Source organism: Cajanus cajan, chromosome 6 (assembly GCF_000230855.2).
Source record: "Cajanus cajan strain Asha chromosome 6, NIPB_CcT2T_4, whole genome shotgun sequence".
NCBI lineage: Eukaryota > Viridiplantae > Streptophyta > Magnoliopsida > Fabales > Fabaceae > Cajanus > Cajanus cajan.
In genome coordinates this window covers 62127175-62188904 of record NC_138522.1, presented here as the reverse complement: position 1 = coordinate 62188904, position 61730 = coordinate 62127175, and the positions used below count along the sequence as shown (strand labels likewise).

Genomic DNA, 61730 nt, shown 5'->3' with positions numbered 1-61730 from the left:
TATACTTGAACAAATTTAAAAATTATATTCTCAAAAATTATATTCTAGAGAATACTGTGAGTTAATCATTCATACATTATTAATGTAAAGTTTTTTATACTAACAATCATATATTTTAAATTATTTTATTTTATTTTTATTTAATTAAATAAATAAATGAGATAACACTATTAAAAAATACGATTGGTTGTCAATGTAAAAAAAAATTATTCACATAATATATGAGTGATTAACTCGAAAACTATACTGTGTAGCCCCATTGCACTTACATAGATACTTTATTGAATTTTTTACTCAAATAATACTATTTTTAAAAAAAAAAAATTACCCAAATAGCAACTGTGTAAATTTATTTCCCCAACTAGCACCATTTACTGTTCACGTTCAGAACGGGTCATTGTAAAATCAGAACGGGCCGTTCCAGATTAAAAAATAACACATGGCTAATGGATCAGAATGGGCCGTTCCAAATACAAAATTAGCACACAAAAAGTGAAACCATAAGAGCCGTTCTGAATCCGGAACGGGGCCGTTCTGGCCTATAGATTCATACCATTTTTTTTTCAATTTTCACTTATCAAATACTAAAACTCAGAGACTACCATCAAGTGATTAAATTTATTGAATTTTAACATTATAAATATAACTAAATAAATTTATTAAAACTCATTACAACAATAAAAATCAATGGTGGTGGAAACTGAATTCATGACCAATATATGGATATATCTTCCTAGTGTGACCAGGGGTGTGACAATATGAACAATTTTTTACACGATTATGTTGTTCTCTAATGTCCATGTCTGTTATAATCCTGAACTTTGGGCGACTCTTGAAAGTTCTCTTGAGTTCTGGATTTGGCCACAAAGTTGGGAAAAAAATGCAACATCCGAGAGAAGTTTGACCTACTGAGAGATTTACAGTAAGGCTAAATGAAATGTGGTATGATTGCAACATGTTCCAGAAAGTTCATATCCCTTGCTCGCATGACCTGTTGGGAGATTTATAGTAAGGCTAAATGAAATGTGGTATGATTGCGAAAAATTTCAAAAAATTCATATTTCTTGCTCGCATCACCCGCTGAGAGATTTATAGTAAGGCTAAATGTAATGTGGTGTGATTGCGGCAAGTTCCAGAAAGTTCATATCCCTTGCTCGCATGGTCACACCCCTGGTCACACTAGGAAGACATATCTAAATATTGGTCATGAATTCAGTTTCTGCCACCGCTGATCTTTATTGTTGTATTGAATTTTAATAAATTTATTTAATTATATTTATAATGTTAATATATAATAAATTTAATTATTTGATGTTAGTTTCTGAATTTTGATATTTGATAAATGAAAATCGAACAAATTTTTTTTTATTTATAGGCCAAAACGGCTTGTTCTGGATTCAGAACGGTCTGTTCTGGTTCCACTTTTTATGTACTAATTTTGAATCCGGAACGACCCATTCTGATCCATTCATCATGTGTTATTTTTTAATTTAGAACGGCCCATTCTAGTTTGAAAACGGTCTATTCTAAACGTGAACAATAAATGATGCTAGTTAGAAAAATAAATTTACACAATTACTATTTAGGTAAAAAAAAATTTAAAATAATATTATTTGAGGAAAAAACTCTCCTTTATTACCTATTCCACGTACTCGTACGTTATTTAACATAAAATATTCACTTGTTCATTGAAATCGAGACTTTGTCGTAATGATTTTAAAAATATCAAATAAATATTTAAATTTAATTATTTATTATATCTATCTCGAGTATATAGAATTCAGATATCCGAGTTGTATATGTGTGGGTCTATAATTTAAAAAGTATTAATAAGCACTATTTATATAAATAAGATATGTTTAGTTTATCGCTTAAGAAATTAAACATATTTTACAAGTAATTTAGGATGGATAATTTTCTGAAAAAATATTTTATATTACAAAAATAAAACATGTTAAAAAGTCTTGTATTAATTTATGAAAAAAGTTATTAATTCAAAAAACAATTATGTATCTAAAACAGTAACAACATTTAAGTAAAAAAACCTAGTTTTTTTTTTTAAATCACATAGACAATTTAAAAAAAATTTGAAGACATTAAGAAATTCACCTCAAATTTAAATAACTAAAAACAAATTAAGTATCTAAAGAAAAGTAGCTAACTTTGTTGTTTGTATGTATTGTAGTGTATTCCTACAACAGATTAGGATTTATCATTGAAGCACTCGATAAAACTATCAAAAACAAATAACTTAGATAAAATGACTTTAAGATGTCAACGGATTTGAAGTGAGAACTTAGTGTAAATCGAAAGTGGTATTTATTAAACGTAATGAAACAAATCCTATCACTAAAATCTCCTTGAACCATGTTTTTTTCCTGAGAACAATGATATAAGAACACTATTTTTTTCATCTATCTTCTTATTCCATTATATTATATTATATATCATATTTATACTTTTCTTTCTTCTATATGTGTATGTCTTCTTGTCAAGATGTGTATATCAATGCATCATTTACTTTGGGTAGTTATTATTTATCCATATGCATCGAAAACCAGTATAATAGAAGCATGCTTTTGTTAAATATTGTAATAGATGATAGAATAGAAGGTAGGTGAGGGTTATTAACTAGCGTTGACGCCATAGCAGGTTCTTATTGAATTATATCATTCAATTGATGTGCTACTATTAACTTTTCAGCTGACACTAGTAAATACTACATTACATGGAGTGTCGCCATCTGCCCCAACTTCTTCTACTCCATTCAAAACTTCACCAAACCCTGTCATTTTTAGTTAATACTTTATACCTCTCACTCATCCTCGTAAATACTAACCAGCCACTAGGAATTAGAAAGCTGTCCAAAAGCTTCGATATTTAGTTTGTAATAAAATGTTTTGAATTTATCTATGTCGTTATTTTACTAAGAGAATTTCGCAAATCTAAATGTATTAACACCGATATATATATGATCTTACTTTAATTATTTACTCTCTTCTGCTTCACTTAAGAACTACTCAGACCACATGCACCTACTCAAAGATCGTACTCCTTCATGGGGACCATATATAGCTAGAAATTACATATGTGGAGGAGAAAAATATTCCCTCCTTCAAATCCGAATTATAATCCAGTATTTTGTACCTGCGGCATTGCAATGGCTCGATTATTAGTAGCGTAATGCAATGGGCACCTCTATCTATATATTTTCATTATAAGATAAATAGCATTTAGCAACATTTGAAAAATGTTACTTAATTGTGTATAAATGTTGTTAATTTATTTTAGCAACATATTATCAAATGTTATATACAGTTTATGTTGCTAAAGACTTTTAGTAACATTTTTGCATAATTAGGTAATATTTTTTAAATATTATCAAAATAGTATTTTTATAATATTTTAATAATTTTTTGTAACATTTTAATGATGTTGCCAAGATTTTGTTAATCTTATAAAATAATAATTAATTTTAATTTAAATATTACTATCAATTATTATATTTCTATGTTTCCTAAATTTCTAGGAATTCCTTAAGTTTTTAGAAAAAGACATTTTTAGTTAGTCACCACTAATTATATATACAATATCAAATTTTATTTATCTTAAATATAACTATATGAGTATATATACTATTTATGAGTTATTAATCTATTTGATGTAGGATTTTAATTATGAGTTACAATTAGATATAAGAGAAATATATTTTTTTTTACTCGATGTGAGACTTTGATTTTAGAAGCAATTATAGTAACATTTTTAAAAAAAAATGTTGCAAAACAACTTATGTAAATTTTTTTTACTCAATATGAGACTTTGATTTTGAAAACAATTGAAAAGAATATTATTACAATACAAAATGTTACTCTATCTATAATGATATTTTTCAAAAGTTACAAAATAACATATTTATATAATATATAGTAATATTTTAATAAATGTAAACAATAAAATGTTGTTAAATAATTAAAATCTAGTAGTGTTTAGGGAACTTTCTAATGTTTTATCTTAATGTTTGTTTACTTTTGGCCAAATTAATTAATTATGGTTCCATGACATGCACATAAGCTGCAGTACTACATTTTTCGTTCTCTTTTATAATTTCTTTTTTCTGATTTGTCTCTATGAATTAATACATCTATATCTATGTCTATTATAAAAATATGTGGCTAGCTATAAGGCTAATGTATATAGTACGTGGCCTCCTATTAACTTTCAGGTCTTTGTGCAGGATGCATGTATAGGAAACGCGCTAAAACAATAAGGATATATCTATAGTACATGCATGTGCATAATAATTAATTTTTACCTCTGATCATACTTTTTAAAGAATAAAACTTAAAACCAGTTTGTGAGATGTTTTTATGTTTATTTGCAGGAAATATCTTTTTATGTTATTCTTCTATTAAAATAAAAGTTTTATTTGTTAAACTTGTAATAAAGATTTATATTAATTAATGTTTAGACCGATCAAAATATTAAAGGTTTAGAAATGTATCAAAAAATATTAAAGGTTTATTATATACAAGAACTTTAATTCTAAATAGAGAACTGTATAAGAAGACAAAATATCTTATTCTAGAAGTATATGTATGTTTAGAAACTAAATCTATTCATTAACATTTTATAGAATACAAAAATTTGACTAAATATTTGGATGATATTATGTTATATGATATGTGATAAGTTTTAAATAACTTAAATATTCATAATTCATAGTTGATATTTATTTATATATTTTTTAAAATAAATTATTTATTAAAAAATTGATAAGGTGTACATATTTAAGTCAAGCAATATTTAGGTCTTTTTTAAATATACTTCTCAACAAACCCTTGTAACATAATAAAATGAGGTAAAAAGAACTAAACTTACAAAGTAAAATCAACTTATGCACTTTAATTTTATAAATGCGCCTTTGTTTAACTTCTTTAAAAATTTATTTTTAATAACTAAGTATAACAAAGTTTCTTTTAATATTTAATATAATTATATATTTAAAAAGTTTGAACTTAAGATTACTAATTAAATATAATAAAAAGTTGTTATTGGTAAGTACTTATATATTGAAAATCTTTACCAAAATAACATTATTTTATTATATATTTGTACCATACTGGCCTCCATCCTAATAGAGTGCAGTGAGTAGTTAGGCTTTAACGCCTTAGTGCTCATCGAGACTGGAAGGTTATCTATCACTCTGATCTCCATTTGATGGAGTACACCGAACACTAACTTTGAGATTCCGGTCAATTGAATCCCTTAATTAACAATAGGACTCTCATTGTCAAGATCAAGTCTCCTACTTGGCACTCCCGGTACGAAGTTGACCAAAGTATAAGTGTTACTAGAGTGACCTTCAGCCAGCAAATGAGTAAGCTCCCAATCACAAAGCGGTGAATAACTCTAAGATTCACGGATGGTGCTTGATAAAAAATCATAAATATTGTGATTTACATGATTATTAAGGATAATAAGTATATATACTAGCTCCTTCATTTACAAGATCATGACAAGAAATAAGAGATTAATCTTTGAGACATTTTTCTCAATACATATAAAAAAATGTTATGACATTAGATAGTTTAAATTATACTCGTTTAATGTTTTAGGACACTAGTGATTTTACGTCACTTCTTTCTCATCAGACTTAACAAAAATCGAAGTAATTAAAAAAGATGCGGTGATATTTTTGTAATTTTTGTGAACTTTTTTACGTCAGACACAATATACAACCGACGTAGATTTTAAATTTTATGTCGGACCCAGTTCGACGTAAAAAAGTAGCGAGAGCGAATAAGAAGAGTGCATGGGAGGCACACGCACTCACTCGGATCTCATCACTTTTCTAGATTTTTCTCTGTATAAACCCTCTCCCTCTCCTTTGTTGCTAAATCGTTTTTTATGTCTTCTACAGAGTGGGGTGAATTCTTCGTTACTCGTTCGCATACTGTTGCAGCTCAGGTATATATGAATCGCTAACATCTTTTTGCTTCGCATTGCTATTGTGGCTATTTGTTTTATTCGGTCTTTATGTTGTTCTATTTGTTTGGGATGTTGACCTTTTCTTCTAGGTTGTTCTATAAGCAGAACGACCCCTGCTTGCATTCGTTATGTTTTTTTTTTGTATACAACTTTTTTACATGGGATCTTGGCAATGTCCGACTTTTTTCAGACGTAAAAAACTTAAAATAACCGACATAGATTACCTCTTTTGTACTAGTGGGATTGAATATATAAAAAGGTAAAGTTTTGTAATGGTAGCTAGTCCTTTGCCCTCTATCCCAAAACAATATTTAATACAACTTATTTATAAAAAAAATGCTTAAATATCTTTAGATTGCTTATTTTTTAAGATCATTTTAAATAAAATAACTTTTTAAAGATATTTATATATCTTTCTTAAAAAAATCATTAATTACCAAATACCATCTTGAAACCAACAAGTATACACTACAGAGAGAGTGTGTGTGCGCCCAAAAAGGAAGTAGCTAGCATTAAATTGAACTCATATATTGATTACATTACTTCCAAGCTAAATATGAATATTCCATAAAAGAACCGCGTGTATATATGACTGCTATGCTTGACACTTGACACTCGACACAAAACCTAAACAAAGGCGTACACACTACAAGATGTACTACTATTTTTTTTACTTTGAAAATATAAGGAAGAAACTAGAATAATGCCTGGACGATTAACGACACCTACATAAATTAAGCCACACTTATTTCTTGGACGAATAAAAGAAAGACTAGGGTAATCCAAAGAAACGTGAAGAAGACATGCATGCATGCATGCACACACGTACGTTGATGGAACTCAAGGGAAAGGAAGAACACCAGTGCCGCCACCACCAAGGCCGGTTCCAACGCCGCCACCAACACCACCCCCAATACCAGAACCGCCACCAAGTCCACCTCCGGTACCACCGAATCCCCCGATTCCACCTATCCCGGAGGTTCCTCCAAGGCCACCACCAAGTCCACCACCAAAACCACCACCTACTCCGGCACCAACTCCTCCAAAAGGTAGTCCGTTGCCTCCAACTCCAGAATAGCCACCAACACCACCATAGCCGATGAAGTTTTTCTGGTCCTTGAGACCAGCATCGTTGGGCACATTTCTGGCACTGGTGGCCACAGCCAGAGCAAGAAGCATCACCATGACACACCACCTAGCCATATATATGGTCACGCACTAGGAATAGGAATGTACAATGAGTGATTAATATTGCACTCTCCTTTGGTTTGTGGCGAAGTATGTGGAGAGAGTGTTGTTTTATAGGGGAAAAAATAAAGTAACCGGTGAGGGGCAGTTGGGCATGGTAAATGAAACTTTAATGTCACTGATGCAGTGCTGCAGAGCCTTGCTGTCATCAGACACGTTGTCCCGAATACAATTTAATACTATTTTCGTACCCTAGCTACTAGCTAGCGTTGCATGGCACATACGTTATGCGTATATATCTATCTATCGTTAAGTGTACGTGGATAAATTTTTCTGATGGAACACGGTATCCTGCCTAAGTAAAAGAAACAGATGAGTCATAAATGGGATCCACCGCTGACAATGGGCCAAGGGAAGAAGGACTGTAGGGTTGGAATTCAAAGGTGAAGTTAATTTAGTCACTCTAACATGTTGTGTAATATATAAATAAAAAAAATATCAACCTAATATTTTAAATTCGGATTATGATGTGATATTAAATTTTTTTTTTTTGTGTGTTTATCTCTCCAATCCAAAGAACCCTTGCTTTGTCACGTGTTTTTTATTTGCATATCTTGTATGTCAGGAGCTGCAGACAACTGCAAATGATACATATCTTTGGATTATTATTATTACTATTCATGTTAGTATATTTTCTCTTGAATAAAATGATCGATTGACATATGACGTCACTGACGCATATAAACTTCGTCACTTCAAATAAGAAAAAGAGAGATAAAAACTTAAATAAATAAAAATAGAGGTCATGATCTAAAACAAAGAGAGAGATAAACAAGGGATGATATGCTTCATAAAAACCTTTTTTTTGTCTTTTCAATTTTTATTGTTTGTTATATTAGACATATATTATAATTTATACTATAATTTTCGGTAAAATTCTCATGAGACGGCGTTTTACATCTCTTTTGATTATGGAAAGTACTTTTAAGATGCACGCATTAAAAAAGAGAAAAAAAATTAATAATTATATAATATAATATCAGATATATAACGTTAATTAATTCACATGTATTCAAATAGTAAAAATGTACCATATAATATATATATATAAATGGAGTGTAATCTTAATTAAAAAAGAGTGAAACATTCACTACTTGCCTATATTGTTTTTTAGGGGTTATTAGGACTATAAATTTTCCTTACATCAAAATTTTCTTTTATATTGCATTTTTACACTTCTTTTATGGTAAAAACAAAGTAATTAAGAAAGCGAAACTTAAAATCAATCCCTTTCTCAATTACTTTTTAGATTTCATATACTTCATTTGATCCCTAAATTTTTTAAGAATTTTCAATTAGATTTCGAAATTAAAAAAAATGTAATTAAGTTCTTCATTTTTTTATTTATTGTAATTTAATTCCTGAGGTTAAAAATTTGTTTATAATCTATAGGATTTCATAAAATATTTTGATACACATAGATAATAATATTGAATAATAATATGATATGATTATCCAAGTATGTAGATATTAAAAATATTTTGTAAAATTTTACATATTATAAATGAATTTCTAACCACAGGAACTAAATTACTAAAAATATAAAATAAAAATAAAATGAATGATCTAATTTGTTTGCTTAAACTTAGGAACCTAGCTGAAAATTTTTAAAAAAAATTCAGATCAAATATATTAAACCCACTGTTTATCATACAAAGAACATAAGGAAGTATGTATATTATATTTTTACTAGTCCAAGTTACAAGCATCTGCGCTACAAGAAATGTTACATGTAGTGACATACAAAAAATGTCACTATAAATACAATATATGTAAGTATATGTTTATTTGACATATAGTTACACACAATTTTAGTGTTGATTTTGAATGAGATTTAACAACATATTTTGTGTGTCACTATAGTCTATACCCACACTTTTTAATAAGATATCAACATATATTGTAGTTATTATATGGGTAAAAGTAATTTTAGTGACATGTATAGTATCACTATAGGGTGTGTGTCACTATATAACAATTTTGTTGTAGATGCACCGAGAGTTCTTAACTCCCTTTTTTCTAACTAAACCGATTTTAAAATATATAAGAAATAAATATAGTAAAAAATAAAATATACTGAAAGGATAAAAATATAAGAAATATGTAATAATGAACCCATTTAAGCTGTGTCAAAGTTATAAAAAGAAAACAAATTATTCGATTGAAAAAATAGTTATTTAAATTATAAAATGTGATAAAATGAGTGATGCGTAAAGTATGATCCATTTAAAAATCTAAAGAGAGATACTACGGCAAACCTCTTCCCTATTGCTATTGTCCTTGCTCAAGTCAGATTTAGATCTAACTTTTCCAGGCATGTTTATTTTTTGAAAAATATTTCATTATAATTAATAATAAAAAGATTTTAAAAAATAGTGTATTTTTCGGATGCATATATAAACAAAATATATATATAATTGAAAGATAATATATATATATATATATATTAATTATCATATTCGGTATTAATTTGTTTAGATAATTCAAATAATACGTTTTTTCATATCAAACACAATTTTCGTGCTTTTGAATGCCTAATTGCACGACCAAATGCGAGTTTTTCCGAAAGAAAATTTTCTACCTTCTAGGTTTTGGTTCGTATATAAATAGTTATTTTGTTAGGATCAGATTGAATCAGGAATCAAACAATTTACAGTTTGAAAAAATCACAAAACTGGTATATAAAAGAATCGATCAAAAATTGGATGAAAGAATTCAAAACTGGTAAAAAAAAAAATCAATCAAGAACTGATTCAGAAAATTTGGTTGAACCGGACTTATTAAAAAAAAATTATTTTCTAAAGTTTTTTTAATATATTTTTAGGCTTAAATATGTTTAAACTACCTCGAATTAGCTCGATTTTCAGATTACTACTTTTTAATTTTTTTTTGTTAAAATTACTTGATAATTTTTTTTTTAAATTTAGTACCTTACGTTAGTTTTCTCTATTAAAGATGACGTGGCAAACGAACTGTCACGTCTTCACCCAACAGTGTCTGCCACGTCATCCAAGGGACTGCCACGTGGACATAGTGATGATGTGACAAACACTGTTGGGTGATGACGTGGCAGTCCGTCTGCCACGTCATCACTTGACTGAGAGCATCTGCAATGGGGATTGCTTATAAGCAACCCCATGTGCCACATCACTGCCACATCAGCTCTGGCCAACTTTATGAGTTGCTTAAATTTTAGCAAGGTTGCTTCTATAAGCAATTTTGCTAAAATTTAAGCAACCCATAAAATGGACCAGAGCTGATGTGGTAGTGATATGGCACATGGGGTTGCTTATAAGCAACCCCATTGTAGATGCTTTGAGGGAAACCAACGTCAGGTACTAAATTGAAAAGAAAAAAAATTAGTCAGGTATTTAAAATAAAAAATAATAAATTCATAGGTAGTAATTTGAAAATCAACCTAATTGGATGTAGTAATATGAAAAATTGACCTAATTGAAGGTAGTAATCTAAAAATCGACCTAATTGAAGGTAATAATCTGAAAATTGTCACTAAAGGACAACCTATTTTGAAACCACCATATTTCGATTGCATAAATTACACTAAATGAAAGGAGCGTATGCGAATATTCATACAATCCATCGACTTCAAACTTTGGTTTGTCATAAAAAATTGACCAAAAATTTCAACAAAGATAGTGGACAATGAAGAAGTGGAGAAAAGTGAAAATTAATAAGATGAAAAAGACATAAAACACATGTAACTAGAAACAAAAGCAACAAATGCACATAAATTAGTTTCTCATTGATCATGTATGAAAACTATTACACTTGATTATAAAAAAAGAAAATTATGGAATTATATTAAAACTCAGTATATATATAATATATGTGTGTGTAATATTTATATTTACTAATAATAAGTTTTTAAATAAAAATTTAATTTCAAATCTTATAAGTTTTACTTGTAAGATAGGAAAGTTAATGCCACAAATATTCACTTAACTTTTTTATATTTATATTTTTTTTTTCATTTTGTATTTTTCACTTATATGGAAGTACTAAAAATTTATTTGCTAAATCAAGTCTCCTCTGGACGGAATTCTAGCTACTTTCACTTCAAATCTTGTTTTTTTTTACGTTTTCATCATATGTAATAAATAAAAAGTTTGAAGTCGATAGATTGTATGAATATTCGTATACGCTCCTTTCACTCAGTGTAATTTATGCAATCGAAATATGGTGGCCTCAAAATAGATTTCCTTCAGTGACAATTTTCAAATTACTACCTTCAATTAGGTTTATTTTTAGATTACTACCTTCAATTAGGTTGGTTTTTCAGATTACTACCTCCAATTAGGTCAGTTTTCATATTACTACCTATTAATTTATTATTTTTTATTTTAAATACCTGACTAATTTTTTTTCTTCTTCAATTTAGTACCTGACGTTGGTCCCCCTTTGTCAAGTTATGACGTGGCAGACGACTGCCACATCATCACCATGTCCACATGGCAGTCCCTTGGATGATGTGGCAGGCACTATGGGGTGATGACGTGGCAATCTGTTTGTCACGTCATCATTTAACAAAGGAAACTAACGTTAGGTACTAAATTGAAAAAAAGAAATTGTGAGGTAATTTTAATAAAAAAATTAAATTATAATATATTATGTTATGTATTATTTTTAATAATTTTCTTCTAAAGATATAATTTAATAATTTATAATTTAAAATTTCTACATCATAATATTTTATATTTTATTTTACATTAATTTAAATTTTTCTACTCTAAATGCAAAAAATTTAATATATATATTATTATATTTTATTAAAATTTAAACTAAATTACTATATTTAGATTTTATATACACTTTAAAAAATAAAATATATAAATAGATGTTTTATTTTTATTTTTATTTTATAAAATTAAATATTATATTTATATAATTTTATTTTTATAATTTATGAAATATCAATTCATCTATAATTAAATCGTTAAATTTTAAATACATATTTTAATCGATTTGATGAGACATCTAATTTTAAAAAAATTATTAAATAGTCACTACTCACTACATCACTTGGGATGATCACAAAATATTTACATCTTGGTTATTCACACTTAAAATCCGTCACAGTAGAAGCTAAATAATTGAACAAGTAATTGCAAATAAAATAAGAGTGGACAGTGGTCACTTTTGGGCAAAAAAGCACCAACCCACTATTAATGGACCTACAAGTCTACAACTCGTTGGGCATTCAATCTTGTCGGGTTGTGACGGTTTGAGCTTAAAAATGGGCCTATTCAAGTTTTTGGACAGATTCAAAATTAAGTTTTGTGAATATTTTTGAAACAAAATACATAGATGGGCCTTGATTCTTTCGATGAAATTTTTAAGGAAATTTTTTTCTGCACCTATCATATTCTTAAAATACCTAAACTACCCTTAATTTTTATGTCTTCCGGAACACTCACCTTATAATAGACGATTCTCAAAAGGATGTTCCAAAACATGTATCAAACCTATTCTGAAATATAAAACTTAGAACAAATGATGTTTTCCGAATTGGGCATTCGAATTAGTACTATACATTACAAATTGCCCGATCCAAAATCAACGAAATATCCGAGAAAAAAAAATAGTAAAGCACAAAAACTTACCTGTAGCGAAGAGGATGAAACATGAAGAATAATGAAGATGCCTCGAGAAAGGAACTGATGTAGTAGACAACAATTGTTCCAGAAAGGGTTGGGTTGAGGATCATGAGGAATAGAAAATGGGGATTTAATGCAACTAGAAAGGGTTAAAACGAGGAAGATGAACGGAAGAGTATTTTAAAAGCTTATTTAAATGAAGGGCGTATTAAAAGGTTGGGATCAGGAGGATTTTTTTTTTTTTTTTAATTGTGTTAGTTCAAACATCAAAATAGTATCGGATTCTTACATTCAATAAATAAAGCAGATGATATATACATCTCCTATCTTTTATAAATACACTTTTAATTTATTTATTTTTAAATAAAATTTCTAAAATATTTTTCTAACTAAATTTTTATTTTAAGTTTATTTTAAGTTTATTTTAAAAATTATTTTTTATTCATCCTTTCTTTCATTATTTTTCTTCTTCTTCTCATTTTCATTTTTCATCACTCTAGTCATTTTTTGATGATTTTATTCTTTTTCATTTTTTATTCTTGATTTTTTTTCTTTTACAATCAACATAATCATATTTTATCTTTCTATCTTTTAAATTTTATTTTTTTACTTTTTATTGTATTCTTTCTTAAACCTTAATTTTTCACTCAATCTTCATTATTCTCTACATTTAATACAAGGTACAAATTAATATATTAAATTACGTTCTATATTTATAATTTTTTTAACTTATTTAACATTCCTTATGCACAACAAGAATATATAATTGGTTAAATTTTTGGCATTACCTACTTCGATCGTAGACGACGATAGTAGATGAAAGAGATAAAAAAAAGACTGGTAAGTTAAATTTGTCATACTTCCGAAAAATAAGATTTGAAATGTTAATTTTAGCATTCCGGAAAATACTTTCCAGAATAGTAAAATTATTGTTTTGGAAAACATTTTTTGAAACTGTGTTTCTTATATAATTTCGGAAAGAACTTTTCAAAAGAGTAACTTTAGTATTCTGGAAAGTACTTTTTGAAATTATGTAACAAAACATTTTCGAAAAATACTTTCCGGAATAAAAAATTTCTATTCTGGAAAGTATTTTCCGGAACAAAAACTTTATTATTCCGGAAAGTACTTTTCGGAACAAAAATTTTACTATTCCAAAAAGTACTTTTTGGAACAAAACCTTCTTATTATTCCCTTTTTCGATCATATCCACAAACTTGCTTATATATTATTTTCTAAAATACTATATTTTTCTCAACCAACTCATGCGAACATCAGCATCCCTTGTAGCCCTTATCTCAAGGAATGCATCGTTGTGTGAGACTCCTAACAAATCCTCTAAGTATACACATGCAATGTCATAGTCCATGACCTACTGACTAAAAAGTGCACCTCTAATTGTAAGTGCAATAAACATGACACATCATCAAGAGTGATGGTCATTTCTCCCATTGGCAAGTGGAATGAGCTTGTCTCTGGACAAGACCTTTATCCACCATCTGTAGTTGCAAAGTAGAAGTGATGCAACTTATCTACCAATTTTTGTATTTGGTGGTGCTTGATAACAAAACTTTGTACTTAATTATCTTCCGTGATTGACAATCTTAAGCTCACCAAGATCCTAATGTTTTTATGATCTTGTCATTATAAAAGTTTATTAAACATCAAATTTAAAAAATCCAACAACGTTAATTACCTCACCACTTCATAAGCGAGTTGCAACATGGTGTTAAAAATTCCTAAGGATTGACAACACCATCTAACATGATCTCTTGAGGCTTCTCGTGACCATCGACTATAGGTACTTGAACATTCACATGTTACCTATCTTTTGTTAGTCATTGACGCTGTTGTGCAACACTACCACCTCTTGTCCGTACCATAACTTCACATAATAATAGATGATCGATCAATTTCAAAATATAAAGACAATTGATCAATCAATTTCAAACACACAAATCCTAGAAAGAATCCTAAAAAGAAATGTAGAGATGAGAGAGAGATGTTAACAAAACAGAGAAACAATGAGCGATAATAAACTAGAAACAACAAGAACAAAAGAATATAGAAGAAGGTAGAGATAGTGAGGGGAATTACTTGAAAGAAAAAGATGTTGCAAAAATTGAAAAGGGTAGAAGGGGAAGTAGGGAAGTCGGAGAAGAAAGTGACAAAGAAGAAAGAGAGAACATGGAAAAGAAAGAAGAACAGAAGTGCACAGAAAGAAAGAAGAAAAGATGTGCAAATCTGAAAAATTATAAGTTACAAAAAATATTAAAGATAATTTAAGGATTTAATATATTTTTTTTAAAAAAAATGTATTTAAAAAAATGGAGGTATGTTTATCATCAACCATAAATAAAAAAAATTAACTGTGATAGCCCAAAATGGGCCTCGACTCTTTCAAATTATAAATTTTAACACAGACAGCAACATAGCAAAAACAAAAAGAAGAAAAAAAATCCCGTAAAACAACAAAGGCACGAGTCAATTAAAATAAAAAAATAATTCATAGTCAATGATTAATTATACAACAAAAATAGCTTCATAGGTACCACCACCATTTGAGCGGATTTAAAAAATTTATGTTGTAGGAGAAATACTCGTATACATAGATTACATTAAGAAAAACTTTAATGTATACTGCATTTTATAGTGTGGATGAAATTTATAATGACATAGATAGATTACATTAAGAAAAACTTTAATGTTAGTGGGTGAATTGTCCCCCAAAAACTATCATGTAGATTTGCCACTGTTTTGAATACTAAAATTTGTAACACAAATCATTACTTGGATAAGTAACTATACAGTTCAATTTTTCACAGAATCATGGTAAAGAATCATTGAGCCTGCGTTAAAGCTGGACTTAACAATTTGATTCTTAACATTTGTAATAAATATATATAGCCCACGATATAATGGGCCTGTCAAACTTCCAATTCGATCATCAATCATCAATAAGAGTTTCTTTTTTATTTGTTTTTATCTGTCTATTTCGAGAGATAATAAAAATTAGAAAATATAGTGTCTTTGTATTATACTAAAATTATTTTAGCTTTCTAGCATGACATGTTATTTCTTCCTCACAGATGATAAATGTATAAATTAATTAATAATGAGATAAAAATAAAAATATAAATAAAAGTGAATTATTAATAAATATATTAAACTTGTTAAAATCAAAAATAATTTTCTTTTAAAATATAATACGATAAAATATGAAAAAACAACGAACTAATACAATTGGGAGAAAGTAACTTACCTTTTTAAGCAAATTGAATTAAAATAGGATTCAAAAAGGACAAATTTGAATACAATTAAAGTTTTACTTAAGTAATATATATTAATAAGATTTATATTAAATACAATTACATAATACTAAAATAAAACTCAAATTATAATTAAAGAACATTAATAGCGCCTAAAGATAAAACTTGAGGTAAATTTCAGTCATTAAAAATATCACACCAAATAATAATAGTCGATCTAAAGCAAACTTTAAGACGTCATTCACTTACACCCATATGGAATGGTTTAGTGTTTGTAACTTTGTATATATAATATGAATAATGAATAGTATTATACAATCAACCTTTTTAAGTATAATACAAAAATAATAAATTAATAATATAATGAATAAAATAAACCGTATGATATAAAAATATCGAGAAAATAACGTAATAAAACAAGAGATATTATAAAAACAAATCTTATGTCAAAAAGAAGAAGAATAAAAGTAGAATAAAATATAAAAATAGAGATTAGAAACTAACATGCTACAGACCATTAAGTATTAACTACTATAAAATAATAAGAAAAAAATACTCACTTAAAATATAATTCGGCCACAATCCACTATGATAAACTTTTAGATCAGAAGTGCTCTAAAAATCATTTAAAAAATTATTTTTAATCTATGTATATTTGAGTTGAAAAATATCTATGTATAATAAGTTTATTTACTATCATAAAATACCACTAAAAATCATACCAGAAGTACTTTTTCTATTGATTTGCGCTATATATTCGTTAGACACTTAAAAAAAGTAATGTATTATGATTAAACAAAATTTTCAACTAATCTAGAGAACCATGTTCAGCATCATTAACAAATTTTAATTAGATAATTAGTATTAAATATATTTTCTAAACAATAGTGAAAAATTAATACCAAAGTCAATACATAACTTCTACTAATGATCACAGTTCTATAATTTTTTTCTACAGCCAACAGAATTTTAACTTTACATTTAATTAATAAGATGATATAATTTTAAATGTTTTTGAAAATAATTGTTATAGACGTCCAAATATAGTTTTTATAAAAAATTATTATACAAATAATAATTGTAATAATATGATAATCATACTTGATAAATAATATTAAGAACCAATAAATTATTTGAAGATTCCAATGTTAACCATACTTCTGATTCGTATGAAATCTTAAATGTCTGAAATGAGCAAATGTACCTGTATTCCTCCCCCACCCCAACATGCTAATATTATTAGGCGTGCACACATCTGCTGGAAGACAAACATCTAAAGACAGAATAATTCTACCGCGCAAGGTGTAAATAAATATTTGAGTATCCTCCACCTAACGAAATAAAGGAAACAACATAATGCTTACTGCCACCTGCCTTCATATCAGATGGGAAAAAAATTAGCCTCCCTCCCATCCATCCTGGCAGTTAAAATTCAACAAAAATGCATCAAACAAGTTTTTCAAAAAATAATTGACAAAAGGATGAAAGCAACTCCACTTAGTCGACTTCCTCGATCTTAGGGCCAGCACCACTTCCACCAGAAGGAGCAGCATAATCTTCGTCCGGTGCACCAGCCCCACCCATGTCTGGACCAGCACCACCCTGGTACATCTTAGCAATGATGGGATTGCAGATGCTTTCCAATTCCTTCATTTTGTCCTCAAACTCATCCGCCTCTGCAAGCTGGTTGCTGTCTAGCCACTGGATAGCTTGCTCAATTGCGTCCTCAATCTTTTTCTTGTCAGCTGGATCGAGTTTTCCACCAATCTTGTCATCTTTTATAGTGTTCCTCATATTGTAAGCATAGTTCTCCAAGGCGTTCTTGGCTTCAACCTTCTTCTTATGCTCCTCATCCTCGGATTTGTACTTCTCAGCCTCTTGAACCATCTTCTCAATATCTTCCTTTGACAGTCTACCCTTGTCATTAGTGATAGTGATCTTATTCTTCTGGCCAGTGGTTTTATCTTCGGCAGAGACATTCAAGATACCATTGGCATCAATGTCAAAGCACACTGTAATCTGTGGAACACCCCTGGGAGCAGGAGGAATGCCAGAAAGTTCAAATTTGCCCAACAAATTGTTATCTCTGGTCCTCGCTCTCTCACCTTCAAAGACCTGGATCAACACACCGGGCTGGTTGTCGGAGTATGTTGAGAAAACCTGTTCCTTCTTTGTTGGAATTGTAGTGTTCCTAGCGATCAGGACAGTCATCACACCTCCAGCAGTCTCCAAACCAAGAGACAGAGGGGTGACATCTAGGAGGAGAAGATCTTGAACCTTCTCATTGCCCTCACCACTTAGAATTGCAGCCTGAACAGCAGCACCATATGCAACAGCCTCATCAGGATTAATGCTCTTGCATAGCTCCTTTCCATTAAAGAAGTCCTGCAGTAATTGTTGAACCTTGGGAATTCTGGTAGAACCACCAACAAGGACAACATCATCAACACTTCTTTTGTCCATCTTGGCATCCCTTAAACATTTCTCCACTGGTTCCATACATTTCCTAAAGAGATCCATGTTGAGCTCCTCAAATCTGGCTCGAGTGATGGTGGAGTAGAAATCAATTCCCTCGTATAAAGAATCAATTTCAATGGTTGTCTGGGCAGTGGATGACAGAGTTCTCTTTGCTCTCTCACAAGCAGTCCTCAACCTTCTTAGTGCTCTGGGGTTTCCACTAATGTCCTTCTTGTTCTTTCTCTTAAACTCTTGAACAAAGTGGTTCACCATCCTATTATCAAAATCCTCTCCTCCAAGATGGGTGTCTCCAGCTGTGGCTTTCACCTCAAAGATACCCTCCTCAATGGTGAGTAAAGAAACATCAAATGTCCCACCACCAAGATCAAAGATCAACACATTCTTCTCACCAACACTTGTAGCCTTCTTGTCAAGACCATATGCAATGGCAGCAGCAGTAGGCTCATTGATAATTCGCATGACATTAAGACCAGCAATAACACCAGCATCCTTAGTGGCTTGACGCTGTGAATCATTGAAGTAAGCAGGCACAGTAACAACAGCATTCTTCACCGCAGAGCCAAGGTAAGCCTCGGCAATCTCACGCATCTTCATGAGCACCATAGAAGAGATTTCTTCAGCTGCAAATTGCTTCTCCTCACCCTTGTAGTTCACTACAATAGTTGGCTTATCAGCAACACCAGGAATGACCTTAAAAGGCCACAATTTAATATCACTCTGAACAGAGGCATCAGTGAATCTACGACCAATCAACCTCTTGGCATCTGTAACAGAAACAAAAAATCTTACAAATTAGCCATCCCATATCTCACACTAACAAATACACAAATTAAGATCTACTCCGAAACATTCTAGCAATTTGAAGTATAAATCAAACATTCATAATATATATATATATAGCAATTAAGATAAATGTGTCATTATAATTAATCAAAACTTCTAGGTTAGACTATTGACTAAATCTTAATGATTCTCTCTACTTTATGCTCTAGTCCCCGTATATAATATTGCAAGGTTTTAGTCCATACAATATTTTTTTTAGCAATTTGAAGTATAAATCAAACATTCATAATATATATATATAGCAATTAAGATAAATGTGTCATTATAATTAATCAAAATTTATAGGTTAGACTATTGACTAAATCTTAATGATTCTCTCTACTTTAAGCTCTAGTCACCGTATAATAATATTGCAAGGTTTTAGTCCATACAATATTTTTTGTAGCAATTTTATACCGCCTGAAATTCTTTGTATAAACATAAGAGACACTTTTGACTTTTTATTGCATGAGCATGGACTAACACATACGATATTCACTGAGGCTAAAGCTTAAAATATATACAACAACAGGAACCAGTTGAATAATTAAAAAAAAAAAAAAACTAAAACACGGTAGATCTGAAAACTCAGCATCTTTTACACATATTACAAAATACAAATACATTAATAAATAAAACAGATGTACATGGATATTTATTTATAATAGCATGAAATGATACAATAAAATAACGCGGTTAAGAGATCTTACCGAAGACGGTGTTGATCGGGTTCATAGCGACTTGATTCTTTGCCGCATCACCGATGAGACGCTCGGAATCAGTGAAACCGACGTAAGACGGCGTCGTTCTGTTACCTTGGTCGTTGGCGATGATTTCGACGCGGTCATGTTGCCAGACACCGACGCAAGAGTACGTGGTTCCGAGATCAATACCGATAGCGGGACCCTCTCCTTTTCCGGCCATTGTATCTCACTGGTTTCGCTTAAGGCAAAGACAAGAGAGAGATTTTAGAGAGGAGGAAGACGATGAAAATTGAAAACCACAGCGACAACACTGTGATTCGATGGAGATCTGAGCGCAATAGTACCTTATATAGTTAGGGTTTGGATTCCTTCCAGAATGTTCTCTTAGTCGTAGTCGCCGCCAGTTGGGTATGCATGATTTTCACGTTCCCAGATCTGTTTTTCCAAACTGGGCCCTTGGCGGGCCTAGATAAATAACTTTGGGCCATTCAATTTGCGTTCCTCTATTTTTTTTTCAACGCACCTTTTCTCTTTGAAAATTTTTAGCACTCTGGACTCTTTAACAATACCACAATAGGATATGAGAAAAGTATAAAAGATAAGATAAAAAGATGCTAAGCATTAATCTTATTTATTGTATTTTTTATCACTTTAATATCTTATTTGATGTTTACTACACTAGATAATATTATAATGTTTTTTTAGTTACTTTTAAAATTGTAAAACTTACATAAAATTTTTAAAATTATAGTTATTATTTAAATACTTGTTCATAATTATTTAATTTATAATTTTTTAACTAACAATATACTTTAAATTTACTTTTCAAAATTATATATATATATATATTATTATATTATATATATATAGATATATTAATATTATTATTACGTATAATAAGTATATGACTTTTATATATATAAGAGAAAATGTAAAAGTCTGCAAGAAGAGCGTCAAAAGATATCATTTCATCATCAAACATAAACTCAAATGTATTAAAAGAACTACAATCAAATTTTCAAGATTGGAATGTACCTCACAACACTTCATTTATATAAACTTTTTGGAGTATTATAAACTTATTTAATCTAATCTTAATTGATAAACCATTAGATTCGCCTAGTGACTGAGGGTTAGAGAATTATGTACAAATTTCTTATATTTGAACTATACTAATGTAATTGTAATTTTTATAAATAAAAAATTAATTCTAATTGCTAAAGATAAAAAGTGATTTTTTTTTCTCAAATGAATACACTAAAAACCGGACGATAAAAATTGAATAAATCAAATTTATTTAATAGATCGGATTGAATTTAGAAAATTGATCATTCGAATAAAAAATTTATAGGAAACTTCATGCGTCAAAGTGATTTCGTGAACCAACCCGACCAATCACATTTTTAAGCTTAGCTGGCTCAGATAAATTTAGAATTTTAGTTATAGGAAGAATTTGGCCTAACTTATGAGTTAACCCACATAATATACTTATTTTTTTTATTTTTTAGGTTCTCAAATATTAATTTACGCAATTATAATTTATATCATTGACTAAATTTTATACATATTAGTTATTTGTTAATGTTTTATGTAACACTTTTGATATTATAAATTGATTAAGTTGGTTGTGATTGATGTCTATTTTTTTTATTACATTTTTTGTCTTATTATTAATATAGTTGTAATTTTAAAATATAAGATTATAATTTTTTGATAAAGTTTTTTATATATATTTTTAATTTAAGTGAGTCAACCTGTTTAATTCATCAATCTTTTGTGGGTCAGGCCAAATTATTTTTTTTTCGAAGATCGCCAAAAAGTGAGTTGGATTGGATTAATCTTTTACCCAACCTATAATGAGTCGAGTAGCATTATCTGTTTTGACATATCTAAATACAAGATCTTGAATGAGATTATGTATTATTAAAAAAATATATATAACTGTATTATTTTTTATTAAAAAATTGAAAAACTTGTATTGATTTCACTTCTCTTTAGTTTTTTTTGGTAGAAGTGGAAAGTTAAAAAGAGAAAAAACAAAATGAAATGCCAAAGGAAAGATAGGCCCCGACAAGACTACTACGTGATTCCCATGTTGTCCAACGTGAGATGTTCAACATTAGGCGGTGACGACCACGTGAAATCTTCTACGTTACAGGTTTTCTTCGCAAGTATGTCTGCTACCTTATTTGCTTCTCTGTTGATGTAGTTAATTTTAGTATTCTAGGCCCTTCTTCGGAGATGGTTGATCTCTTCAATAACCTCCAAATGAGAATGTCTCAGGTTATTTCTTTCGACTATACACTTCATGGCTTCATGGTAGTCAGTTTCGCAAATTATGTTTCTCCAACCATTATTCCAGCAGGCTTCCAGGCTAAGTTTAATGGTGTATAATTCAACTAGACTATGGTCCCCTCTTCCCATGTTATTCGAGAAGCCAAAAAGCCATTTTCCATTGCGATCCCGAATAGATCCACCAATCGTCATAACACTAGATGAAGGGTTGAAGCTGCCATCCACATTAACCTTAACAAACCGGTTAGCTAGGGGTTGCCATTGATTATTTTCATCACTGTCCCATTGTGATTTCTTCATAAAACTTAGGTCTGCCATGATTGTATAAGCATGGCGGATAACTTTATTAATATCCCACTTTTCTTCATCAAATATGTGATTGTTCCTCCATTTCCAAGCCCACCACATAGTAGTGATGATTTTAACAGTATTTTTATGTTTTAGGATATTTGTAACCCAGGTGAGAATATTGTCTATCATCCATAAATTCTTTTCAAGTAGCTCCAATTTATTCCACAGTTCCTTTGATTTGGGGCAATCCCGGAGGGCGTGAATAACATCCTTGGTGGTTGCAGAGCAGCAGGGACAAGATTCTGAGATAGGCAGATGGCTAGCCTTCCTCTTATTATTTATGTTATCATTTTCATTAATTATATTATTTTTTAAAAATTTATGTTATCTTTTAAAATCTCGTAAAATATGCTTAGATTCGTTGAGAGGTCTAGCTCCTGTTCTGATGCTTGAACTCTCCTTGCCAGTCATAGAATAGGAGACCCCCTCTCATCTTCCTCAGCACATTCATAGGATACGTAGATTACATTATCCCTGAAAAGGGATATCCAATTCCCTATGTTCAGTCTATCTATTTGAAGTCCGGTGAAAACTTTAGGAAGACTGACTGAATCAAATGGGAATGATGATGGGGCAAGGGTCAACAGATGCATATGAATATGAACAAGCTAACATCAATCTGCCTGACAGGATCCAATCATTCTCAGACCATGGTGAAGGGTGAAAGAGGGATTTCGAAGACTATGTGTTAAGCATAATGACATCTTTCATAAATAAAGAGCTGAATTGATGCAAGAATGTTGTTGATGCTACAAATCTTATTCTTCCAAGATAAAATGTTCCCAAAAACTTCCCGGTTCCATTGCTGAATGTCTTTAGCAAAGTTCTGATTCAGGACTGGCAGGGGCAAACTTGAATCCCAGTGATCTTTGACTCGTTCTATTTCTCATGAGTTATCCAACCTGCTTGGAACCTAAAACAAAAAGGTCTCATGTGAGGATTGCCTATAGCGGAAGGGAAAAGTTTGATTAACAATGGAGAATGGTCAGATTTGGTTTGAGGTAAATGCAACACATTAGCTTCCTTAAATATTAAAGTCTCCATTGAGCATTACAAAAAGCGAAAGCTCGATCCAATCTCTTTTTGACACCACCTCTTTCCCAAGTAAACTTTGTTTCGGAAAACCCCATATCGACTAGGCCACTGTCATGAATCCATTGAAAAAACTTACGGCAATACACTCCTTTCTGTGCCCTTTCAGAAGGTAAAAAGCAGGTTTCGCAAGCTAGTTTACTTGAAGAGCCTTTTCTAGTGCTTCTATCTCTAGGCATTAGGAGTTCCCTGTTGATGAGCCTGTTCTAGCCCTTACAGATCTAGTTCTCGGCAGTTGAAGTTTAAGTTGGATAAGGGGATTGAAGTTTGATTCCTTCTTTCTTGCTTTCATATTCATAATAAGAAAGGGAACTGGAAGAAATGACTAAGTCAGGGATATCTTGGCTAGCATTCCTATCGTAAAGGGGGATAGTCTTAATACGTTGTTTCGCTTTCCTAATAGAAAGTGTATAACGTATATAAGGGGTTTCCCAGTTCCTAATTACCTGTTAGTGTCCTTTTATGTGTGTATGCGATGGAAAAAGCTTATTACTTATTCTCCTTAGTTGATAGTCCCAATGAGCCAATGCTAGTTCTCTTTTTGGGGGCCATGTCCATGTGAGGCCAGTGAAAGCAAGAGTCCGAAGGAGAAATGCCAGTTCTGGCAGCAAGGAAGAGAGTGCGAAATAGATATTAGTCTTATTCGTTGGATGGGACAGACTGACTTCCTTAAACAGGAGCCTAACTAGAAGATGGATATCTTACGTTAAAAGGATAGCAATGGGGTGTAGTGGTGGTTTTGGAGGTCGCATACCTTGGTTACAGTGACATCGACACTGACGAGTCCTATCATTTCCGCAATTCCAACAAGACTAGCAGTAAGGGACGTAGAGGGTGCACTTGGAGAATTCGTTCCTAAGTCAAGATCACGAGTAGGTCCTGCAGATATATAGCCGAGTGAATCTCGAAGCTTGCTTCCCAAAAGGTGCTTTATAGCTACTGACCCCGTTGAGTACCCTTCCGACCAAGCACCCCATCCATACAATAGGCTTTGTAAAGTTCGACAGTTCTCCCTTTTTTCTTGTTTAGATGGGACTCCTTCTATCTAGTTCGTTTACTCGGACTGATATAACGATCAACTTCTACATGGAAGAAAGGGCGATGACAGGAAAACAAGAGTTAGCAGGGGTCTCCGCTATCACAAGAGTAGGTTTAATGCATCGTATAATAAGATGGCAATGATATGAAGATCGACATTTACTATTTCTAGTTCTAGAGCAACTGTTGAATCTCGTGCAGGGGATGGGAAATCTTCTCTTTGCATGAGTAGGCTGTTTGCAAGAACAGGTTTCACATGAATATCTAGAAGGGCTTTCTACTTCGGGTGTCGAACTTTGGGCTACTAAAGAATGGAAGGTCGCTAGCAGCTTCCATAGCTGTCTGGGATAGGCCACAAAGGGAAGCAAAAGGGGATTCATGGAGTCAATAGATTGTTCGGAAGTAACTGATCCCGCATTAGCATTAGTAAGGGAAGGACCTGGCTATCTTTTGGTCAGGTTTTCTGGGCCTCTACTAAAATAGGTTCTGAACGCCTCACTTCTCTTACTTTCGATGCTTATCTTCACTTCTCCCAGCGCTGCTCAAGAATCATTCTGGTATCTACTACTCCGGTACCTACTATTCTTTATGAACCTAGGGCTTCGCTTGCTCGCCCGTAGTTCTTTGGCGGGGGTAGGCAGCATAACATCTTTTGGTTTTCCACTTCCAAGAAAGACTTGAGTGAATTAACCATTTGCTTACTCTTGTAGACCGCTCTCCTCTTTGTTATTCAAAGTCTTTCTGACTTGGGTAGCCGGATTTTGATAATTCGAATGGGCAAAGCTCTTCCTTCCTTTGGTGATGAAGTTGGGCCGTCTTTATTATGTCAATTCTGGGTCAACCATATTCCCATCCTCGGCTTTCAGCCTCAGAGAGTTTCCAACCGGAAGGATCACTACAACTTTACTCAGGTCGGTTGCTTCTCAATCGGGTTATCCATTTCCTTGCTCATGTAGGCTTTTTGGTGTATCAACCCAGGATTTTACCACTGCAGGGTCGAATCCTATTATTATTATTGGCTGCTGGCCGCACTAAATACATCATTGTCCTGAGGCATTATATACCTACTTATATAGGTGGAAGGGCCAAAGCAAGGCCCCGTTATGTCTTTGAGTGCCGGAGATTGGGAAGAATGAGAAACGAAAGTCTCGAAACTACAATTATTGGAACCAAAGCGCCCACCTAGAAACTATACCAATTGCCTCCTACACTACGAAATGCCACAACGCATAAAACTCTTTCTTTCGATCTTGGCTGTCTTCTTTGACTTTCCCTGAAATTCCTAAAGGAACTGAATAAAGTAGACTATTCGCTTAAGCACATGTTTATGAAACCATTTCGTAATGGGAGGAATTTTGGAAACATAAAAAAGAGGTAAGTAGGTTGCTTGCTGGTTCTTACATCGGGCTTTGGACATCTACAATCTTCCGACAAGATTCTGTGATTCACCGCGGACAGACATATAGGATCATTCTCAATTACCACTTGTGGTTTTAGCTACCTGAGTAAGGTAAGATGCCTTCCCAACGGGTAGAGGAGCATGCAGCTGAAAAACTTGAATATTCGTCTTACCTACATACCCATCGTCACCACGCACCCTTCTCGCACTAGGTTGCGCAGACAAAGTGGTTGTTGTGCGATCTAGGGCAGACACATCAAGTCAAATTTTACGCAGTTACCATTTCACTTCATTGTCATGATTGAGATAACTGAATCCCTGAGTCCCGCTGCGTTGCATTCACTAGAACAGTTCTACCCAATGATACGACCTTGGGACATTCGCTTCCTAATGAAAAGAGCTTCGCTCACTTCGATTCAAGTTAACTTATCCCATATAGTATTCTCAAGATTCTTAGGCCAGGGTTCCAAACCTTATATGATCGAATTGCTCATAAGACATCATATGGAATTTCCCGTAAAATGGAATCAACCACACCTTCTATGTCAACTTACACCTTCTTCATTGAAAAGGATTTTGGCTCTACTCTTTCGAATTCTAATTCAAATCTCCGGCTAAAAAAAGTAGCTATTATACCTCACCCAGGAAGATCTACAATGTCCTTTCCTATGAATGAATAGATTGGAGAATATTTATACGTTGATGCGGGCCTACCACCAAATCTCTACAGTGAAGTCCTTTGCCGAATATCCCTAAAAACCTAGTGGATATCCCAACTTTCAACTTTCATGGCTAACGACTATCTATCCTATAAAAATCATCTCTCTCTCTTTCCTCAACTACGTCGAACCTTGTTTATTCCCGTCCTGCTCTTCGGATGAAAAGAAAGGAGCGCATAGCAGCGGGAGCGCATAGCAGCGGGAGCTGCTAAAAAGCTATCCAATTATAACTAACAAAACTACCTCTTTTAAACCCGAAGGCAAAGCGAAGTGAAGAGAGGGCTTAAGGGGTGTTAAGCCCGAACGCAGAGAAGCGATCAAGATGTAGCGTAATAGCTTTTTTGAACTGCTCAAGCCGGGATATTCGGCCGCCGAATGCAATACAACTTACACCAAAAACTTTTGCGAAGTAAAATAGGCTGAAACAGCCTATATAGCTTAGCCTTAAAGGCTCTGCTCTACTGTGCTGCTCTGTTGTGGGCCTCTACCAAAAAAACTTCGCTCTCAAGGCCACCATTCCAGACCAAAGGAAAGGAATGGTATAGGCCTTGACCTCTCCAATATATTGCCTTTTTTTGTCTTTCCAAACCAGTAACGAAGCCTAAAAGTACCAATTCGGTCTCAATTCTCTTGAATTCTTTATCGTATAGAGCCACCTTCTTCGCCAGCGTTGCTATTACACGGGGTAACCGTGGGGGATACCGGTGGATCCCCCAAGCGAGCCGGTAGTATGAGGTCGCGACCCCTCACTTTCTAGCTCAATGTCTGCCGTCTTGTCGCCGAGTTGGTTTCGAAAGGAAGGGTTTCGCTTTTTTATTCCGGGGTAAGCCTTAGGATAAAATCCAGATGAGTAAATTTCCAATGTATGAAATAGCCCATGGCATTTTAATTAAAAAAATCCATGGGTTTAATTCGGCTTTTCTTCCCCCCGTTTAACGGTATTTACCCTTGGGGACTTTACTTCCTGAAGGAACACCCTAGCTGTTGAGCACTGAAGCTCTTAGTAAAGCACAACCTATAAACCTGTCTGCCTTCCTTCTTCCAAATCCAGTTGTTTTTCTTGTAACTCTCATGCCCCCCTCCGAATCACCCCCGAAGGTTTGCAACCGTATTTCTAGCATAGTCCAAATCCGGTACTTCGATCATTACGGTAAAAGGGCTGCACCCGCCTCTGATTTCCCTTTTGTAATCGAGTTTTATGCCTTTTTAGGCTTCTCATTTTCTCATAGAGCTTTGCAAAAAATTCTAAGATTCTCTTCTCTACTCTTTGATAATTACTACTCGGTTCTTCAGGGATGCTTAGAAAATGTACTTAGTAATAGCCTTTATTCCATGGTGGGCCTTTCCTGGGAAGCCAGTTCCTTAGGCTGGCTTTTCCCCCCGGTACCCTTGCCTTTGCACCTTACCACGTGCTAAGGCTCCGATCCGCGGATTAGGCACTAAGCCTTCTGGAAAAGCTGATCCAATATGGAGGCTAATAGTAAGCCCATTGGTTCTCGGAGTTACCGTACTTGCAGCTGGATGCTTGGTGATCTCGAACATCACCTACGAAAAACCAGGAAACCCTCAATTTTTGTTGATTTGTTCTTGTTTTTAAGGCCGTAAATTCCCGACCGAAGGGAAGGAATTGAATCAGGCCTTATCAATTTTTAGTATAAAAAGCGCTTTATCTTTTATGAATGCACTAGCACTTCTTAAATTTATGTTTTTAAATCCTTTTTCCGGGTAGAAAAAAGTCATAATTTTCGTAAAATAAGACAAAATGGATTGTAACCCTATATCTTATAAGACCTAATCCTTATTTCCATATTTTTAAATAGGGTACTACTACTCCAAAATGGAGATTGAGTTTTTCTGCTTAAACAAAGGCCGTAGGGATGTGGTTAGCAAGATAATCCACACCCTCCGGAACGAGGGCCAGACTCAGCTCTGGTCCACCATCGGTCAAGAGAATGGAGTCGAATTGGTAAATTTAGGACTCATTATTATGTTTGGAAAGACCGAAGGACGTTTCAAACCCTTTGAATGCGGGCGCGGAAAGGGAAGTAGCGAGTGAAAAGAAAGGAGTGGACAGCAGCGGGAGCTGTTAAAAAGCTATCCAATTTTAACTAACAAAACTACCTCTTTTAAACCCGAAGGCAAAGCGAAGCGAAGAGAGGGCTTAAGGGGTGTTAAGCCCGAACGCAGAGAAGCGGTCAAGATGTAGCGTAGCGGCTTTTTTGAACTGCTCAGGCCGGAATATTCAGCCGCCAAATGCAATGCAACTTACACCGAAAATTTTTGCGAAACAAAATAGGCCAAAACAGCCTATATAGCTGAGCCTTAAAGGCTCTGCTCTGCTGCTTGCTACCAGGCCGCAATTCCCTTTGGGAATTGTGTGTGCCTCTATAAAAAAAAAAAAACTGCACTCTCAAGGCCACCATTCCATACCAAAGAAACAAATTTATGCAAAAACTGAGTTCTATTTTCCTCTTATTTATTATATTTTATCTATTTATTAGTTGTTTATTACTATTTTAATAATAGTTATTTTTTGTATAAGCCAGAAATATCTTTCATCATATCCGTGGCAGACAATCTTATTCAAGAAATCAAGGCAACCAGGACTATTTTGTTATTATTTTTATTTACTGCCTGCCGCCCAAAAAATTAACTATGAATAATTATTGTTTTTGGTAATACGAGGCAATAGGCCAGTATCACAAGAGGAATGCTACACTGTCCGAAAGTTTTGTCCGAACGATCAACCGAATATTAAAATACTAATATTTTTTAATAAATTTATTATAAAATAACTATTTAATTTAATATTTTATAATTTAAATTATTATTTTAATCTTTCGGAGTATATTTCGGAATGCAGTTTCGGACATTTGATCATTTTCCGTATCACAAAAGGCAAAAAGAAAAAGGCAGCTAATAAACGTAGCATCATTCACGTCAAGTTAACGCTCACTAAAAAGTAAAAAAAGAGACATAACAAAATAGAGAAAAACTAAAACTACTTACGCCTCTGGGTACGATCGAAATGCTTTGTAACCAAGTAGCTTCTAGTTTAAGGTTCATAAAGGAGAGGCATCAATCGACCAACCAATTATTCTCGTACTCTGCTTTTCTTTTTCTTTTTCTTTTTCTTTTTCTTTTTTTCCTATGAATTTAGTACATGCAAAGTGGTCCCTATATACCCCTACAGTTACTTCCAATTCCAATGCTATAAATTGGAACTTAACTGACAGACTCAATGGAATATCAAAGGACATCGCATTCGCAAATCCTTTTATTCACATTGTCATCAACATGGAAGAATTAGGTAACTTGATAAGTTTTACACATCTTTCTTTTTATTTATTCTTTGTGTAATTTTGTACCCTTTTATTTTTATCAAAGTCTTAGTAGATAAAATCTGTTTTCTGAAATGAATGGCTTTTGTTTGGAATTTGATCTGATTCTTATTTCACTGTGCTGGTTGTTGGTTTGACAATTCTATTTTTCTTGTGCAGGGAATGATCACCCGAGTTATGTCCCATCTGAATTGGTCAATTGTTCATCAAATGATTGCAAAGTAAGGTACCATTGCTATTTGATGGAATTGAAGCAAGATTTCACGTATACGGTGTCGGTTCGTGACATTGTACTCGCAATTAGGAGTGAACTTGACTCGGAAATCGTAGACTCATTATCAGGCACATCATTTAATGTGCAAAGGGGAAAATTGTCATTGAACCTCACACATTTAGAACCCATTCAACTTAGCCCAGAAGAGGTGTGTTCATGTCCTCTTTCTTTTAATCATTATTAGTATCAAAGAACATACATTACATGATTAAGATTAAAAGCAACTCCTTCTATCTTAAAATGTTAATTATTCAAATATAATATAATATTATGATTTATATTTATTTTACAGGTTCAAAGTTGCAGAAGATTTCAGACTACCCTCTTTAGGATCCTCCTGAATCCCGACATTAACAAGTTAACAAGTGTTTCAGATGATTTTAGCCTGGGAGATAATCCTGAAATTGATTATCTTCTGCTCCCAGCCACTGTTAAAGAGCAGAGACTTACAAATTCAATTATAGATTGGAAGACTGTTTATTCTGTTCCTTTTTCATCTGAAGGTACCTGTGAATGTAAGGATCATGTTTGTGATGTGAGGATCCAAAATGGTTCAGTTTGCTCTAGCAAACTTGAAAATTGTGTGGTCTATACTCCTCATACTGGTTCCATTTATATCGTAACTGGTATAATGGAATTGAATGGAAACTCAATTCTAAACCTAGGACGCAAGGGAACTACTACTTACAAGGAATACTACAAAAACAAGTAAATTTTTGTACCTTTTTTATCTACTTGTGTCCTAGGTGTCAACCATTGAGCACCATGAGTAATTTTAATTATTGTTTCGAAATCGCAGCCACGGGATTCAATTGTGCTTTGAACATCAATCTCTACTTCATGGAAGGGGTGTTTCTAAAGTAGGGAATTACCTTCTGAAGGCCAGGCAAAAGAAAGAGAAAGGTTCAAGATATAACAATTCATTGCTCAAATATTCTTCCTAGTATTGCATTTGTAGTTCTTAAAACTTGCTCATCTACATTATTGAAGATATTTTAATGCCATTTGACCGAGCTCATTACCAACATAATGGAACCTGATTAATTTTTTTACCCCTTTCAGGATCAAGCATGAACTCTGTTGAATTGCCGCCAGAACTTTGTTCTGTAATCATGTCACCAATATCAATCAATACCATATATTCATTTTCTTTTATTCCATCAATCATGCATTGGCTTGAGTCATTGCTCGTTGCTTTCAACTTAAAAAAGATGCTCTTGGATAATTTCACGCCAAAAGATCTCCCAGTCATCAAGGTAACAAGCAACTTCTTCCTGTGAAATGCTTATGAATCTCTTCTTTCATTTTATTTAGCATGATGATTAAATTAAGAAAAAAGATCAATGTGATCTTAATTTTCTAAATTGATAGATGAAATGAAACCATGTTTATTCTAAAAAATTATAGTTATTAGTAGAAGGAGTGATGATGTATCATGTATATTAAAAATTGTATTACATTATAGTATGTATATCGACTATTCGAATAGTATGCATATAGTCATAAGTCGTTGAAATTTCAGCGCAACTACTGTTATATATATATATATATGGTCATTTTGAAAAAATATTTTTTAACGTTTATCAATTTAAAAATTCAAAACTATATTTTTAATTATATCTTTATCATTATTTAATTCTTAAATATTTTAAACAGCTATTATAAAGGAAAGGAAAAAAATGTAATGCATATCATATTAGAAAGTTAAAAGAAACATTAAAATTGACTTAGTGAAGAAATTGCAATAGCATACATAAGGTTTTAAGCTCGAATTTTGGTATCATTTTTATAATTTTGATAGATAAAAAAATTAGTTAAAAGTAATCTTATAAAAAAATAAAAATATTAATTCTATAATTTCTCAATACATGTGTCGTTCTCCTAAGTCAACAAATAAAAAAATACCAAATTTTTGGATAGTATTTTGACACTTGTTGCCTAACATAACTATTTTATTTAAATAAGAAAATATTATTTCAAACTTTTACGTAGACTACTGTTTCATGTTTATTCTTCGTTTGACATAATTCTTAATGAAGGCTTCCTCGTTTAATCTTTTTTTTTTTCTTTTTCTTAATCTCTTATTTAATTCTCTATAATAAAATTAGATTTTAGTTTTTATATATTGTTAGTGGAATTTTTCTTTATAACTATATATTATTAAGTATTCAGAAATGGTGATAAGAATAATGAGTTTTTTTTATGGTATGAATTTATAGATGATTTAATGATAATTGTAGGTATTACAAGCAATAACGGCAAAGGAATGTCTAGAGGCGTACGATTATGATTACTTAGAGACACTGGGCGATTCTTTTCTAAAATACGCTGTTGGTCAACAGCTTTTCAAGACCAATCAAAACGATCAAGAGGGCGCCCTCTCCAAACAGAGGGAGAAGATCGTTTCTAATGATGCCTTGTATAAGAATGGCTGTACTCGCAAACTTCCGGTATTATTATCTCTTCCAATTTTTTGTTACATTTTATAAGATTCATGTCGATTACTTATGTAGAATGCAATTTGTTTGACAAAGCTAAAATAAAAAAATTCATGCTACAGGGTTTCATACGAAAAGAAGCATTTGATCCAAAGCAGTGGGATATACCTGGTGACAAGTCAAAATGTCTCTTGCTAAAACAAGAATTGGTTTCCAATAGAATAGGAGTATACGTTCGCAGAACGAGAGAAATAGACTTCAAAGTTATTGCTGATGTTGTTGAGGCACTAATTGGTGCCTTTATAAGCACGGAAGATGAAGAAGGTGCTTTATCGTTTATGAATTGGATTGGGATCAAGGTTGACACTAATATTATACCATATGAGACTCACCTCAGCATTGCCCCAGAGAAGCTTGTGGATGTCAAACTTTTAGAATCCCGGCTAAACTACTACTCGTTTAAAGACCCTTCTCTTTTGGTTGAGGCTCTCACCCATAGTTCTTGTAAACGACCAGAAGTTCAGAGATGTTATGAGGTAATCTCAACATTAATTTCTTACTAACTACTTTTTAATATCGAAGTCCATGTTAATGAGACTAATTAAATATAAGTTTAGAATAATCTTTACAAGTTTTTCCGTCAAAATTAAAGATTTTTTTAAATAGAAAATTTTTCAAAATCATTTTTAATGTGTTCAAACAGACTCTTGATATAATTTCATTGTTTCTGTAAGGATTGATGGATCGTACACATTCCATCAATTCAATCACCTCATCATTATTCATCATTTTTATCTTTCTTTTCCTATCATAAGGTACCATTTATACTTTTCTCTTTTTTACCTCTTTCTCTAGCTAGGTGTCAATTATGTAATTAACTGTTCATCAATCACTTTTGTACTTTCAAATTTCACTACATGGTTAAAAATATATTCTTGAGAACCTTATGCTCCGATGTTAGAATTAATAAAACAAGGATGAAATCAAGTGGAAACTAGTGAAACCTATTCCTTTGTATTCTATTCTTCACCTTCATTTTTCTTTTTCTCTAGTTTAGGAGGACTGAGATGGAATAAGAGTTTTGATCTATTCCATCATAATACGTCCACACAGTGGATTGAAAGCTTTATTCCATTATATTACATTCATCTCCATTTTTTTTCCCTATCAATCTAAAGTAACATACCCGGGGACACTACAATTAGTTATTGGTCTAGTCTTTGTGGAACTTTATGTGTCTATGATAAACTCTTAACTGCATGCAGCGACTTGAGTTTCTTGGCGATGCAGTGTTGGACAATGTCATCACAATGCATTTCTACAAGGAATATTCTAAAGGAAAGTTATCAGCAGAATTTTTCACTAACATGAGGTCTATTTCTGCGAACAATGAGTGCTACGCACTGTCGGCAATTAAAGCTCAGCTGCACGAACACATACTCTGTGACCCAGTAGTAGCAAATAAAATTGCAGACACGGTAAAAGGTGTTGAGAAGTTATCTTTGGAATCAACTTTTGGATGGGAGCTAGAAACATATTTCTGTGAGGTCAGTTGTTTAATATTTCAGTGCATGACTTGTTCCAATCCAAAAAAGGCTTATTCACTTCACATTACTACACATACCTTGATGAACAAAACTTTAGATACAATATCATATTATAGGTATTATTTGAAATGTATTTCGATCAAAATTAGAACTTTATTTTGATATGTTTTATATTATAAAGGTGAAACTCTAATTCTGAAACTGCATCTTAGTTTTGTCCTATGTTTTTTTTAGTGATCATGTTTTGATGTTTCTATTTATGATAGGCACTTGCAGATGTTATAGAATCCATAGCAGGAGCGATTTTCGTTGATTCAGGGTACAAGAAAGAGGTTGTTTTCGAAAGCATAAGACCCCTTTTGGAACCCCTTGTTACACCTGAAACAGCAAGGCGGCATCCTATTAATGAGTTGCAAGAACTATGCCAAAAAGAAGGCTACAAAAGGAAAGAATACGCTCCCGTTCGTGACAAGAATGAAACTTCAGTTACAATCCAGGTGGTAGCTAATGGGATCACTCACAAGCATACAGGTAAAGCTTCTAATAAGGACACTGCTCGTAAAGTGGCCTCCAAGGAAGTTTTAAAACTAATCAAGGTAAACAATATTGATTCAAAGTTATTAATGAATAGGAGATTTTCATTTCCTTTATTATCCGCAATCTTTTTATTTTGTTGGTTTGTAGATGAAATAATTTATCATATAGTATCCAACTGATTTGTAATTGCAGATTTGCAAGGCTCCTGGCTAATATTTGGTGTTTTACGCTCAAGTGCTTCTAAAAGTCATTATGGTTTATCAAGGTCTGTGTTCGTAACATGGTGAACAAATAGTCCAATATGACGATCCCTGTTGATTGTAAATATTTACGAATTCAACCATCTTAGGATAAGAAACGGATTGTCAAAAGTTCAGTACTGAACCAACCTTGATAAAGTATCTCTTCCGGTGTTTCTTACTTAAAACATCTACAATACGGGTTTCACTTTTAATGAATTTTACTGTTACATCACTCATAAATAATTAATATTATATTTTTTATAATTTTTGTTTCAATGAAATTTCTTCTCACCACTCACAATTTTAGAATTCTATAGTATTTTGTTTTTGGTTCCAGCATGGAGAGGTGAGGTTTCTCTAACTAATCACAACACTTTATGTGAAAGATTCGTAGACCTAAATTTTATTTTTTTCAACGAAAGATAGAACTAAAAGAATTTCAACTTTTTGTATTACATAAACCAACTTCACTTGACATTTCTTATTAGATATAATGCTTAGTGTACTAGCTGACACCCCTTCGGTCAGGCAATAGGCCGATAGGGGTACCCGATCCGATAGGACGTCAATTGGCACTCCTCCGTTCAGACAATAGGTCGAAAGAGGTGCCCGAGCCGATAAGAAACACATCACGCCTTCGGCTAGAGGTTGGGCCGAACACCTCCTCGGCGTTGGCATATACCGAACACCCCCTTGGCCTTGGGATAGGCCCAATACTTCCACCACCACCAAGGACAGGACAAGTATCCCTTTGGTATCAAAACACACCCTCCTCGGCATTGGCATATGCCGAACACCCCTTCGACATTGGCATATGCCGAACCCCTCCTCGGCATTGGCATACGCCGAACACCCCTTCGGCCTTAGAGTAGACCGAACACTCTTTCGGTCTTGCACCTGGCCGAACACCCCCTTCGGCCCTAGGATAGGCCGAACACCCTTTCGGCCCCGCGCCTGGCCGAAGAACGGACAGAATGAGATTTCGACAATAATTACTTGTTACACAATAATTACCGTCCTTAATCAGCAACGATTAAGGATAATCACGTATTACCCATCTCCCAAGAAGGAAGACCCACCAGGCCCACATATATCACTATAAATACATAGGTGATGTGACATAAATGAGGTACGTTACTATTCAACATAAAGGCATTTATTGCTCTATACCGAACACTTACTTGATCGTTGGAGTGCCTTTGCAGGTACCCTCCCCACCCTTTAAAGACGGTGTTCGTTGGAGTGCCTTTGCAGGTACCCTCCCCACCCTTTGGCACCTACTACTTTTCTTGTGTGTTTTTCTTTTTCTTGTTCTTATTATTTTCTAATTCTTATTAAGTTAGAAAACGTTAATTTAACAAAGTCGTTATACCAACAAAGAGTCAGAGACCGATGAGGAGTAACCATCTTTGATAAGTGTCTCTTTATTGGCTAGCACCTACTACACTCTGTATTTTTTTTTTATTTTTTTTATTTTGTTTTTTTCATTATTGTAAAGTAAGAAACGGTTATTTAAAAATCAATCGTATTACCTTTCTCGCTTCATGACAACCAAAGTTTTGAGATGGAAAACTAATTGTTTTATTCTTTGACCCTGAAGTAAACAAACCTTTTATTGGGAGAGTTTAATCCATTTTATTGGGTACTATTTCAATATTAGCTAGGGTAAATTGATGTAACAAATTTAATAATAATGTTTTTTTTCTCGTTAAATATGTCTTATTATGTATTTTGTCATCGTAATACTAATTGAAAATCACATTTCATTTTTATAACAATTACAAAAATTTGACTCATCTGATTTTTTTTTATCTAAAATCTTGGCATCAACATTTTGCTTAAAAAAATGAAGTTTAATATCACTCTTGATAAATTAAAAAATCACAATCTTTAAAATGTTTTAATTATTATAAATGAAGATTTTGTCAAGTGAATAGATGTCATGAGACAACAAATTTCACTATTTTTTTAATTTTTTAATTCATAAAAATATTATTTTATATTTTATTATAATATTTAATACATAAACTAAATTTTTTTTTCCGCTACGCAAACCCTTCAACCCATTAGACCAAAGTTTAATTCTGCTTGATCACAAATTTACAAATATAATAATAAATTTAGTTAAACTTTTTATTTTTTTTATTTATTTTTTAGATTCATTTTGGTCACTTATTTTTTAAAATATTTATTTTGGTCTTTTATCTTCAAAATTTAGGTGAATTTATTTTTTTCTTAATATTTTTTTGACTTGTTAAAAATTTAAAATTTGTTTCATTATATTGACTTTTACGAAAATTATTGAATGCAATTAAAGTTCAAAGTAAAAATATTATATACATGGTGAAAATAAAAAAATTTAAAAAATATTTCATATTATTTTTTAACTGTTCATGAGATGTATTTTTAACACAATTTTCAATATATTTATACCCTTTTTAGATTTGAAGATCAATTACATTTTTTAAAAGGAAAATGAATAATTAACAAAATGATATTTAAAACATTTATTTTATCATTAGTATCTATCGTTAAATTTATGTATATAGAAGTTATATATAATATATTTAAAAACAAACATTTTTGAAAGACAATTTTTAAAATGAGATATTTATAAATATAAGATTATTTGGATATATACCAATTTTATAATCATTTATTTGTGCATAATTATTTTTATTCATGTCTATTAGCATATGTATTTATAAAATAAAAATAATATATTTTTAAAAAAATCTTAATAATAAAAAAATGTAGGTTGTAATCAAATATCCATGGAGAAGATATCCATTTATCGAACCTTAGATCGATACTACAATAACTTAATTAATCACACCGTCACAATGAAATACTCGTTTTTATTATCAAGCTATTATTAAGAAACAAAAATTCATCTATATCGATTCTCCAAACCCTCTCTCTCTCCTTACAAAGCGAATATGTAGCTTTTTCTTCTTTAACTTTTAAATTTATAAAAAATATTGTTGAATTATATCAATCAATAATTAAAAAAAAAAAAGATTGTAACCATAAAAAATGTATTTTAATTTTAGTGATTAAGTGCACTTTATTTATACGAGTGTCTAAAATATATTTGTTGATGTGTTATTATCTTACCCATCTAAATTCACAAATATTGAATAAATATTTTATTTTTTTTGTTTTTCTGAATTTGTAATGATATGTTATGCCATTGTTGGTTGTGACGCATATAATAGAAAAAAGGAGTCATAATGAGTATGTGTAAATATTAATATGTAATTAGTTATTGTATAGATAAATAAATGTGTTGCATGAAAGTAAAATGTGAAAATATCAATGACGTTAATAAAGTGGTCTGTTAATAGTAATATGGTAGAAGATACGATGGCATGGCGTAGGTGACGAATGCAAGGTCGTCCTCTCCCCATGGCTTATTGCGCAACCGATGTGTCTATATAGCTTCCACGCACGCACTCCTCAAATTGCACTAAACTAATTACACCTTTTTCCCTTAGTCTCCAATCTCCATCACTATGCCAACAACATCCTCCTCAATCGCCGCCACCAGAGCGGAGGAGTGGCGAACTCGAATAGGCTCCGCCCTACGAACCACCGTGGCATGCACCGTAGTAGGCCTCACCTCCCTCTACGGCCCGGCGCCTCTCCGCCGCTACCTGGAGTTCCCATCCTTCACCTACGCCACAACGCTCCTCATAGTGTCCGACGCAACGCTCGCCCAAACCCTAAGGGGATGCTGGCGCGTGCTGTGTTCCAACGTCCAGGTCATGATCCTGTCCCTGCTGAGCCTGCACCTGATAGGGCCGAGCAACTTCACGAACGCGGTGGCGGCGCTGGCCATGGCGGCCTCGGTGTTCGTGGTTGCGCTCCCGGAGCGGAGCCACTTGGTGACTAAGCAGCTTGCGTTTGGACAGCTGGTGAATGTGTTCGTTAGCACCGCCGTGGATGGCGGAAAAACAGGCGTGGCCGTGCACGCGATTCACGTGGTGTGCTCCACCGCCTTTGGAGCTCTCGCTTCTCTTGTCGCCATGCTCTTTCCCTATCCTCGACTTGCCTACTATCAGGTACTGTAACTAACTATCTTCCACTTCAATACAAATTCATAATTTTTTTTAATTAAAAAATATTTTTTATTTTCAAAAACAAAATTAAAAACTTATAATTTCTATTTGATATTGTACGTCATTTTCTTTTTTTCATAAATTAAAAACTTCAGCTATATATACAGAAATTTTTTAAGATAGTCGTACCATATGACAAATTTTCTTTTTAATCATTTCTCTTTTTTATTTTATCATAAATCTTTCAGCACTGCATTATAGTGAGAAAATCAACTGCACGAACACAATATGAAAACGAGATGTTGAAATCTCATCGGTTGAATTTAAATTAGAAATTTAAAGGCAAATTCTTTGGCAGTGAGAGGTTGTAAATTTTTTCCTAAACACTCGGAATTCGTAGTCATCAATTTCAGAAATCTTTTATGACATTTTCGATTTTTTTCAACGTGTCATGTCTTGCTCATTAAAAAAATGTTAAAAGAACACCAATTTGTAATTTTTCTCCTGGCCGTTATTCCAGTTTTTGAATAGAGAATTGCTATAGCTTCCGAAGGACATTCCGAATCGTTCTCCGAATAATTAAAATATTAATATTTTTTAATAAATTTATTTTAAAATAATTATTTAATTTAATATTTTATTATTTAAATCAATTTTTTAATAATTCAGAACACGGTTCAGTTGGAACTTCAGCATTTTTCTTTTGGATATCTTTACAATTTCTGTCTTCAAGTGTGTGTCCATGTACGAATTAGAAAGACATTTCATTCGTTCTTGTCCATTATCATGGAGTTTAGCATCACGAGAAACACATGAAACGGGTCAAAATCTCAGATCCTGTTGCCAATAACAACCAAAGAAATTTGGAAAAGTAAAAATATTCTTTTTCTTTAATAAAAGATGATTTCGCGTAAAAAAAATAAAAACAGAGGAAAAAATAAATTTTAATAAAAGTTAAAAGTCAATTTAATTTCTGGAAAATTTTGAGCACAAGCACGTCAGTTTTTTTAAATATAAGGAATTTATCTTAAAATTACAATTAATGCAGGTCATGTTGGCTATTTTCAAAGACTAATGTGCTTCAGCTAGGGGAACTAGTATAACATATATTAATGAATTTTAAGGGCTAATTTTATGATAGATTTTTTAAGATTTACTCTTTTAATCTTCTCTATATAAATTAAATTAATTTTTTAATTAAAATATTTTACACAATAAAAATGTTTCTAAGAATTTTTCCATTAACAGTAATATTTTTTAACTTCTTATATCTTTCAAACCTATATTTTCTTTATTTCTAAATTAAATTTCCATAATTTTTAAAAGGTATTATCAATAATTAATATAAAAAAACACTGTACCTCTCCTTAAGAAAAACTTTTTATAGTAATATAAATTCTTTAGCATAAATCTAAAGTATAATTTATATGATCACAACTATTTAATTATTATAGATTTTAATTATAATATAATCTATATATTAAAATATTTTTTATTATAAATTTAATTATCTACTATTAACATTTATATTGTATATAACACATACTAAACTATTAATAATTATATAAGTATGCATAATAATAAATATTGAAGAAGTTTTGGATTGGTCAATGCTCACACTCTTTTTTAATTGTGAGATGAGTGTGACGTTGAAAGAGATTGAAAAAAGAAGAGAAAGTAATAGATGATATAATATAAAAAAAATAATAAATAAAAAAGAGAGGCTGAATATAAATAAATTGTAATAGAAAAATGAAAATTGAATCAGTCATTCAACTGATCCAAACATTAATTCAAAGTTTAATAGTTTATTTGTGATTGAATAGTGAATATTAATAGAATAATAATAATTATTAATAATAATAAAATAATATTTAATAAATATAATTTTATAATTTATAATATTAAAAATTAAAATAAAATATCATTTATAAATTTTCAACATCTAATATTTAAATTTTAAATATAATATAATATAATATTTAAATCTAAAATTTAATAAAAATATAATAATATCTATTAATAATAATAACAAATTTATATTTAGAATAAAGAATATCAAATTAATATAATATAAATTGTAAAAAATAAAGATATTAAAAATCAGAAGTTAAAAATTAAGATAAATGATTAAATTATTTTTATAAAACAAGTATTAAAAATAAATTATTCAAACTTATAATTTTTTAAAATATGTATTTTATTAAAGATATTTTAATTTAAATCGTTAAAAAAATATTAAACCCATTCAAAATCAATTTTATCAATTTTGATAAATTCTACTAATTTTTTTACCAATTTGTTATTAAAAGATTTTGAAAAAAGGATTGTTATATCTTCTAAAACGGTCTTCGAATCATTCTTTAAAACGTTAAAATATTGATATCTTTTAATAAATATATTATAAAATACTTGTTTAATTTAATATTTTATTATTTAAATTAATTTTTTTTAATAATTTATAATGATTTTCGTAACGTTATTTCGTACGATTTATCATTTTTCTTTTGAAAACCTGCTTAAACAATTGATGACTAGTTCTACGTCAAACCAATCTGATCAATCATTTTAGTACGATTTTCAAAACCATGATTTTTAAAATCATGAAAAAATGTGAGAAATTCAAATTTTGGTTCTTAAAGAAATTTGATTATGTGATATTTTAGAATAAAGGGAATTTTTGGCGAGTATATGGCCCAGGCCCCATCACCTGTTTGGTTCAGTCACAATATATAATATAAAGTATAAACCATAAAACCTGAAGAGATAAGAATAAAGTCAATGCTTGTTTTAGATATCCACCTTTTTGTCCTTTTTTTGTTTTAAATTATATTATTGGTGTCAATTAGAAGTTACTTTAAATATGATATTTAAAATAAATCAACATTTTAGTTTAATAATGCATAGTAAATAAATATCTTTAAATATATAAACTATAATTGATCATTATAATTATTGATAATTTTAAAAGTTGAAATTAAATTTAAATATAAAAATAAAACACTAAACTAAAAGGAATAGCTTATTTAAATGATTAAGTTTATCACTATAAATAAAAGAAAAATAGTTTAAAATAATGAAAACATAATTTTCTTTTGGCTAATTGAACTAAAAATGTCTAACTGAGAAAGTGAATAAAATAAAAATATTACTCTCAAATTATTTATTATAATTTAGAATATAAGAAAAGTCAAGAATGATGTTATACACAACAGATCGGATAAAAGTGTGATTAATTAGTATATTTAAATTAATTTTTTCTTGTGACATTTCCCAAATATTGTGTACTGTATTTTAAAACTTCTTAAAATTACAATTAAATTAATAATTCTTTCACAAATAATCATCCGTTCACATTTTTTTTAACTTAACATCAAAATTATCTTGCAACAAAATTGTGAACTAATTCATGAAAGGAAGTTATCAGAAGAGTGTAAAAACACCGAAGCACTTTGTGTCCCCGTTAACTTAGCGACAGAATAAGAACACAAAACGATAAGAACTGAACTCTTTGTCAGAAGACAACGGTATCAAACAAAAATGATTCGGAGGGTAAAGCTTATTAGGAAATTAAAAATGGAAACCACTAACGACTAGGGCCCTTCGTTCTGTATATATTTCAACAAATGCTAGGAGCTCAACATTTTATTTTTGGAAGATGCCAGATGCAAATGTGCAAATTGCTATTTTATCAAACAGAAGAAGAAAAAAATTGTTTTAGTCATTGTTTTCACTGCTATAAGAGAGCAAAAAAAAAAACACTTTCAATTGACCTTGCTTTCAGACAAAGAAGTTATACCGATTATACGCTGAGAATACTTGTGAGAGGTTCAATTGCATCATAGAGGCCATCTCTGCCTCAGACAACTCAACTGCTACAGGTTTCTTCACTCAAGCAAAGTCCCTTTCCACAACAGGAGCCAAGCTTCTCCAAAGTATTAGAACCAAACTGGTAAGGTAACCTAAGGCTAAATCATGCAATTCAACGCTATACTTGCCAATGAGCTAAATGTTTGGTCTTGGTTTTTTCATCAAACAGGATGGCATGCATTGGGAACGGCCACAAACAAAAATTTTCAACCCCCATTGGATTGACCCAGAAGAAAAACTGCAAGACTTGGAGCTACCAATAAGAGCTATGGGCATTGCTTTATCAACTTTTACTTCTTTTCCTGTTGGGGTCATTGATGAGGAGCTCAGAGGTGTCTTGCTGAATTGCAGAGGACAATTCAGCAAAAAATTAGGTCAGCAAGCCAAGTGCTTTGCACCTTTTGATACAACCATAAATTCAGAGATAAAAAAAGACATTTTGACCAAAAACCTGTCGGTAGCCTATAAAGATCTACCAACCTCGTTCTTTTTATACTGTGTCCATCTTCTCCTAGATGACTCACCCATTGCAAAGAAAAATGACCATTTGCTGGGGAAAACTCAGAAAAGTGGTGATCCGAATTGGAGCACCAGAGAGGTTGTGATGAACTTGATTCCCAGCAACCACAACTTGGCTTTTGCATTCAAGTCCTCTCTTTCGCTAGGCCTCGCTGTGTTTTTCGGTTTGACATATAACAAGGAAAATGGATACTGGGCGGGACTCTTAATCTCCCTATGTTTCGTGACTGGACGCCATCCAACATTCTCACTAGCAAATGCACGAGGGCAAGGAACAGCAATGGGATCGATCTACGGGATCCTTTGTTGTTTCATTTTCCAAAAAAATTTGCGTTTCAGTTTCTTAGCTCTTTTACCATGGGTCTTTTTTTCTTCTTTTCTCAAGTATAGTAGAATGTATGGTCAAGCTGGTGGGATTTCAGCAGCTACAGGGGCCTTATTGGTCATTGGTATGAAGCACAATGAACCTCCAATTCAATTTGCACTTGCTAGAATGGTCGAGGCCACAATTGGACTCCTTTGCTTCGTTATTGTAGAGATTGTTTTTAATCCTTGCAGAGCTGCAACTCTTGCAAAATTTGAACTTTCTCAATGCTTGAAATCACTTCAAGATTGCATTGAGCAGATTGACATTAGTACTCCAACCAAGAAAGAGATGTCATTTTCAAGCTGTCCAGCATTGAGAGAATGCCAGAAAAAGCTGAAATCTCTAGCGGATCAATTAGAAGAGTTCACAGCAGAGGCTGAATTGGAACCAAATTTCTTGTTCGTTCCATTCCATAATGAATGCTACAAAAAGATGCTGGAATCACTATCAAAGATGGCAGATCTCTTAATTTTTGTGGCATACTCAATGGAAAATGTCATGCTACTGTCACAGAAAAATGGAGCATTTTGGAAGGATCTCCATGATCAAGTAAATGAGAATGTGAGGACTTTTAATAACAAAATTAGCCCCACATTGAAATGCCTTGAAGAGATAACAAGGATAAAATCTCCTAGGAAGCTTGAAAATGACAACCTTCCTTGTGATGTTGAGACACAAGAATATCCAAATACAAATGCATTTGGGGACTGGAGTGGAGAAGAAGAGGTCAATAGCATTACAAGCTCTTTTATCAAACATCTGGAGGAGATGGCTACCAAAACTCACACCAACATAGATGAGGAGATGCTTAAAGGTCAAATGGTTTTCCATTACAGTTGCTTAGGTTTCTGTACTAGTAACTTGATGAGAGAAACAATGAAGATTCAGAGTGAAGTAAAAGAACTACTTAAGTGGGAGAATTCAAGTCAAACAAACTTCGACAAATTTTTTTGTTAACATCAAGCTCGGTGTTCACAGTAAATCTAGCACCCTTTGAATTAACCAATAACAAGTATATGGCATCTCTATAAATATTCAACTAAAGAAAGAAGATTCAACTCCAACTGGTGATTGAAGCACTAAAAAAGAAATCCAATACTTGATGTCAAACAACTCTTAAGGTATGTTTGATACTTTAGTTTGGAAAAGAAGTGAAAGAAAAGAAAAGGAATAGTTTAACTACAACAGCACTCTACTAATTGTTTTGCTTGCACTGTTCAACTACCGATTCCAACCTCCTACTTTTGTCGAGCAAAATGCTTCATTGATGGCGCCTCCCAAAGAGAGAAGATAAAATGTAAATAATTAAAAAAAGAAAAAAAAAAGGCTGAAACAAAATACGATATGTGTGCATGTAATAAACCGCCTCTGCATGCGCCATGTATGTTGCATCGATCTTTAAATTCAAGTAAAGGCTCCCCCACTTTCACACAGTGCAAGACATTTAGGTCTGGTGCAACTTCTTTCATGGATCACGTACTGCTCTTGTAGAAAAAGTTTGTTGCACAGTTGTAGAAAAGCAGCAAGAAGCAAGTCTTAGTAAAACTGTCTTATCTACGTTTCGACCATATTCAGTTATCTATCTATCAAAATCCTAGAACACTATTAACTAGTCCATTTTAACCATCTCCCAAAATCCTCCAACATGGTCCAGTCCTCATTTAACTAAAAGATGTGATCACATGCAACAATCACATTGCTACCTTCACAGCAAGTAAAAATGATTGAACATTCTCATGTAGAACACTGGCAACCTATGAAATACAACCCCACCAACCCGCACTTACTCTCGGCAAACCTAATATATTTTCATGTTAGAACCTGCCTTCTAACAACAGAAAGGAAGAGGAAAAAATAAGGGGGGAAAAAAAAGGCATACAACTTATGCTTACTAGATCGCCTATCCAATAAAAGATGTTGAATGAGAAGTGGATGCTTTATATCTCTTAGCAAACCCATCTCCCAGCTGTACCAAATTCAGTATTTTGACTAGTTTCACAATGAAAGTTCCTTAACTGCAAAACATAACTTAAGGAAACACACATAGGTATAGCTAAATTTTAAGTATTAAGCTCTCCTCTGATGCTTATAAAAGTTTTAGTAGTAAGCTAAAATTCACATTCCCAAATCTGAGTCCTTGATTGTATCAAATTGATTTCCATTTGCAAAGCATCCCGGTCTACAACATAAAAATTACATCTTGAACTCAAATTCCTAGTTTCCTTCGAACTTTGGGTCAGCCATGACAAAATGGTATGCTATCACCAGTACAAAGATGAAGACGCCAAGAAAATTGGCAAAGAAACCCAGATCTTGATCATCAATCATCTGCAACATCACAACCAACAAATTGAACACATTTCAGTACCCTGGTTTGGGATATCACAAAACGGATTCACAACATAAATCAAATCCAAAATGTTAATCCTACTATCCCACGAAATTTTGATTCAACAGTGACATTGACATAGCAGTATACAATTAAAAACAAACATGAAGATGCAACAAAAATGGGTATTCAATTTAATGTCCATTTCACCTCGAGAAGATTGAAGGAAATTTATATATGAATTTTGGTCCCAACCCTCATTCTAGATCGACTAATTAAAATCATACTGATATTATAGATTTATATATAAACAGAAACAATAAGCCCCGATCTGAAAACTGATACGGAAGCATGTCAAGGAAAACGCGCAATCGGCATTGGCACGGTCAATTTGTGATGGTGGAAAAAACGAAAGCGGAAAATGGAGAAAGAATTCGTTCATGAGAATAAGGAAGGCATTGAGAGGGGTTGAGATTACCTTTGGACGCGGTGGCAGTGGCCTTCACTTTTCCTTCGGCCGAGTGTTGAAGTCGTGATTCCTAGGTCTCAATGCAGTGTTTCCCCCACACTTACTTAACACAAATAAGAACAACCGATGTCAATAGTGTTCAATTCGGTGACCATTTTACCCATCACAATTTTTCAAATTTACTCATATAATGATAATAGAAATTGAAATGCACGGGAATGGATGGTGGATAAATAAACTGAATTTCTAACTTGCAATCAATTTTAAACCTAAGTCGGTGAAAACGAACAAATCGATGAATTGTTGAATCGGGAATTGATGAGATTGGAGAGCGAGAAACATGCAAAGAAAAAATTCGATAGAGAGCATATATGAAAAGTGAAAAGGGAATCGAAGTGAATGAAATGTAAGAGAAAGTAGGAAGAGAGGGGTTACCTCGGAGCCGATTGGTGTTGTCTCTCTAAACCTAATAACCCTTTCAAAGTGAATAGCGTTCTTCCCTACAATTTAATGAATTTATTATTTATACCAGACCCCTCTCTCATTTATCCCTACATATTTTTTTATTCCTTTTATTAAAAACTTGCATTGGGCTGGGCTTTAGATTCATTGCAATCTTTTTTATTTTACTTACACTTCTTTATTTATTAGATACAAATTTCCTTTATAATATACTAGCAAGAAAAAGATATTTTGTGCTTGTATTATATTAAAAAAGAAAAAGAAATAAATGAAAAATTACTTATAAAAAATATAATTATTAAAAAATAAAATAAAGAAAAAAATAGTTCATGTAAAAATAAAAACAAAAAATAGTTATTGAAAGTGGTATTCCATTTATATATTAGTATTAGTATAGATTCATTAGTTTCAAGTTCTTAAATTTGATTAAAAAATATTTTTTTTCTAATTTTTTAAAATAAGAGTACAATGGTCTAAAAAAGTGGAGAGTATCCCCTTTATATATTAATATAGATTAATATATATATATATATATATATAATAGATGAATGAGACATTTCATGCCTCTTAATTATTTTTTAAAATAATAAATAATAAAATGATTGGTTATTAAAAGAATGTGAGAAGAAAAAAAAATAAAAAATAGAATGAATAATTACTGATGTTTCACGGTTAAGTGAAAAAGTAATTTAAGAAAAAAAATCTTTTAAAAATGGAAACTACATTATACAATTATATATATAAGTTTTTTTTAATTTATTTTTCTAAAATAATCTTCAACCGCGTTATTTTTTTCATTTTATTTTTCAAAAATTATTTTTGGAAATAAACATTAATTATTTAAAGAAAATTTTGAAATTATATAATTATTTATGAAAGTCATTTTTAGAATAATTTTTTCTTTTGAAAAATTAAATATATGGTCTTTTCATATATGTATATTTATTCTTTTTGTACTTGTTCGAAATATAAGTTTATTCTTTTTAAAAAAATTGAAAACCAATTTAGAAATAAAATGAATATAATAGGTAAAAAGAAATACGAAATTAAGGAGGGGGGAAATAAATCTTAAAAACATTTAAGAAAAACATCTAAAACTTTATAGTTGAAAATCGGTTGTTAAAAAAACTCATACTTAGCATATCAATCATACAAAGCATATCAATGTTCATCATCATTTCAATTATACAAATGTAGCATATTAATGTTTATTAACATCACTCGATATACAACATATTCATCATCATTTAAGCACGAGACAACTCCAACAACAAGTATTCACCACCAAATAAATCCATCAAATAAATAACCAACTCAATTAGAAAAAAAATTTATTAAGTCTCCACATTGAGCGTGGAATCTCACGCTTAGCCTAAGGCTTCCAAAGAGTTATATAAGAAAATTTTCAAATTCCTATGTTAAGCATAGAATCTCATGCCCAACATCAGCTTCCCAAAGGCCCACCCAATTCTCACATTAAGCGTAAGATTCATACTCAACCTTAGTCATGTTAAGTGTGAAATCTCACACTAAGCCTCGACATTTTAGAGATACTCCCCATTTCTCATGTTGGGTGTGAAAATTCACGCTTAATCTCATAACTCAATAGCCATCATCCCCAGTAGCTATGAATACCACCCAACCTCTAAATTCTCTATAATTATGCAAAAATCCATGCATGCAATCCCAAAATCTCTCAATTTTAACAACACAACTCAAAAATCAAATGATAATACACGTGCTTCAACAACACCTCGAGAAAATAATCAATTTCTCAAATTTTCATCAAGAATGCCAAAACCCCAAATCTCCTTGCCACCAAATTCGTTTTGAACAACATAGTCATACAGCTTAAAGGAATTCAAGCAATATGCACAAATAGATGCATCAAGAGTTGAGTTTTAACTTTCTTTACCTCGGATTGCTCCAAAACAAGATAAGGAAGAGGGAACGACAAAGAATAAAGCTCTTTGAGAGCCCCTCGTATGACAACCTTGACTATGGATTCTTAGTCACCAAATTTGAATATTCAATCCAACACCACTTCTTGATTAAGGGAGTGATTTAGAATGCTTTCACGAGTCAGAAGAATAACGAAATATCTTTGACTCCAAAAGCCTATCTCTCTGACTTTAACTTTCAAGAACCCCTCAACCCCTCAACCCCTCAAACTTTAAAATAACAATTATAACAAACAATAATTAAATAATTGTATATATAACACATAATTAATTAAAATACCTAAAACATACATTGTTACATTATTAATTATCTTAATTAATACTTTTTTATTTTTATATTCATGTCAATACTAAAAAATAGATATTAAGAAAATATTAATAATTAAAAAATTACAAAGATTAAAGAAAAGCCATATATTGTAGAAATTGAATACATATTTAAGTCTTATATTTATATTTATTTATTCAAATAGTTAATAATAAATATTCTAAGTAAATGTATTTTTTTATAAGTTATGAGATAATTTTACAAATATATAGAAGCAAAAAAATACAAGCATGAGTAATATTAAAAAATTACAAATAAAAATATATAAGCACGTATAAATTTGATCTCTGTCGGATTGGATTGATTTTTAAAATCAAATTATATTTCTGCTTTAATATACTAAAATAATTGTTTTTATTTATTTATTTTTGTTTGGTTTGGTTTTTGGTTTGTTAAATCATTTTTCAAAATATAGGATTAGTTTTTTTTTTCTTCATTCGTTTGAATTCATTTATAAACACTCTTATTCGATATGTTGTTACTAAATCTTAAGTTACTGGAAGTTGATTTAATGCTTCTAAGATTGATTCTCATTATTATTAAAACGATATTTTATTAGCAGAAGTTATTTACAAAAATTGTAAATTAATTTATATTTATTTGTTTTAAGATATTGGATATATTATGTTTATTGAAAGAAAAAAAAACTTAAGTTACTAAGACAGTCTTTGATAAAACTAGTTTAAGTTAGTTGAAAACTTATAAACTAGTTAAAAGTTTATGTTATAAGTTAGAAGTTGATATAATGCTAGCTAATAAGTTAGCTGATTAAATTAAAAATGTTTAGCACGATAGTTTATAAATTAATTGATTAATGTAAAATGACATATATTTATTTCTTTTATGATGAGAGTGAGAGAATAACATGTAATTAAGATACTTTCTAATTTAACAGGCTAAAAAAAGATTTTAAACAAATTAATGAGGATAAACAAATGAGAAAAAAGAAGAAAAAGAATTATAAGCTACTATCGCAATCTACAATGACTACATTTTTATCATTGAAAAGTGTCTAAAATGAATGGTGTTCTCATTGAATTTTTCAATGTAATGTCAATTATTATTTTTCTTATTTGTCCCTTCATAATTTATTCAAGTATCTCAATCAAATATAATGTATTACGTAGTAATTGAGAGATTAAATTATTTTAGTAAAATTGTATTAAAAAGTAATATATTTATTGTTATTTTTAATCTATGCATAAAATTTTTGAAGCACAACTATTATTGGGACGGAGAAGTATAATCTACTTCAATTAATTTATTAAAATAAATGATAAATTTATAAAATAAAATCGTGCACCCAACAAACTAATTAATTAAAATAACTTACGAATTCTTCAAACATCTTTTCAAATACATTCATTAATAATAAAATATATAGAAAGATTGATATAGATATGTTAAAGTAAAAATAAAATATATAGAAAGATCGATATAGATATGTTGAAGTTAAAAATGTCAAATGATAAACATATAACATATCAATGAATAATAATGCCGTCCATCACTCTATTAAACATTTTTTTTTAATGTTGAATTATTTCTCAATTGAATATCACCACACGCGACTTTAATTAAAAAAATAAACATTTTTTATATTGTTTATAACTATTTTTCCACGAATATTTTTTATATATAATTATGTAATTAATGTAAAATATTCACATATTTTATTGATGACTAAATTATGTTAAAAAATTTGACTGAATGCTACCTTTCTAAGGGTTGACTCACAAAGGTTTAAAACAAAATTTGAAACAAGCATGAAACAAAAGAACTGTATGTTGGACTTTTTTTTATTGATATATGTGACATTTTTTGCTTTACTTTCGAATCAATCCTGACCTTTACACTGTGTTAGATAAAGAGAAAAGAAATAAAAGAAAAATAAATAAATAAAAATTATTTGATAAAAGAGAAATAGAAGGAAAATAGAATGAAAGTTTAATTTTTTTTATAAATAATTTTATTTAAAAGTAATAAATAAAAAATATTATTTTATTTACTTATTACTTTTAATATTTTATTATCAATATGGTTCCGATATTGAAAAGGAAAACTTTTACACACTTTTCCTCAATTTAGATTAGAAGTTTATATTAAGTAATGGGTCTCAAATTATAATTCTTACACTTTCCTTTTGTTTCCTCTTTTCAAATCCACTTTATTTTTCAACTTCTCATTACTTTCTGGCACTTTATTAATATAGGTCTGTTTGTTTAATTTTTTTCTTTCTTATAATAGTGTTTTTTTAAATAAAATAAACATTTTTTTTTCATTTTTTATGTGTTTAATTTTTTAAAAACTGAACATTTTTTACTTTTCTTAATAAAAAATTTCTATCAATTTCTTAAATAATTATTGTTTAAAATATTTATTTAAAAATATTTTTTTTTTAAGTTTGAATAAATATACGTATAATTTTTATTTTTATTTTTACTTATAAGATTTGAACTTAAAACTTAAAAAAAATATATTATTCTTGTTTGAGAATTTTCTGATCCGCATTTCTTTTAGCAGCCTTTTTTTCCCTTTCTTTTTGGTTCATGTTACTTGAAAAACGAAATGCAGTTTTAATTTTTGTTTTATTTTCCTTCTTTTATGGTTATGTTATTACTTGGAAAACCGTCCACCAATCATTCGTCTCACAGCTGTATTAGTTATGATTATATATTGTCTTTTTTTCTTTTATCATGATCATATTGTCCGGTTTTAAAGTCAGAGAATGTCTCTTCAAAATACAAAAGGTAGTTTATAGTTCCCAAATATATTTTTGGTATTATTATTATTATTATTATTATTATTATTATTATTATTATTATTATTATTATTATTATTATTATTATTATTATTATTATTATAATATCGTTCTTAATAATTCTTTGTAGATAATAAGTGAAAAAAACGTGTTTTTCTTTATATCGCTCCTATATTGTGATTATGATAATAATGATTAAATGAAAGTCACATTATTTTTTTAAATAATGAAAATATGTCAACTTAACTTAGATTTTAAATATATAAATTAAATTTATTCTATAAAAATAAAATATAAGTTCTATCTATTATTTATTATAAATTTTTTATACACATTATTTTTTATTTCCTATTTCTTTATTTTGTATGAACAGGAAATGTAAAAAGATTAAGTGAAAATATCAAAATGTTAATAATTTAGTTTTTTTTGTTAAAAATATATTTATTTAATTATATCATTAATAATGTAATATGTGTATTTTTTTTATAGTATATAAAGAAATAGACTAGCCTATTAGGTGTAACAATATGTTTTTATAAGTTTAGGATTTAGAGTTTAGCCTAACTTTTTTAAATAAATTATTTTTTAAAGTTAAAATATAATTTTTTTATTAAATAAGTCAGGTCAAGTTAAGTCACAGTTCCATGTTTAAAATTTGACCTATTCACATCTTTATTTAGAACCAATTTTCTTTCCTTTTCATGTTCATCGATAATTTGGATTACAACCTCTCCTTACAAGGGCAAGTATCAACCATTGGACTGCATTGATTCACACACACACACACACATATATATATATATATATAAAGAGATAACTGTTTACTTCAAGAGTAAGTGTATTTAGACTTATTTTGTTTAATGACTCATGTTCTATATCAAATCTCAATGATTCTTAAATTTAAAATTCTTAATGCACAGATCAAATCTGCAATTTTTTAAAAATTTTAAAAATTATTTGATATTTTATTTTATTTATTCAAATTAACGGATAATTATAAAAACGTATCATCCATCAATTTTGTCAATCTAATCAATTGAATTATAAATACATGTCATCTTATATGTTTATGTAAAATTTAACAATAATTATAAGATAATCAAATTGTTTATGTTTTGTATATTTTAAAATGCATATATTACGTCAATTTGGATCTACATGGATGAGATATCAAATTATCTTCAATTAATATAGAATTACATATATAATTTGATAGTAAAGAACTTTTAATCTAATGATAAAATTTTATAAATTACTTTTAATATAAAATTATTAAACAGTATAATAGTTGATAAAAATTATACTGATGATATTTGATCTCTTATATATATACTATATGTGTCGAGGTACTTCGTGTTTCTAATAATTATACATAGAATATTAGAAGGTTGCATGTAGTTATTTAAAAAAGATATAAGTTTTTTTTGTTTACATCTAATGGATATAGTGGTTCATTAAAAGATAAAGACTAAAAACGGTTACATACCTATATAACTCCTTTATAATATATATATATATATATATATATATATATAAATAATTTTTTAAATAAAAAACTCTTAAAAATACTTATAAATGTATTCAAATAAGTTTATAATAGAGTAATAAAATAAAATAAAAATAATAATATTCTCTCTATTCTCTATTATAAAAAATACATATTTTTATTTTTAAATACAAATAAATTTTGACTATTTTTTATCTCATTTAACGATATTTTTTTATAAAATATTTATCTTTTAATAATACATGACATTCTAGTTGCACTAATTATTTTATATTTATATCAAATATTTTTTTTTAAAATATTATTAAATTATTTTTTTAATACATATAATTAATTTTTTAACATATATAAAATTAATTTTTTATATTGTTATTTGTTTTGCTTATAACAATACAAATAGAGTATTTAGACACCCAGCATTTAATTCACAAAAAAAGAGACATCCAACATTTACAAACTCCCAAGTCACATGATTTATTTTTCTCTATCTTCTAATTATATTATATCGAGGTGTAAAAAAATATATATATTATATCACTAATCAAGTCAATTATTTGTATTTTTTTTTTCATCCTAACCCATTCAAAGTTTCAACACTTCTGTTAGAGATCTGCAGTGTTTTAGAATGTTTTTCTTATAAAAAAATATGATAAAATATCTTATCCTGTTTACAATAAATCACTCATTATAACAATAAGAGACTAATCATGTTCTATCTTATCATCGACACCGGCTTTTATAGTATTTATTTCTTCCACATTCAAACGTTTATACACGACTATTGAAATACTTTGAAATAGACTGTGGAATCATTATCAAAAACAGAATCTCTTCCTCAAAATTAATCAATGGTTGTTGTTATCCTTTTCACGCAATTGATTCATCCGATTTCAAAATCAACACTGTGCGATGTATCTGCTAGTTAAAAAAAATAATTTCACGATGTCAAGTTTATCATTTTAAAAAAATGTTAAGAAATTTAAATCATATCAGTAGTTGATTTTCAAATTTTCAATAACCGCCAGTAGGAATATACTTGTAAAAAAAGAGAGCACCTGGATCCTCCAGCCAAGCTCTCTCCAACACCTGCGCTTGCTTTACTTCTTGTCTTATTTCTCTATTATTTTTTATTTTATTTTATAGAACTAAGTCTTTGAACGAGTTTTAATTTTAGTTTAAAATTATTTTTATAATATTTATTATTATTATTTAATTATTATTAAATATTTGATCATTCATAATTATTAGTGATATTATATTAGTATATGACATTTTTAAAACATTTTTTAAGTTATTAAAATAAATATTATTTATAAGTCTTTAAGTTTTCGTAAAGGCAAATTATGAAGAGTTGATAATAAAAAAAGTTAAAATATATTTTTAATTTTCGCAATTTTACTACTTATGTTTTTAATGTTTATAATTTAAATTTTTTTAATAATATTTTTTCTTTTATTTTGATTGATTTAATGTTGTATGTTAGATATGATGTTTATTTTATTATAATTATTGTAAAATAGATTTTTGGAGTTAATTAAGGTGTTTTAAATTAGTATAGAGAGGGAGAGTTGGGATGAAAGTGTATAAATAGAAATGAGGAAGGAAGAAGTGGTGTGATAAGGAAAGGAAGGATGGTGTTGAACATAACATCCATAAAGACATCCTCGAATGGAGTGTGGGAAGGTGACAATCCTTTGGACTATGCCTTCCCACTGTTAACAGTCCAAATCATATTGGTTGTCGCCCTCAGCCGCTCCCTCGCTTTCCTCCTCAAACCTCTCCGACAACCCAAAGTCATCGCTGAGATTCTCGTATGTAATAATAGTAATATCCATCCATCCCTCTTTTTCTTTTTTGACTCATTAATGAATTAGAAATTGAACAGGGTGGAGTGTTGCTGGGCCCATCGGCACTGGGAAGAAACAAAAAGTATCTGCACCGTATATTCCCTTCATGGAGCACGCCAACGCTCGAATCAGTCGCCACCATAGGGCTTCTCTTTTTCCTCTTCCTCGTCGGTCTCGAGCTCGACCTCCGCGCCATTCGCCGCTCCGGCTCAAGAGCCTTCACCATCGCCGCCGTCGGAATCTCCCTCCCATTCGTCTGCGGCATCGGCGTCGCCCTCCTCCTCCGCAAAACCCTCCCCGGCGCCGACCAAGCCGCCTTCGCGCAGTTCCTAGTCTTCATGGGAGTCGCGCTTTCCATCACCGCCTTCCCTGTGCTCGCCCGCATCTTAGCGGAGCTCAAGCTCCTCACCACGCGCGTCGGGGAGACCGCCATGGCCGCCGCCGCCTTCAACGACGTCGCCGCGTGGATCCTCCTCGCCCTCGCCGTCGCCCTCGCCGGCGGAAGCGGAAGCGGAAGCGGAAGCAACAGCAGCAGCAAGAGCCCTCTGGTGTCGCTCTGGGTTCTTCTCTCCGGCGTTGGGTTTGTGGTGTTCATGATGGTCGTCGTTCGACCATTGATGAAGGTGGTTGCGCGGAGAGGCGAAAACGAAAACGAAAACGAGGCCGTTGGCGAGGTTTACGTGTGTTTGACTCTGGCGGGGGTTTTGGTGTCGGGATTCGTGACGGATTTCATTGGGATCCACGCCATATTCGGGGCGTTTGTGTTTGGGTTAACTGTTCCGAAGGAGGGGAACATGGCGAAGAGGTTGGTGGAGAGGATCGAGGATTTTGTCTTGGGTTTGTTGTTACCTCTCTACTTTGCTTCTAGCGGGTTGAAAACGGACGTAACTAGCATACGTGGCGCTTCCGCATGGGGGCTTCTGGTTCTCGTGATATTCACGGCCTGTGCTGGGAAAATTCTAGGCACCTTCGTTGTGGCCATGTTCTGCATGATACCCGTTAGGGAATCGCTCACACTTGGCGTCCTCATGAACACCAAAGGCCTTGTAGAGCTTATCGTCCTCAACATTGGAAAAGAAAAAAAGGTACGTACCTCACTTTTACTACTAGTTTAAAACCTATATTTCTTTACCCCTTTATGTCCAATTCTACCTTGCTTATGGAAGCCGTGTAAGATGGGAAAGTTTGATCAACCCACTGACTAGTCCAATTGCATGTCTTTTCCATCCATACGATTTCTTCATTTCTAAGGGCCAACTTTAAAAAAACATGGGAACGTTGAAATGTCGTCTCCTGTACTATTATAGTAATCAACACTCTTTACTTACAAACACCTCTTTAATATTTATCATTTTTCTCTATCTCTTTCAATCAAATTAGTTTTTATGGAATTATGTCATTCATTATACTAATATTTCTAGGTATGGAATAGGTTTTTTTGTTTATCATGCCTAGTTCTTTCTTGTCCACGTACGATTTCATCCAACTAACACCTATTTTTGATAAAACAAATACAAAGCATTGCGCCGCCTAACTTTCCAAAAATAGACGTGTTGGGTTGATAAAAAAAAATAAAAAACAGACGTGTTGGTGTGTTAAGTACAAAACATATATAACCCAAAGCGTGTGGTTCAGCGGTAGGGGTTGATCCACGCTTAAGCAAGGTCAGGGGTTCGAATCCTACCTTGTGTATGCAGCCGCGTTAAATCTTGGGGCCAGCTATCCCACCCTTTGAGCATATATAACATATATATAACATCCTTTCAGCATAGTTTTAAAATTCAGATCGGTCATTGAACCGGTTAAGGTACTAGATTAGTGGGTCAAAGGTTGAACTGATGAGTCACTAGTTAAACCGCATGACTCGATTTTTATTTATTTTTATTAAAAAAATATTCATATTAAATATATTTTATACTTATAAATTTTAATAAATTCATATCTTATTTTAAATTTCAATTTTTTTATCTTATTTAAAATTATTTTTATTTTGTAAAAAAATACATAAAAAAATTACATGTTAAACTGTATACTAATACAAATTTAAAATATAAATAATATGTACATATATAATATACTTGCAATTGATATCACAAAATAATATACATAAACTATTAAAATAATATAAATAATATGTACAAAAACACTATATTTGAATGTATAATTTATATTTAAAATAAATATACATAAACTATTAAACATATAAATTATATTTTAGATTTATGATAAATAATTTGTATTGTAAAATATATTATTTATTTATTGATAATTTATCCTAAAATATTAATATTTAATTAGTAAATAATTATAATAAATAAAAAATAAATTAGATAAGAAGTTATAAAAATTTCTACAAATTTTTGTGTTGAAAAAATTTCTTAAAATACTCTCACTTAAAATAGAAATTCATGTTAATATATAAGATTTGATTCATAGGGTTGAAGTAATAATTAAATTTAATTCTAAAATTGATTTTTTTATATTAATTATGCATAATACATAAGTTTATTTACTTATATATAAGTTTAGAAATAATACCTATATAAATATAAAAATAGATACGAAAGGGAGCAAGTAGCGAGGAGCCATCGATACCCGCTCTACCCGTTAAAACCTCTAGTGATAAGTTAGGATCTAACTTTGTCAGGCCAGATTGATTAGTGTTTTTGTTATTTACTCCTCCTGCCCACGTGCGTGCGTGTTTACTTTGATATCCTATATCGAGAATGATTCTCATTTTTAACACCCACTTTATATTTTTTATTTATTTCTCTCTTTCATTCTTATATTACGTATTATATTTAATATTTTGTTTCTTATTTTTTCCATCTTAAAATATAAACAGCCTTATTTATATGAGAAAATATTTTTCTTCGTAACTAGAATAATGATGTAAAAGCAGAATCCAGACCTAGGATGAATTCTTTCCCTCCACTTAATTAACGAAACTGTTTTCCCTCCTAAGATGAAGACACAGATGCGTACGTAAGCATAGAAAAAGAGTTAATTGTGTTGGATTTATGGTACTAGATGATGAGTTTTTGTTGACAAAGCTTCTGAGGTATTAATTATTTCACACGTACGTTACAGTTGTTGTTATAATAATATTGGGAATTTGGCATGCATGGTGTACATGTTGATTGAATTACAGGTTTTGAACGATGAAATATTTGCAATCCTAGTCCTGATGGCTCTATTCACCACCTTCATGACAACTCCAATAGTGATGGCCGTGTACAAACCAGCTGGTGGCACCCCAGTGAAGAGCCAGCGAAAGCTAGGAGCCAACAAAATGGGCAATGAGTTCCGAGTGTTGGCCTGCATCCACGGCCCAAACAACATCCCTTCTATCATAAGTTTAATCGAATCAACTCGCGGCACGAGCAAGTCCTTGATAAAGTTGTTCCTGATGCACCTCGTTGAGCTCTCAGAGCGCTCATCCTCCATCATGATGGTCCAACGCGCTCGTAAGAACGGTTTCCCTTTCTTCAACCGCCGCAACCGCCACCTCGACCTCGCTGGAGCCTTTCCAAAGGGCCAAGTCAAAGTCCGGTCAACCACCGCTATCTCCTCTCTCTCCACCATGCACGAGGACATTTGCCACGTGGCAGAGGAAAAGAGGGTCACCATCATCATCTTGCCCTTTCACAAACACTGGCGCTTAGAAGCGGATGAGGATTGCGAGAACGATAACCGCCGTCGCGTATTGGAGAACGTGGGCCACGAATGGAGAGTGGTCAACCAAAAGGTGCTTAAAAAGGCTCCTTGCTCGGTCGCAGTGTTAGTGGACCGTGGCAATTTAACTCAGACTGCAAGCCCAATTGCCGCACTGGCCCAACGAGTGTGCATCATCTTCTTTGGTGGGCCCGATGATCGCGAGGCTCTAGAATTAGGGGAGATGATGCTTCAACACCCAACAGTTGAAGTACGTGTTGTAAGGTTCGTTCAAAAGGATGGGCTGAATGGAAACGAATCAAATGACATTGTGTTAAGCTTCTCAAATGACAATAACAGTGACAAAAGTTACAGCTTCTCCACTGCTAACATGAACCGTCAGACAGAACAGGTAAATCACAAAACTTTGGTACAATATTGCAAGTATTAGAATTCAAGTTTCAACTCCACAACATTTATATTTAATGTAGACTATAGTTGTAATAATGCATTAGGATTCAGGTCATGGTAATGTACTTATAACGTTATAATTGTGTAATTACAGGAGTTGGATGAGGCGGCCATAGCAAAGTTTAGAAGCAAATTGAATGAGAAGGTGGAATATATTGAGAAGGTTAGTGAGAACATTGTGGAACAAGTAGTAGCAATAGGGAAAAGTGGGGATTATGATGTTATAGTAGTTGGGAAGGGTCGATTTCTGTCGAATATGGTGGCTGGATTGGCGAAAAGGCAAGCAGAGCACGCAGAGTTAGGACCTATTGGGGATGTTCTAACGTCGTCGGAACACGATGAGGTGACTTCATCAATATTGATTATTCAGCAACATGATGTAACAATAGTAGATGATGCTCCCATACACGAGGTGCATAATGAGGACGACAAGGTCAACGATAATGATTCATCCCATAGGGTAGCAATTTCAATAACAAACAACAAAATAGTGTAATGTTTTTTTTCCACTATATGTTTGATACCAACGGTTTGTTTCATAAAGAAGAACAAATTAGAGAGAATCAGAGGAGAAAATAAATAAATAGAGTCATAAAAAATAAGAAAATATATCACAAAAAAAAAAATAATAACTATTGTTGCTCATTGTCTTTGAAATCTAATGGATCATTGTATGAAAGGATAAGTTGAAATAATGTGCATGAAGTTCTTTGTTTGTACTATGTTTATATGTTGTTATTCTTATAATTATTTACGGTGTAAAAAGAGTTTTTTATAACATATTTTATATTTGGTCTAATTTACATGTTATAGAAATTTAGTGATGTATTGATAAAGTCGTAAATATGAAAAAGTTTTCTATGACATATGTAACTTTACATGACATAGAATATGTTTCTTTTTTTTTTTCAAATGTAATTGCACCCGTCATAGAATGTGTTGGTGAGACCAACTTTTAAGTTGATCACAACTTTTTTATGACGGGTAAAATCACACTCATTGTAAAATGTGTTGATTTTAATGATGGATGCAATTACATGCGACACCAAAAGTGCTTTCTATGTCTGGTAGAGTCACACTCGACATAGAAAGCCTCTTAATTGTCCTAAGAATTCCCAAATTGCGTATTGTTCATCAATAGGAATTACGATCAAGAGCGAAACAACTTCTCCTTCTCCCCTACTTCATTCTCTCCGATGACCAAGAGTGATACAACTTCTCCTTTTCCAGAGACTTTCGATGACACTTCAAGGTGATGTCACGTTAATTTTGACAAGCTCTAGGTTTGTTAATTTTTTCATATCTTTCTTTGTTTTAGCCTTGTAATGTCATATGACTTTTTGGTCATTAATTGAGTTCTTCTTATTGAGATTGATTATTATTTGTATTATATTAATGTACATTACGTGTCTAGTGAAATGCATGTGCCAAATTTGGGGCTTTATGGTTGTTTATATGCTACTAGTTGGGGTTATTTATCAAGGCTGACTGGGTGTTGATCTCGTGGTAGTTAATTTCGGATTGACTTGGAATTTAGTTGGTTGCTTATTTTAGGACTTTTGTGAACTCATTTGCCTCATACATATTGTTAAGTTTGTGAATTTGATGGTTAGATTTAGGCTTTATATGTTGTTGACTAAGTTGTTTTTGGGCTCTATATGTTGCTAATTTGAGTTGTTTGTGGTCTTCCTATGATGCTTAGCTATTAGGGTTAATTGAGTATTCCT

At 31.3% G+C, this 61730-nt stretch overlaps 6 protein-coding genes across 10 annotated transcripts; 3 read left to right on the top strand and 3 right to left on the bottom strand.

The window, feature by feature from the left end:
* Positions 1-6474: 6474 nt before the first annotated feature.
* On the bottom strand, positions 6475-7276 carry LOC109797657 (Putative membrane lipoprotein). The gene has a single exon (XM_020357761.3). The coding sequence runs from the start codon at positions 7189-7191 to the stop codon at positions 6829-6831; it is 363 nt and encodes a 120-aa protein (XP_020213350.1). The 5' UTR covers positions 7192-7276; the 3' UTR covers positions 6475-6828.
* Positions 7277-17394: 10118 nt separating this feature from the next.
* On the bottom strand, positions 17395-20461 carry LOC109796198 (heat shock cognate 70 kDa protein 2). Its single transcript, XM_020355870.2, has 2 exons — positions 20131-20461; positions 17395-19362 (listed from the first exon to the last, which is right to left on the bottom strand). The coding sequence occupies exons 1-2, from the start codon at positions 20342-20344 to the stop codon at positions 17618-17620; spliced, it is 1959 nt and encodes a 652-aa protein (XP_020211459.1). The 5' UTR covers positions 20345-20461; the 3' UTR covers positions 17395-17617.
* Positions 20462-22150: 1689 nt separating this feature from the next.
* LOC109795810 (endoribonuclease Dicer homolog 2) lies at positions 22151-35609 on the top strand. 4 transcript variants are annotated; one of them, XM_083059267.1, is made up of 11 exons: positions 22186-22295; positions 30255-30328; positions 30519-30781; positions 30926-31341; positions 31433-31536; positions 31696-31889; positions 32874-33083; positions 33194-33607; positions 34337-34618; positions 34885-35214; positions 35348-35609. In XM_083059267.1, exons 2-11 carry the CDS (start codon positions 30316-30318, stop codon positions 35366-35368), a joined length of 2247 nt encoding a protein of 748 aa, XP_082915393.1. In that variant the 5' UTR covers positions 22186-22295; positions 30255-30315; the 3' UTR covers positions 35369-35609. The 4 variants fall into 4 exon arrangements, with proteins under 4 accessions (XP_082915392.1, XP_082915393.1, XP_020210945.1 ...); XM_083059266.1 differs by lacking the exon at positions 30255-30328 and having other exon boundaries at positions 22151-22295; XM_020355355.3 differs by lacking the exon at positions 22186-22295 and having other exon boundaries at positions 29907-30328.
* Positions 35610-35784: 175 nt separating this feature from the next.
* LOC109797974 (fusaric acid resistance family protein) lies at positions 35785-45388 on the top strand. Its single transcript, XM_083059268.1, has 4 exons — positions 35785-36651; positions 38895-39461; positions 43243-43410; positions 43498-45388. Exons 2-4 carry the CDS (start codon positions 38913-38915, stop codon positions 45169-45171), a joined length of 2391 nt encoding a protein of 796 aa, XP_082915394.1. The 5' UTR covers positions 35785-36651; positions 38895-38912; the 3' UTR covers positions 45172-45388.
* Positions 45389-46131: 743 nt separating this feature from the next.
* Positions 46132-47564, bottom strand: LOC109797973 (dolichyl-diphosphooligosaccharide-protein glycosyltransferase subunit). 2 transcript variants are annotated; one of them, XM_020358155.3, is made up of 3 exons: positions 47448-47564; positions 47022-47115; positions 46132-46542 (listed from the first exon to the last, which is right to left on the bottom strand). In XM_020358155.3, exon 3 carries the CDS (start codon positions 46540-46542, stop codon positions 46429-46431), a length of 114 nt encoding a protein of 37 aa, XP_020213744.1. In that variant the 5' UTR covers positions 47022-47115; positions 47448-47564; the 3' UTR covers positions 46132-46428. The 2 variants fall into 2 exon arrangements, with proteins under 2 accessions (XP_020213744.1, XP_082915395.1); XM_083059269.1 differs by having other exon boundaries at positions 47022-47111.
* Positions 47565-55598: 8034 nt separating this feature from the next.
* LOC109798094 (cation/H(+) antiporter 20) lies at positions 55599-60725 on the top strand. Its single transcript, XM_020358304.3, has 4 exons — positions 55599-55842; positions 55917-56963; positions 59030-59944; positions 60098-60725. Exons 1-4 carry the CDS (start codon positions 55663-55665, stop codon positions 60497-60499), a joined length of 2544 nt encoding a protein of 847 aa, XP_020213893.2. The 5' UTR covers positions 55599-55662; the 3' UTR covers positions 60500-60725.
* Positions 60726-61730: the final 1005 nt, after the last annotated feature.

What these genes read in the sequence shown, in the direction of transcription:
- LOC109797657 (XM_020357761.3), bottom strand. Translation starts at nt 7,191, where the DNA reads ATGGCTAGGTGGTGTGTCATGGTGATGCTTCTTGCTCTGGCTGTGGCC.
- LOC109796198 (XM_020355870.2), bottom strand. Translation starts at nt 20,344, where the DNA reads ATGGCCGGAAAAGGAGAGGGTCCCGCTATCGGTATTGATCTCGGAACC. An exon ending in CCCGATCAACACCGTCTTCG is followed by an intron (nt 19,363 to 20,130) that starts GTAAGATCTCTT and finishes TTTCTGTTACAG; the next exon opens with ATGCCAAGAGGTTGATTGGT.
- LOC109795810 (XM_020355355.3), top strand. Translation starts at nt 30,169, where the DNA reads ATGAATTTAGTACATGCAAAGTGGTCCCTATATACCCCTACAGTTACT. An exon ending in TTCAACTTAGCCCAGAAGAG is followed by an intron (nt 30,782 to 30,925) that starts GTGTGTTCATGT and finishes TTTATTTTACAG; the next exon opens with GTTCAAAGTTGCAGAAGATT. An exon ending in CAGGCAAAAGAAAGAGAAAG is followed by an intron (nt 31,537 to 31,695) that starts GTTCAAGATATA and finishes TACCCCTTTCAG; the next exon opens with GATCAAGCATGAACTCTGTT.
- LOC109797974 (XM_083059268.1), top strand. Translation starts at nt 38,913, where the DNA reads ATGCCAACAACATCCTCCTCAATCGCCGCCACCAGAGCGGAGGAGTGG. An exon ending in CTCGACTTGCCTACTATCAG is followed by an intron (nt 39,462 to 43,242) that starts GTACTGTAACTA and finishes CCTTGCTTTCAG; the next exon opens with ACAAAGAAGTTATACCGATT. An exon ending in AAAGTATTAGAACCAAACTG is followed by an intron (nt 43,411 to 43,497) that starts GTAAGGTAACCT and finishes TTCATCAAACAG; the next exon opens with GATGGCATGCATTGGGAACG.
- LOC109797973 (XM_020358155.3), bottom strand. Translation starts at nt 46,542, where the DNA reads ATGATTGATGATCAAGATCTGGGTTTCTTTGCCAATTTTCTTGGCGTC.
- LOC109798094 (XM_020358304.3), top strand. Translation starts at nt 55,663, where the DNA reads ATGGTGTTGAACATAACATCCATAAAGACATCCTCGAATGGAGTGTGG. An exon ending in AAGTCATCGCTGAGATTCTC is followed by an intron (nt 55,843 to 55,916) that starts GTATGTAATAAT and finishes GAAATTGAACAG; the next exon opens with GGTGGAGTGTTGCTGGGCCC. An exon ending in ACATTGGAAAAGAAAAAAAG is followed by an intron (nt 56,964 to 59,029) that starts GTACGTACCTCA and finishes ATTGAATTACAG; the next exon opens with GTTTTGAACGATGAAATATT.